The sequence below is a fragment of the Arachis hypogaea genome, chromosome 16 (assembly GCF_003086295.3).
Source record: "Arachis hypogaea cultivar Tifrunner chromosome 16, arahy.Tifrunner.gnm2.J5K5, whole genome shotgun sequence".
Lineage (NCBI taxonomy): Eukaryota > Viridiplantae > Streptophyta > Magnoliopsida > Fabales > Fabaceae > Arachis > Arachis hypogaea.
Genome location: NC_092051.1, coordinates 27078569 through 27150657, shown reverse-complemented (window position 1 = coordinate 27150657; position 72089 = coordinate 27078569). Strand labels below are relative to the sequence as shown.

The following is a 72089-nucleotide window of genomic DNA, read 5'->3' as shown; positions in this document are numbered from 1 at the left end:
TGAAGCAAAATCATTAGATGTTCCTGCTTCAGATCTAGAGGAAAAAGAGTTTCGTCTATCAAAGAAAATCTCTACTTTCTCCGATTCATCCTGTTTTATCTCTCGTAAGAGAGGTGCTTGTCTAGGATGGGTAGGAATGGCTCGATCAATTGACCATGACTCAGGAAGGTCAATTTCATCCCACCTAATGAGCCTTGGGACCGTGACATTGGCCTTTGTCATGTCTGTGACAAACAAAGTGGTTTCACGGTCTTGGGATTTAAGAAGGACTCTGGAATTACAAGTGTTCATGACCTTGTATTGAATCCTATAGATTAAAGTGGCTGGGATGGATCCTTCCTTCATGTTAAGACCATGAATTCGGATGTTAAGAAAAATGGAGTCGAGGATGTTGACATCTAACAGACTGACTGTTTTATTTGGGAAACAGTTGAAATAAATCGGACCGTGTCCAAGGCTTGTTTCAACTGTTCCGATTAAGGAATCTTAAAAATCATTGTGCCTAGTGTCTCTAAGGCACATGAGGATAGAGGCATTCAAACCTTCTCGAATGAGAGGTTTGACGGTGACCTGGACACACCCTATGTGAAGATATCTGTAGCGACGGGCATGCTGCTCTTCTGCACTCCAAGATCTCACATGCTTTTCCTGCCTCTTCCTCCACACAATACATATTAATCACCATCAACTTTCCATAGTTAATTTTCAACACTGACATTATTACCTTAAACCCTTGTAGAAGCCTCTTATAGTTTGCTACGGATTCTATATCATTGGAAAAAAATAAGATTGTGTCATCTGCGAATTGTAGATGAGTGAGACAAATCATATTCTTTCCAACCTCAAGTGGTATAACTTGTCTTGCATTCTGAAGTCCTCCCATCATGCTACTTAAGACTTGCCCCAGCAACACAAACAGGAATGGCGAAAAGGGATCCGCTTATCTTAAACCTCTATGAAGTTTAAAAGTCTTCTGTTGAACCCCATTAACTAGTACTGTCATCGAAGTTGTAGATAAGCACACTACAAGAAAATCTGAATTTTGCTACGCTTTGAAAGCGTGGAAAAAAGTGGGAAAAAGCGTAGCGATAGCTTTTCGCCACGCTTTTTGAGTAACCGGCATGTTTTTGAAAGGGTCACATATGCTAGTGTGCCAGTTGCTTTATCGCCACGCTTTTGGTGACCTATGGCCACGCCTTTTTTGTCGCCACGCTTTTACCTATTACCACGCTTTTAAGCGTGGCCGTACGTGATAGGATATGGCTACACTTTTAAAGCATGCCAGTAGCTAGATACGGCTACGCTTTTAAAGCGTGACAATAGCGAGAGATATGATTACGCTTTTAAAGGGTGCCAATAGCTAGAGATACATCTATGCTTTTAAATTGTGGCAAAGTCGCAAGAGATATGACTATGCTTTTAAAGCGTGCCAGTAGCTAGAGATATGGCTACGCTTTAAAGCGTGGCGAAAGGTGGCTGCTCTACGGAATAGCTACGCTTTTAAAGCGTGGCTATAAGTTTGTTCAAGTTTAATTTTTTTAATCTTCTTAATAAAACCTAACAAAATTCATAGATAATATAAAATTTAGACAATATAAAACCTTTATAACAATTTTAATTACTATTAACAATATAAAATCTTCATAAACTTGTACACCAAATATAGTGGTTGATCACATGACAAGGTCTAACAAAAAATCAAAGTGATAACAACTACCCATGAATTTGTAATACATGCATTACAATTCCAACAACTATTACATTATCTACTTTCTTTACATACTTAATTACAAATATGAAACTTCATGATTACTGATCATCCATCGTGAGCGAAGTTGTTTTCACTACTGCCCTGCATAATTTTAAATATTGTTGTGTTAGTACATAGATTGAAAACCACGCAGTATTCACAATATTTATCATTTTGGCATGAATAAATACTACACTATCTCTCTTCAATATCTCTCTATGACAAAGAACAATAGAGTAAAAATTATGTATAAGTCTTATTCACTTAACCTACTTTTAAAAAAGCAGAAATATCTCTCCAAAATAAAGAGTAATCAACAGTACACAACCAAAAAATTCAACAACCAACAATGTATATTTAGCCAACAACAATAGCATGAACTACAAACAGAAAATTCAACATGGAAAATGAAAACAAGGAAGTGACCACTTTTATTCTTTTTATCAGTATCTCTCTATAACAATAATATGAAAAAGATAGTTACTTACAGCATCTTTGGGTGGAATATGACTTGATTCGGAAGAGCGAGGAGTATTTCTTGGTCTTCTACTTGAGGCATCCAAAGAAAAATTTTGGGCAGCTCGCACTAAGGCTGCTACCTCTTCTTTCACTCATTCCAAGGTTGATTTGGTACACCAATACCTTTAATAAACCACATACACCATCAATCTTCTTCTCTAATGATGAGACCTTCTTGTTGTATTCAACTTTGACTTGGCGAATCTCCTCATCTTTTTTAAGAGAGCTTCTTGTAATCGAAGCCCCATAACAACGAAGTCGACCTCGTTGGTCCTTTCCTAACACTCCTACAAATGCTTCCTCATCGTTTTCCCTGCCTCTATATAGTTTTAAAGTTCAATCTATCAAAAGTAACAACCAATAAAATACAAAGCATGAGAAATAACTTTAACTCACTATAAATAGAAATAAAAATAACTTTAAAGCATATATTGTACAAATCTAAATACAAATACAAATAACTCACAATTGTGGTTTGTGTTTTAGCATCAATTTCTTTTCCTTTTTTACTTGTGCGAGTTGCTATGAAAACTTCAGCCCTTGATAATTCTTCACCGCTCTCTTTAGAGTCGCGCTAGAGTACATAGAGAAAAATTTACATGAAGCATACGAACTAGACAACTACAACATGAATATAAAGGAGAAATTACAAAAAACTAAGTTATATTACCAGCTATTTGTGCACTATTCTAACATTTGTGAATTCCATTCGATGAGGACATGTTTTCTTTGACATATTTTCAATATTCTTAGCAGACATAGCCTAAATATAAACATGAAGAAGAGATAATATTATTCTTAGCAGACATCAAAATCATATCAAGTTTAATAACATAAAGACCATTATCCATCAAAATGCGCATTTCATTATCCACCCCTACCATTTCTCCCCGAAACCCATACTCTTCAATACCCTCTCCACAAAACTAACCCTATCATATGGCTTTTGGTAGTCCAATTTGATAACCCAACCTGTATTTTTAGTCTTCTTTACCCAATTCACCACTTCACACGCAATTAGAGCTTCATCCACTATCTTTCTTCCACTTACAAATGTCGATTGTTTTCCCCCACTAATCCTACCATTAGTGGCTACAACCTCTTTAAAAGCATCTTGGAAATAACTTTATACACACATCGTATCATACTAATAGATTTATAGTCATCCAGATCGTTCAACCCCCCTTTCTTGTGTGCCAGAGCAACCCACTTCAGATTTGTCTTGAGAGGTAGGTTGCTATGTTTAAAGAAGTCCTCCACCATAGCACACAAATAATTACCAACCACCTCCCATAATTTCTTGATTGCCTTAAAATTGAATGCATCCAGTTCTGGTGCCCTTGACGGTTCACAATCCCATACTGCTTCTTTTATTTCCTCTTTTGTCGGCATTCTTTCCAGCCACTGTACCTAAGAGTTTCTAATCTTGTTCACTAGTGTCTCATCAAATCTCACCTTTAAAAACTGCTCTCAATATACAAATTAAGGATGGCAAAGCCTGTGCCATAACACTACAATAAAAACACCCATTCAGCCACACTTTTTTTAAGCTATATTTGAAAAACGTAGCCTATTCTTAGAATAGGCTACGCTTTTTCGCATGATGCCCTTTTATAAGAGAATAGAAAATACTATTGAGGCATCACTTTAAAAGTGTCTCCTTAGATATTTTAAATATCACTTATAAAGTGTAGCCGTATCTGAATAGCTTTGGGTACACTTTTTAAACCAAAGAGAGCGCTTTTAAAAAGTAACCCATTTGTTATCTTTTGGGTGCACTTCAGAAGCGTCTCCTAATGTCAAGAGTGCCAAATACACGCGTTTTGGGCATAGGCCTGGACACTTGGTGAATTTTTTTTGTTTTTCCCTTTCACCAAAAGACATACACTTCATTTGTGCGCTCATCACCCTTCGCCATCGGAAAGGTTTTGCCACTCAGCTCACCTCATTCGCGCCCTACTCACCTTCGTCACTCACTGTCGTGACTCACCGTCGTCGCTCACCCTCACTCACCACTCACCACTTCGCCAGTCACCATCACTTCGCCCTTCTGCATTGACCGTCGCTACGCGCTCACCATCATTGTCTCGGCGCGCTCACAGTCATCATCTCGGCGCTCAGCATCGTCCTCTTTGTGCTCACCGTCGTCGAAAAGGTATGTATTAATTATCATGGTTCTGAAATTTAAGAGGTTTAGGGTCTTTAATTTGGGGGCCAGTTGTCACCGTCTGTGGCGCAGGTGAACTCGTACCCAACTGTTCGAGTACTTCGTGGAATCAATGGTGCTTGCCATCAAATGTGCAATCCAACAGCCCTGTTCGAGGTTTAGCATTACTCTTTCTTTTAGTTGCATTGTCGTAGCTACTGGTTTAAGCTATGTACCTATCTTATTTTAATTTAACTTTTTTTCACAAGACAGTTATAAGAAATGCTTGATTACAAGTAAAGCAAGTTGATTCCTTAGTGCCAAACAGAGTTGGAGTTTTGGTTCCAATTTTAGATTTGTCTTCAGGGATTATTGAGTAACTTTTTAACTTTGAATTTGCTAGTATATTTCTTATAGGAAGGGCGTCTTTGGAAATTGAGAAGGGTATATTAAATTGTGACTAAAAGAAAACCTTTTTACTAGTATACTTTGTAGTAGGATTTATTGTAACTTTAAATCTCTCAATGATTTTTATTGTTGCTTTATAATGTGGAGGCTGTTGTGAGTTATGAGATTGGAGTCATTTTCAGGTTTGATTTTCATTTATTTAATTTTCTATAGTGAATGTGATTTCTTTTCAAGTAGATGCTTCTCTATGTGGATGAGAAGAAAATAGCAGCTTATTTTTCCAATGATTGTTATGGTATTTAATTAAACTGATATAATCTACAATGCAATTTTTTGTACCTTTGACTATTGTATCAACATGTAGACAACCTCTCCACTGAATCTGTTGCTCAGATATTTAGAAAAAAGAAGCCCAAGAAGTAAAACTCAAACTTGTTTACAATTTCATAATTACTAAGGGCCTATTTTGATCATCCCTTATTTTGATGAACAAGTTCTCATGAAAAAGGATTGGTATAAGAAGTGAGGACCTAGAAGATTCATTGGAGTTGTTGATAAAGGGTTGTAGCATGTCCCTTTCATTTCCAAGGTTTGTGATTCCAGCAACAATCTATGGTATTTCGGTTCTGTCCCATCAGTATTTTACTAATGATTTCTTTGATTTTCAGGGTAAAATTTGAAACTTATGCTATAAAATATTTGAAGTTTACATTACTAGACAAAATACATTCTCATTTGCATTAATATATATCGTTCATTTCAACTTGTGCCAGTCATATTTGGGATGTTTGTGTACAAGGCTGCAGTTCTAATTCAAGTTTATAGAGACAATGAAGACTTGCAATTAGTATTTCCAGAAAATGACTTACTCAATTGAATGATATTTTATTTGAAGGAAAATGAAGAGAGCTACAACCAAAGCTATTCACTGCTTAAAGTCCTTCAAAAATTTTAATGGTTGAGGCCATTGTTGGCATAGTTAGAGTTGGTCAATTGGTTCTAATAATTGCCAGAGGATGCAGCTTTGATATGTCTATGTTTTATTTTGTTCATTCTAATTTAAGATTCCAATCATAGTTCTCTATTAATGAACTGAGTTTGATTGAGTTGCAAAAGTAATATATGTAATGTAATATGAATGCAGGCAATAATTAGGAATGTGACATGGCTTCTACATTATTTTTGGAATGTACACAATTAGCATGTTTATTTGATTCTCGATTTGGTAGTGAATTTGTTTGAAGTTATTTATTATGATGATGAATTGTTGATTTGCTGCAGATTGAGCATTAAGATCCAGTTGCATCTGATGCATTCCATGAATAGTAACCGCCAATGATTCAGATCGAGTCTCCATTTGGAACTGGGAACACCGTCAATGCTGCTCTGCTCTCTGCTCGCCCAGTCTTCGTCATTGTCTTTATAAGTAAGTGATATGCATTCAAAATACCTGGAAACTTTTAATGATGTTAAAGTTTAAGATTGATTTGAATATTGATCCATTTGCTTGATCTAAATATCTATTGACATGTTATAATTTTTTAGATGTTGTTCTTTGTTATTATTATCAAAGTCTCTGTTGCAATGGTGGATTATGTAAATTTGATTAAAGTGTTGTCAGAATTTTGTTGAAAATTGACAAAAAGAGGTAAGAATTAGGATGTTAGAATTGAATTTGTGACTAATTGAATGATGCTGTGTTTGATTTATTGAATGATGATGCCAAAAATTCTGTTTGTTAGAGTGCAGAATTTGTTGAAAGGCTAAAAACCAAGTTTCGGACAGTACTTTGTGAACAAAACTGGGAGCAATCTAGCTCCTCAAAATGAGTAAAATTATTTTTATATGAAATCTTGAGATGTCTAGATTGTTTCCCTAAATTTTTGAAATTTTCCAATGTGTGATTTGGGAGATATGATTTTTAGAAAATGGTTATTTTCTGCAGAAACAATGCTGTCTGAATTCTGGAACAGCAACATCAAAACCACATATCTCAATACTCTGAAATTTTTTGAAGGTGAAACAAAAAAGAGGTGAAATATTAGGATGTCTAGTATTTTATGTCCAAATTTTAGGAGAATTCGAGTTTTGTAGAGAAAGTTGTGTCTTCTGAAAACAGGGCTGTTCACTGTTGTGATGGCACCCTTTTCTTAAAACAAAACTATATTTTGAGAGGCATAACTTTTTCTAGAGAAGTGAAAATGCTCTGGGACTTGAACTGAGTGAAATATGGGTAAGTCTAGTTCAACCACACCAAAATTTAGGAGAATTCAACCGAAGATGGATTTTATATGATTTTTCTAAATTGGTTACTGCTTGCTGTTTTTCTGAAGTGTACTAAATCAGTAGTCGGTTTTTAAAAAACATATAAAATTAAATAATAATATATTAGGGTTTCTTTTACTCCATTTTTTATATGTATAATATATTAGGTATATGTATAATATGTTATATCTCTTATATTTGTATATGGTCTCATCTCTTGAAATTTTACCTGGCAACGAACAAGTTGAAACTTTTGGTTGAAGCTTCTAAGAAGACTTTGTCAAAACAAAAATAATAGTGTTATGAGAAGGTACAATATACACTTTTCATTATTCTTTTCATATTATGATTGTGGCAAGCTATTAATTCATGTGTAAATTCACTTTGCTTGTTTTGTTATTTTTGAAGTTGTAATTTGACTTTTCAACTGTAGTTGAATGAGTGATTTTCTTGTAGTGAGAAAATTAATATGTTAATTATTTTTTTCTTGTTGCACTTTTTTCAAATCATAATTATTTTTCTATATAATTATGCAGGATAATTCTGGAGATATGAATGAAGATTGAGATATTTATCATGATAGTTTATTGGCAAAGATAGAGTGTTCGAAATTGAAAGATGTATGGTTGATGATGATGTTTTTTATTATTAGAAGATACATTTATATGATATAATATTTTAGTTTTTCCTAATTTATTAGTAGTAAACTCTAAGTACATTATATGAGTATGCTTATTCTAGTTTGAGATGTATGAATACTCAAAATTATGATCATCCCAATATTTTTGGTTCATTATATAATTATATTTTGTTTTAGGATAATTTTTATTATTTAAAGATTATTGTATGGTATTATTATATATGTATTTATTTTATTTTATAATAATTAACTAATTTAATTAAAAATACAGGATTATATATATAATTATATTCTCAAATATTATATTTTAGATAAAAAAATTATTAGAAATTTCTGTTTATATATATATATATATATATATATATATATAGAAATTTAAAAAAATGAGGGATAAAAGGCTACACTTATATAGAGTAGTTATATGTATACAAAAAAAAACGAGGGATCTAAGGCTACACTTATAAAAAATAGCCATGGTATACAATGTGGCTATGCTTTACAGATGATGCAGTAGCGTTGAAAAGCGTAGCCTATTCTGGCAAAAATGGAAGCTGAAAAGCGTAGCTTTTGATCCTGGACAGCATCACTTGAAAAGCGCATCCTATTCTCAAACGCCAAAAGCGTAGCCCTTAGTGCAAAAAAGCGTAGCCTTTGAGAATAGGCAACGGCCGAATAGGAATCACCCCCAAAAAACGTAGCCGTAGCCCAGAAAACGTAGCCGTAGTCTAAAGCATAATTTTTTTTTCACTTTTAACTACACTTTTCAAGTGTATTTGAACGGGTGTTTTTCTTGTAGTGTAAATGGAGCGGGATACAGTTACAAATCAAGAAAAAATTGTCTTATTCCCCACTTAATGTTATCTAGCTTAGTGATTCGTTTCCTTTCGATGCATATTGTTTCTATCACCTTCCGTCTCCTCTTTGTCTTTGCAATGGCATGGAAATACTTAGTGTTTCGGTCCATTTGTCCTGCATGCTTTGATCTCACCATCCGTCTCCAATAATCTTCTCTTCTAATATACCACCTTTCTAGTAATGTTCTCAATGCTTTTCCTTTTGCTAGCTATTAGGCATTCGTCCATTCCATCCATTTCCACCTCCTCATCTACTCTTCGCACCTACAATATATTATGATAATAAGAGTACTTATCTACTAGTTGTGAATCTAATGATGGACAATCGTTACGTTGCAACTATTTAGAATTCAATAGAAAGAAGTTATATGTGATAAATATACAAGCTCAGGACCAAGTATCGTACATTTGACAAAGACAGTGTATGTCAAGTTGTTTGAGAAATTTAGAGACAAATTTATTGTGTTTTTAAACCCAACTGAATTTGAGAGGAGATATTAAAGGTCTGCTAGTTAGATTAGTTAAGAAACAATTATTCTTAGTTATTCTAGCTGTAAAAAATGAATAGTTAGTTAATGAATGGTTGATATATATATATATATATATATATATATATATATATATATATACACATTAGTCACAATTTATAATAAATTATATGAGAAAATAAACAATTTTATTCAGTATTTTACATTTATTTTGGATTGTTCTGTTTTTTTATTATTTCTGCTCTAAGACTCATCACAAGAGTTCGATCTTTATTTGCATTGAAAAATAAATCATTTTTAAAATTAAACTTAATTTTAGGGTATAGCATGGCCTAATTAATAATATTATGGAGTTATTTAGAGGGTCCATAAACGTGTGGAGGGCCAAAGAAAGGAGGACATAATCTAGGTGCCCCATGCCCCGCATATATATGGTTCCAAATTATCATTCTGTGATAAGGAACTGCACAGATGGGACTTCACAATTTCATCATTGGCATTCAATTCTATTTCCAGCTATCACCTTCAATTATTTATTTCCTCTCTTTTCTTTTCTTTTTTTATTCTTCGAGCTGTCCATCAAATGCGTCACGTGCTTCCCCAGTTCAATCTATAATTTGCTTCTAACAAATATTTAAGTTATTAAATAAAGAATATACTTTAATTTTAATATACTGATAAAATAAAATATTTATATATACTTATAAAACTGTTTTATACTAAAATATATAAACAAAATGAATTCTTAGATAAATACTCATAAATCATAATATATTTAAGGTTAATGTTACCTATTTCTCTCTAAAATAATATGTAAGTTATCTTTTATTATGTGTTACATTGTAATTGGTCCTTATCTTAACCATAGTTGGGTTATTTTATAATTTATTATTTGAAATTAGAAATGATATAATTTCTTAAAATATCAAAGCTCCACTCCCGTTAATTGAAGCACATTCCACTTCTCCATTCTTTGTTCATCACTTCATCACCTAAATTCGGTCCTTCCAAGTAACGTCGTATTCGTGACAAGAAACGCCAACGTTATCATCATCTACTGCCTTCCCACACAACCTCTCTTTCTTTAGTGCATCATCCCTTAGTCACATCACCCATAACTTCGTCGTTCTTCTTCCCAATATAGCCAGTCCTGCTTATCCACATAATTAATGGTTAATTTTGGTTATTAAATTTTTTTATTAAAAAAATATATCTTTATTTAATTACGTGATGAAACATATATTTATATGTAAAATATAATATAATAAAATAAATCTATTGAAATTATTTAAGAGTATAATTAAAATCATGAACATATAAATATAATAATAAAATTTATACTCCAAACAAATAAACATATTTTTTTTATCATATATATATTATTTAAAAATAAATATATTATTAAAATTAATAACATAAATTTAAAATGATAAAATTTAACTTTCTTACCGTATTTTTTATAATATTTTTATTTTTTTAATTTTTAATTTATTAGTATTTTATTATTTAATTAATAATTAAATAAATTATTTTGTGTATTATATTAGAGAAGAGACTAATATAGCCGTTTAAAAAATAAATTGTATAAATATTTAAGAGATAAATATAAAATACATACCTAAAATAAATAAAACAGACAAAATGCATGAGATTACTCTTGAGAAATAGAGAATTATTTTTGTCTGTTTTATTTTTTTTATGCATGTATTTCATATTTATCTCTTAAATATTTATCTATATAATTTACTTTTATATTTAAACATTTTAATATTATCTATTTTTTATTTAAAAATGATTTTTACATTATTTTTTAAACTGTTATATTGGTCTCTTCTTTAAGATAATACAAAAAAATTTTTCTCATGAAGATAATTTATTTAATCATTAATTAAATAATAAAGTATGAATAAATTAAAAATTAAAAGAATAAAAATACTATAAAAAATACTTGTAAGAAAGTTAGATTTTATCATTTTAAACCTGTGTTATTAATTTTAACAATTTATTCTTTTTTAAAATAATTTATGTACGATAAAAAATATATTTTTTCTGATTTTAATTATATTTTTAAGTACTCTAAATAGAGTTATTATATTATATTTTACATATGAATATATGTTCTATCGTGTAATTAAATAAAGATTTGTTTCAATAAAAAAATTTAATAACCAAACTAAACATTACTTAGGTATGTATTTTATATTTATCTCTTAAATATTTATACAATTTATTTTTTAAACTGTTATATTGGTCTCTTCTCTAATATAATACAAAAAATAATTTTTCATAAAAATAATTTGTTTAATTATTAATTAAATAATAAAGTACTAATAAATTAAAAATTAAAAAAATAAAAATACGATAAAAAATACGATAAAAAAGTTGAATTTTATCATTTTAAATTTCTGTTATTAATTTTAATAATATATTTATTTTTTAAATAATATATGTATGATAAAAAAATATGTTTATTTGTTTGGAGTACAAATTTTATTATTATATTTATATGTTCATGATTTTAATTATACTTTTAAATACTTTGAATAGATTTATTTTATTATATTATATTTTACATATAAATATATGTTCCATCACGTAATTAAATAAAGATATATTTTTTTAATAAAAAAATTTAATAATCAAATTAACCATCAATTATGTGGGTAAACAGTGATCCATGGCAAAAAGAGGCGCTGGCTATAATGGGAAGAGAGGTTGTGTGGGAGGGCAGTAGATAGCGATGATGTTGGCGCTTCTTGTCACGAATACGACGGTACTTGGAAGGACCGAATCTAAGTGATGAAGTGATAAACAAAGAATAGAGGAGTGGAATGTGCTTCAATTAACGGGAGTGGAGCTTTGATATTTTAAAAAATTATATCATTTCTAATCTCAAATAATAAATTATAAAATAACTCAACTATGGTTAAAATAAGGACCAATTACAATATGACACGTAATGAAAAATAACTTACATGTTATTTTAGAGGAGGTTGGGTAGCATTCACCTATATTTAATAGTACTCAATCAAACATATTGCATTTGATGCAAAAATTACAACCACGATTACTTTATAAAAAATGAGATATGTTGAAGGAGTGCTAACCTAGATCCTAAGTTGGGTTAGCCCTTCAGTATAGAGGATGAAATTCTAATTTGATACCTAATTTGGAAAATGATAATTGGAGTGGTACCTGTAAGAATTCTAACAATTAAAACAAAGAAAATTTAAATAATTAATATTCAGGATTATAGAATTAGAATGTGAATACCTTTTGCATAAACCATACCCACAAATTATAATAGTTGGTCGATATTAAAAAAATGTTAAGAACATATTATCCAAAAATTTGAAAATCAAATCCTTTATTAAATTAATAAATCTAAAGACCAAAAAATTTAAAGATTCACCTGAAATTCAACCAAACTTCAACTAGAGTTGAACTTAATATAATAAAATAATATATTTATATTTAAAATATGTATTTTTATTAAAAATTATTTTATTATTTATTTTAAATTGATTAACGGTAAAAAAAAAACTAGACTAATTTACCAATCCTTCAATGAAGTTTTTTAATTTTTAACTAATTTATTGACAATCAATTTTTATTCTGAACCGAACTAGTTTAATAATGAATTTTTGATTAATTCGGTTAAATCAACCACTTCATTCCAGTCTAAAACGGCTCTAGATAGCTGTCCTTTAACAAAGTAATAAATATCTTTTAAATAATTTAATTAATCTGTTAATTTTTGTAGTTTTATTAAATTTATAATTAATTTTTTATATTTTTAATTAAATTTTTATACTAATTTTAATTTTATAATTAAATCTTTTTCATATCAAAAATATTAAAATTAATGAAATATTTTTTTTAAAATTAAATATTTAATTAAATTTTTAATTATGAATATTTTTAATTTACAAAAAAATATTTAATTAATTTTAATATTTTTTATATTAAAAATAATTTAATTACAAAATTAAAAATAATATATAGACTCAATTAAAAAAATTATAAATTTAATAAAATTATAAAGATAATAAAAACAATTAAATTATTCAAAATATATAATGTACTTTTGTTACCGGTCCAATCCCTTTGGGGACATCCATAAAAAAATAATAAAAAAAATTTATTCATCAAGTTCCCTAACCCCAATGCAAGTCATTCTAATAATGTATGTATGATTGACATAGGACTTTTTATGTGTTTGCTAACCAACCAGAACCAGGTAAGAACAAACAGAAACACCCACACTTAATTGTCCTTTGCGAACTTGAATTGAATTAGAGACTCATACATGCATATGTGTGACCACTTGAAGGGGATTGTAAAATGCTAAACAACGAAAACACTTTATTTTGGGACGATCCACAAGCTAACCTAATAAGCAATTAATTAGTTAGTAACCTTCATTCATTATTTGTTATTAGTTTTTTTTTTTTGCGACACTAATTTATCGAGAATCAAAATTTTAATAAAATTTTATCACTACAACCACTTGGTTGATTTATGTACAGAATTCAAATTTCTAACATTTGCTTAAATAAATTATGAATTAATTACTAGATCAATTTAAGTTGGTTATATATTATATATTATTATTCTAATGTATACATATATATAATCTTTTCTTGAAGATAACGAATTGATTAATTAATTAAGATGCCTGAGAATCTAAAGAAGCGTTGGACTAGCTAGCTACTACGAATGAGGTCTCTTAGCTTGACATTTTAGACTAATACCGAACAAAACTGCTTTTTCACTTTAGACATATAAAAGAATGATTGATAAATAAAATTTGTTAAAGTAAAAAAATTGATGATTGCAAATAGGTTTGGTGGCCACAGAAAAGGTATTTAATGATGAAACTTTGTGTAAATAATTTAATACTAATTAATTATATATACTTAAAAGAACACGACACATACATGAACGGGAAGGAAGATAAATTGTAAAATATATAAAAATGGGTAGTTTATTTTCACCAATAATATGTAGCTGCGTGTGGGGTTCTATACGGATGCCTCTTAAGCTGTCAACAATCTTAATCTGTGATGATCCGCCATTAAAAACAGACAAACAATAAACAAAAACAAATAAATAAATAATGTACGTGTAGTAGTTACCGTTATATATATATAAGGTGTGAAAAAACAAAGGAAATTCAACTTTTAACACAAACTATAAAAGGGGCATTTTGGAGGGATTCTAAACCGTAATTATGTATCTTGATGATTTCTGCCCTTAGCTTGTTATAATCAAAATTTAATTTCTTCTAACTTTGATTTTTCTTAGAGATTATTTTTATTGTTATAGATATAATTAGTTATATTTTTTTCTATTCATCATTTAAATTTTTAAGACAAGGAAGTTTTATGATAAAATATCTCTAATAATAACAACAATAAAAAATTGTATAGTGGCTAGTGGTTGGTGTATATTATATATAACTATAGATCACACAGCATAAACTTGTTTTCTCCTCTATATTCGGATTATTATTTAATTTCTTTAAAAATAATTGTGTGTGTGATTATATATTATAAGGCGTATATATCCGCCTTATGTATGTATATATGTATGTATACAGTATTTTTAGAATAATACAGGGATCTCTAGCTAGCTGGCAGATATATATTCAAGAGTAGGTTCAAACATAGAATGAATAATGATCATATTTTATTTTTTCTTTAATTTAGGTATAACGTCGTCCCTTTAATTTTTAATTTTACAACATATATAAACATGGTAATTATATTATTATTTAATTATAACAAAGTTGACAAAGCAATACATTCTTATTAAGCAACCAAAATATATATATAGAGATGATTAATTATAAAGATAATTCAGTTAATTATTATATGTATATATATACACACTAACATACATACGTGTATAAATGTCTCATTTACCTTTCTTGTGCATGATTCGCTATCTTCATGATTTTGACTCTTTAGCACTCATAAATATATAATTAGTAATTAAATGTTCCCTCAAGAAATGTTAAGAAAATCTAACTTTACACATGAAAAGACATACTTGATCTTTCTTGCGTAGAATAATTAATCAGCCCTCATCTCTCTGATTATATATTATGATGATTCATGCACAACATTATGAAATATGTGAAAAGAGGGTGAAAACAAGGGAGAGGATAAAAAAGGTCACGTATTTACAGAAATAGCAACCTTGAAACTTCCAAACACTGTGTTGGTGTATGTCATGTACCACTATTTCTCTTGTCACCTTTGTCTGCTGAGATTGGAAACTTGAAAATATCATGTCATTCACGACCTAGTTGACACATGATGCTGATTCCACACAACACCTAATTATTGTTATATTATTTTAGGATTTTTGGATTAGGATTTCTTTAATAAAACTAACCCTTAGTCGTTAAAGATTTGGAAATTTAATCATATAAATTAATTTAATATTTATTAATTAATGATTAGATTAGTTCTTTCATAATATCACTTTTTCCAAAATTTTAAATTGATAAAAGATACATATATTCTTCTATTATGGTATCAGAGCTTCTATGATTGAAAAATCTAAAATTCAATAATTGTTGAATAAAAAAAAATTAATCCATTATAAAAGAGGCTTTTTTTTTTGTTTGCGTGAATTTCTTGCATAATTTGTCTTTTTTTTTCCTTATCCTTATACTGAATGTTTTCTTTCAACATTAAGTTATAATAAAAACTCTAAAATTATATCATGATATATTATTTCTCTTAAAAGTTTAAATTGATAGAAGAAGATATATGTATAACAATTTTGAGAAAGCTATTAAACAAGTATCGAAAATGAAGAGATAATTTGGGTATAGAGAAGAATGGAGTAATGAAATATATGGATGGATGTGGTATGCAGAGGTGGCAAAGCTAAACGCAAATGAATGGTACTTCTTCAGCTTCAGAGACCGGAAATATGCGACGGGGTTCAGAACGAACAGAGCGACGACAAGTGGTTATTGGAAAGCAACGGGGAAGGATCGAACGGTGCAGGATCCACTGACACAAGAGGTTGTAGGGATGCGCAAGACTCTGGTGTTCTACCGGAACAGAGCTCCCAATGGCATCAAAACTGGCTGGATCATGCATGAGTTTCGCTTGGAGACCCCACACATGCCCCCTAAGGTACTTTTCTTTTTCTCTCTTTTCAAACTTCCACTTTCATCATCATTATATTTCTTTTTCTTCTTAATTACTTGCATCCCGTGACAAAACTTCATCATCATTATTAACTCTAGTGCAAATTTTTAAGTTCATACACACCATCACAAAACCATTATGTTGTTGACTCATCCATATATATATTCTTAATCAAAATGGTTTTGCTTAGTATTCATCGGTTTGTAACTAACTGTTTAAATGTTAGGCATGAATGGTTTAATTTAGGGTATGTTTGGCAAAATAACAAAATTTTATGAATTTGGATCCTCTAAATTTTGAATTTCACTTAGAAGATACAGTATAAATATAATCTCTCATTTTTGAATAGTTTCTCTCTCATATTTTTTCTTAGTCCCACCTATAAAATAAATGATGAGAAATCACACTTTATATATCCTCTAAAGTGAAAATTTAAAATTTAGAGGATCCAAATTCGAATTTCATTGTTTCATTTTTTTTTCACAAAATATTAAAAATAAAACAAAAACAAAACAAAACCAAATACGCCTTTAAGTTTTTTTTTCTTTTTAAATGAAAAGACTAGTTTAATTTTATTAGGAAAAGTTGTGAAGGGTAAATAAAAAAGTGAGTAGAGCAAGGGAAAAGGTTTCATATATTATATATAGGGTTTGTTTATTTGGCGTGTATGTGTATGTGTGTATTATATTTTTGGTGTGAGGTTAAAGGGTCTTTAAGCAAGCGTGTGTTTGGGTTTCACATTTTACAATATATATTATTTTGTTCCCCTAAAATTCTATTTGTTTGATTACACAGGAAGATTGGGTGTTGTGTAGAGTGTTCCACAAAAGCAAAGAAGAAAACAGTGCCAAACTTATCATGTATGATTCCATTTCCACACATCATCAATCATCAAACCCTATGGCATTGGTATCAACCCATCATTTGAACCCCATCAACAACCATAATAACACTTATCATGCCATGAATAATTTCCTTCATCACTTCTCATCATCAAGGGATGATAGTCAAACAAATAACGCCAATAATAATAATAGCAGTGTTACTCAAATTAGTCCCAAGGGTTATGATGGATATGGCTTCATATGGGATCACATGGATCTTGAAGATGGTGGTGTGCCCTCATCAGACTTCCAGGTCGACAATAATAATAATCGTAACAACAACAATAATAATAATATTGCATTGCTATAAGAAGCTAAGATACTAATTAGGTGTATTATTGTATTATTTGTAAATATGCATATTATTCTATTTATGTATGTATATGGAAAGTGTGAAGAATTCGTTGTTGTATGTATCGATTATGGTGTGTGTGTGGCTTCGAGTGGCCAAGTCACGTGATAGATTGGGTTAGCTGTTCCAAGGTTGGAGTTGTGATATGTAATATATTATTCATATATATGCTCATTGTGTAATTAGTAGTGTATGTAAGTGTACGTATTGGATTAATTAGGCTCTTTATAATTTTCTTATTTTGGTGTAGCATGCAGATGCCATATATCATATCCTTCTTCTCCTTAAAATTAACCCTTTCTTTATTTTTCTGATAATGTATGTATCCCAGTTAAAAATTATTGACTGTTACACTTATTATATGTATAGTCAGATTCTATCTAACAGTTTAAAGTTTTTTTGTATAAATAATTTTATAATATAATAGCAAAATTTTATAACAAAAATTTAAAATTTAATATTTAATATTATTCCAAAAAAAAAATATAATTGTTTCAGTATGAATTTAAAAATAAAAAGAAAAATGAATTATGTAAAATATTTATAGTTCAAATATTATAAATCTCACATCTCTCATGGATAAAGTATTTAGATAGTTTATAACATTCATCGTAAAAAAAAAAAAAAATGCTAAATGGCCAAATGACACAGTTCCTGGAATTTAAGTATGCTGGATTTTGTGAAACCGAAGTTACATTAGGAAATTTGTGGCGGTGTCTAGCCCTCCGCTATTTGCAGTAGTTTTTTAGACATTGAAGCGGTTTTCTAACTGAAATGATTCGCAGTGGTTTTTATTGAAGTTGTGAGGGTTTTAAATTCTTGCAAATTATATATCTCAAAAATAAATTATTTTTTTAATGGTCAACTCACTTATTTGTTCAAGTAAGTATTAGAATTTAAATTCTGCTTGTTTACGCAGCAATTTATTGATCAATAACGATAAATATGAAAAATCCTTAAATTTAATATAAAGTGCAAAAGAGATCTTTGCGTAAAAAAATGTACCTATATCAACAAAAAAAACTTGCTAAATGATACACAAATTAAGTAACTGGTTTTACTTTAAAAGCTTAGATAAGATCTTAGGTTCCATAAAAGTTGAGTCTTAAAGTTTGATTGGTGTGATTTTTTTTAATGAAAAATATTTTTTTTAATTTTTAATATATTTAATAAATTTTTAATAATAAAAATAAAAATATTAAAAATATTTTTTAAATATTTTTTATTTAAAAAATATTTTAACTTCTTTTGGTTTCTTTTATCTTTTTGTTAAATGTTGATACGGTTATTATATAAATGTTCACATGTCTCATTTTGTCCTAATCTAAGTATATACTAAGATCAGAAATTTATTTTATTTTATTTCAATAAATGGTTAAATTTGACGTTCAAAATAAAAACAAAACTAAAATGCAATTACATAAACAAACAGACTTTACAAATTAATATTAATTAATAAATGTCTTTTAGCCAACATTCAACGTCCGTTTCTCTTTTCTTATAAATGTTTTTTTCCCTCTTAATCTTTATCTATCCGCTATTTTAATTTGTTAACAGAAAAATGTTAATGCCCGAATATACCTCTAAATTGATCTTTAAAAAATTAAATCGGATATTTTAATTTTTAACAAATTTTTATTTTTTAAAAGTTTTTAAAGTTAAAAAGATTGATCCTTTTGTCATTTTAAAAAAAGAGCTACTTATCTTATAGTGATATTTTTGAAAATTAATTATTTTATAATAAAATTTATTAAAAAATTATTTATCAAATATATATGCATATTAAAATTTGATTAAAAGTGACGAAAGAATCAATTTATTTGATAAAAATAATTCTTGAGAACTATTATTATAGAATAAGAGTTATATGACAAAAGAATATATCCCGCTAATAGCCTGTTGTATAGGCTTTTTGTAAAACGAAAAAAAAAAAAAATCATCCATCTATCTCTTTCAAAAGAATTCGCGGTGTGTCAAGTTTTAGTAAGGTTTTTTACTTTGCGTCGAATTAAATCACATGCTCAGTCTCTCGCATAGAAATTCCATCAATTTTTTACTTTAAGTTTTATTCTTGCAAGCGTATTCTATTATTTTCTAAACGCGATATTTAACGACTAAAATATCTAATTTAAAATTTTTTAGAGATTAATTTAAAATTTTACTTATTAATTTCCTGACAAAATGGAGTTTTCACCTTATAACATTAAAGAAGCTAGAAAAGTACAGAGAATAAAACAGAAAAAAATAACAATTTTGCAAGAGTAAAAGCTGATATGTTATGCAATCATATTCCAAAACATCGTTTGAGCAATATAATTAACTTTTGAATGAAGTCTAAAATTTTCCTGCTTTATTTGATAAGAGCTAGCATCGTCCGTAATATCATGTAAGTATATATGTGTGTCAATTTCTGAGTATTTAAAAGGATGACAAATTAGAGAATTTATGTCGTCCATATATTATATCTTATTTTGTTTAATTTCTTTATTATTTGTATGTTAGTTTGGTTTTATTGTCATGATGAGTAGATGGATGAAATAACACACTGTCTAATAATAATTAATATAAACATCTTAGGTTGTCCACTTGTGAGGTTGTTGATTGAAGTTCATGAACGTTAGACTCACATAAATAAAGCAATCTCTTAATCATTGATGGATGCGTTATCTTGCAAATTCTCCCAATTTCTGAATTTTACTCAATCCACTAGGAGCACGGATCATATTATAAGCATTGGTTAAAACTCCAAAAAAGGAAACTATATAATTATTAATAGGAAAAGTATCGGTAGATAATGAAAATATTAAATAATGTGAACAATGAATATATTAGTTGTTCAATTTAATAGGTATGCAGATGATTATATTGATTATTTTTAATTGGATAGTTATTTCTTTTGATTCGATTTATTTATGCACAGTTAACAATGGTTGGATGTTCAATTTACTAAGTGTACAGATGATTATCCTAATGTTAAAATTTAGGAGGTAATTTGGGAGTCAAATATTTTTTTTACTTTATTAAGTCAATTCTAGAGTCTATTGTTCACATTATTTATCTGGTTTGTTTTAATAGGAAGAGTAAATACTAAAGAAAGACTACCTAGATTTGGAATAATTAGTCATGGTGACAACATTTGTGTGTTATGTAATAGAGATGTTGAACATATTCACCATTTGTTTTTGGGTTGTGAGTTTACTTGGCAGGTGTGGTGTCGATGGCTTTCTGATTTCGGGAGATTGTGGTCTTTCCTGGGCTCACTAAAAGAACACTTCGAGAGTTGGACAGGCGTTGGAAACAGTAAGGAGGAGCGAAACAAATGGATAATATGCTTCTTCGTAGTTATTTGGAATGTTTGGTTAGAGAGGAACATGCGGATTTTTAACTCCAAAGAAGGTGGTCCAGAAGAGGTGTTTTAAAGATCTTTGAGCAGTTATAGAGAGTGGAGTAGTTTGGATCCCTTTTGTTGTTGATGGCAATGACGGAGATGACACCAAAAATAGTTTAATTTCCTTTGTTTTTATTTTCCTTTGTTATCTTGATTTCAGCTTTGGTTGTCGCTCCACTGTATTATGTTGAGTTCTCTTGTTCAAAAAAAAAAAAACTATTACAACTAAGGCTTAATTTGTTGTTCCAGTAGCTTAGATTATAATTATTAACTAAAATAAACCACTAACCCCATGGCTTCACTCTTTCTTTTCAATTCGTGCATTAAGCTTATGTATTGGATTAGGGTAATTTAGGTTCACTATTGAATGAACTCAATTAGCTAAATCAGTAATATTGTCTCCTATAAAGCGGTGGATTAATATGTAGGCCAAGTGATCTACCAAACACTTGCAGTTTAGCGCCTGTACGTATTTAGGTTAATATGTAGACCAAATCTAGACTTACCAAATAATTTATTTAGCCTATCAGACCTAAACTTTGAAAATATAGGGTGTATTTGGGTGTTATTAAATAGTAAGAGAAAGATGCTTTTAACAAAAAATATTTTTAAAAAAAAAAATTAATGTGTTTAGCAAATTTTTTTAAATAAAAATAAACACTAGAAAAATTTAAAGAATATTTTTTAGAAGAAAACACAATTCTCATCTTTTTTGTTTTTAAAAAAATTCATTTTTACTTTAAAAAAATGTTTTACCGTAACAAATAAACAAAAATATTTTTATATCGTTGTACTCAAATATAATTGATAAACAAAAAATATTTTTATATAAATATCTAAATATTAAATTATTTTTACCTTTTAAAAATATTTTAAAAGTAACACTTAAAAAAAATATTTTTTTTAAAAAAAACTCACTCAAACAAACTCATATATACATAGAGAATTTTATTATACAAATTAAAAGTGTAAAAATGAAGGTTTAAACTTATATCATTTGCAATATTTAAGTATTTTTATCACTAGACTATTTATATTTTTCAATGCCTTTAATCTTTTTTCTTTTGCTTGCTTATTTATTTATTTTTAAAAGATTTAATTATTTTGTTGATCCCTATAATTTTATCAAATTTTCAATTAAGTCTTTACATTAATTTTAATTTTGTAATTAGATCGTTCCTAGGTAAAAAATAGCAAAGTTAACTTTAATAAAAAATATTTATTCCGCAAATTGAAGGTATCAAGAATTAAGAATATAATTAGATCTTTGATCACATATTTTTTTAAAGAAATATTCTGTTAATTTTAATATTTTTGATATAAAAATGACCTAATTACAAAATTAAAAGTAATGCAGGGACCCAATTAAAAAAAAATATAAAGACTTAATTACAAATTTAATAAAACTATAAGGACCAACAGAATAATTAAATCTTTTTAAAATTATCAAACCTTTTAACAAAATTTAAAATAGACTAATAATTTGGGTCAATAAATTTTATTATAAATCTGATTTATTAAGAATGAAACTTGTTCGGTTTCCACCTTACTCCTATGTATTGATTTTAAAGTGTTTATATTACTTAAATGATAATGCTCTCAATTTACAAGAGGTTCTTACATTTCCTCAATCAAATTAAATAGATTTTCTCAATTAATCATTGTTAGAGTCTAATTGATCACAACAGCTATATTTGTACATTACATACAACTTGGATTTAAATATAATTAGCGGTTAATATATATTATTATTTGGAAGATGCTTTTGATATGATGTATATGTATATAAAATCATTGTTATTATTAAATGTATCTAATTATTTAATAAATAAGAAATTAGTTAAGATTATTATTGAAAAAAAACTTGAAAGCATAACAAAGTGAAAATATGAAAGAAGATTATATTATTGATGTATATGAACAATAAAAATCATGCTCTTAACTAGACAGAAGTATGACAGTAAAATTGAGAGAATAAAAACTACTAATAACAAACTCTAACAAACAGATACCCACAAGATTTTTAAGAATTGAATCTATAATTAACTATAACTAACTAACCTCTTTATTCTCAACTCCTCTAATGTCTCCCGCCCCTCTCAAACTTAGGAAAGTTGAATTACTCATTTTAAGTTTGCTGTGAAACTTGTCAAACAATCTTAGTGACACTGATTTTGTAAAAAGATCTGCAACCTAATCTTGTGCTGGTATATGCACTACAAATAGCTTTCTTTGATTCACCAATTTTCTAATAAAATGTATATCCAGCTCTATGTGCTTACGCTTACTATGAAAAATGGGATTTGTTGCCAATAACTATTGTATTGCCATCACCTCTGCTTGTGCTGAAGCAATCCATCTGTACTCAATCTCAGTGCTACTCCTGCTTACTTTGCTATGCTTTTGTGACTTCAAAGCCACTAAATTAGCTCCCAAATAAAATACAATAGCCAGCGATGCTTCTCCTATCATCTAAATCAACCCTTCAATCTGCATCTGCAAAATCAATAAGTCTAAAGTCACTATTTTTAGAGAACACTAATCCTTGTCCCAATGTACCTTTTATATATCTTAGTATGCATTTTACAACCTTTCATTATTCTACGGTTGGATCATGCATGAATTACGCGCACGCATAGGCTACGCGTACGCGTGACCGGAGCAACAGACACACGACGCGCACGCGTGGCTGACGCCTACGCGTGGTCAGTGAAAAGTCCAGCGACGCGTACACATGGTTGACGCGTGCGCGTGACAGAGCGTCACGTGCTGCATTAAGAGGCCTTGTTAACAGCACAGGACAAGTCTAGTCCGGTAGTTGTAAGGTATTGAAGAGCTCGATCTACCAATCAATATAATTTTGGATCTTCACAAGGTTCTAAGTCATGTTCAATCAATATAATTTTGGATCTTCACAAGGTTCTAAGTCATGTTTGTGCAGCTTCAAGGATGTGAACATTGGTGTTAGCATTAGCTTTGGCTTTGTGGATGCCATCCCCGATTTCTTTAGAATATTTTCTACATATTTTTTTTTGTGTGTGTGAGTAATACAGATCCATCATCCAAGTACTTGATCTCAATATCAAGGAAGAAATTCAATTTTCCTAAGTTTTTCAACGGAAAAATATTGTTCAATTTTGTGGTTTTCTTAATTTCAAATTGATTATTCCTTGTAATAACTATATCATCTACATGCACAAAAAGATAGGTTACAGAATTTGATTTATGTTTAATAAAGAGAGATGCATCTGACATGATGTTTTAAAAACCAAGCTTAAAAAGGATTGTCTTTAGAGTTAAGAACCAGGCTCTAGAAGCATGTTTTAACTCATAAAAGCTCTATTAAGCTTGCAAGTCTTATTAGTGTTCTTACTCTCATAGCCATGTTGTTGTTGCATGTAAATTTGTTCCTCAAACTTTCCATTTAGAAAAGTATTGTTGAAGTCAAATTGTCAAAGAGTCCATCCATTTGTTAGAGAAATAGTCAACATAATCCTTAGAGTATATGGTCAAATTACTAGACTACAAATTTCTTCATAATCAACTCCTTCCTTTTAGTGATATCCTTTATCTACAAGTTTGGATTTATACTTCATGATCTCTCCTTTCTGTTTCTTTTGATTGCATACACCTATTTGCAACAAGGACCTTATTTTCTTCGTCCATGGCAAACCTCTAATGTAGTGTATTAAGAGCTTGTGTTACAGTTCTTGGTGTATCCTGGTATAAATCAATTAGCATGAAAATAGTGTAAGTTTTTGGTTTTTATATGCCAGTCTTTGATCTTGTAATCATTAGATGATTATTTATAGATGGTGGCAGGAGAAAATTTCAATTTCACTAATAGAAATTGGTTGAGGATATTCTTGAGTCTCATGATTGATCTATGGTAATTGAGATAAAGATTCATCTTGTAATTGAGCATGGATAGGTGATGCTTCAGATTGCTCAACATTAAGAATAATTGGTGTTGGGGATATTTCATTTGCTGCAGAGGAGTTTTTTGTAACTATAGGAAAACTTGAGACACAAGCATCAGTAATTATCAAGAATGGAATCTATAACTAACTAACCTCTTTACTCTCAACTCCTATAATAATTATCATAAGTATTTTATTTTTAATATACTATATCAATCAGATGCACATGTACATTATTGTAATTTTTTCACATCATTAGCTGAATTTATTCACTTGTGTTATGATACAATTTTTTCAAAAATTTAAATTGATAAGAAGAATAACATGAATGATTATATTTTTAACATGTCTCTTTATGCAAGAATTTTTTTTGTTTGCATGATTTTTTCATAAGCTTTCTTTCTCTTATTATTAGTCTTATGTTGAAGTTCTTTTTTCTTATCAATAAAAATTGAACTCTAAATCTTTAGATTGTAGAAATTCTAATATCATATTATGATATCATTTCTTCTAAAACTTTAAATTTATAAAAAAAACCTGTTCTGTCAAGAATACTCCGAGTTATAGCTCGTCGTTATTGGAGATTGAATGCTTCTGCACTTCTTCGACAGTAAAGCTGGGTAATCCTCGGAACTCAAGCGCGGTCGTGGAACTTGCAAAAGCGACTCCAACGTCCAAGTCAATAATATATTTATATCTCGGATTAGTGTTTTATCTTCTAAGCCTTAAGCTCAACGCGTGTCGTTTCGGTAAGCAAGGGCAAGCTTGGTTTTGTTTTACTTTTTGGAATTCAAAAAGGGTGTGGAGCTCGTAATAAATTCTTGTACAGTTATTTTGAGAAGATCACCACCACCCATCACCATGATAAGTAAAAATTTTTCTAATCCAACCGTTAGTTTAATGGGAGATCGTGGAGTGGTGTTATTTGTTTTTTTATTACTGTTTTCGCTTTGGAAAGAGACAAATTGTCTACTGGACTTTGTTTGAAGCTGAAAAGGACATGACTTCAAAAGGTTAGTAGTTCTTTGTCTTTTTCTTTCGTTTCTTTTGGTGATGGCAAGAGATAAGGTGATGGAGGTTAAAAAAGAAGACATATACAATTGGGTGCATGTTGCTATAAAGCATCGTGCTTCGGCTTATAGTATTGCTGAGTCTTTGCATGAACTTAATTCTACAAGGTTGGTTAAAGATGGTTCAACTGTTGACGTGGAGCTGCTTCCCTATATAGCATTGAGAGGAGAAGAGACTGGGCGTACTTCTATTTGTATACCCCTTGTCTGACGGTGTTACATTTGAAGTTTCTATTTTCAGAATTTGAGTGCAATGTTTTGACGTAGCTCAACTGCGCCCCTTCTCAACTGCATCCAATTTCATGGGCTTTTTTACGAGCCTATGAGTGTTTGATGAAGTTTCTTGAGTTTCCTCCCTCACTAAACATCTTTTTCTCACTATTTCAATATAAAAGTGTGTGAAAAAGTCTCTGGGTCAACCTCAGTAGCTACCCTAGTAGTTCATTTTTTGTTTTATATAAATCTTCATTCAACAATTTTAAAGCTATGTTTGTAAAGTTTCGGTCATCAGAAACCGAATACCCTTTTTACCTAGATGATGAGTTAGTTGAAAAATTTCCTCTTTATTAGTTTTCAGAGCCGATGCAAATATTAGAAGCTAGGTGTTGTCCATTTATGAACTTTTGAAATTGGAAACAGATAAGGAGGCTTTTGGGGCCTATATAGGTAACTGAATGGTTTTGAGAATTTTGCTGCATAGTTTATTTTGTTTTGACATTGTATATTTGTTTGTTCTGTAGGCAAAAGAGTTCCAAACTTGACTACTTCTCGGTTACAATTGTTTTTGGTCCAGAAAAAAAAAGAGTGACAAAGATGGTGGTGTCTCTGGGGTGATTAAGGAAACAGGCGCTGATGCCGCTCAATCAAGCGCTCGGCCTATTCCATCGCCTAAAAGGAAAATGCTTGAGTCTGAGAAGTCTTTAGAGATTCTTTTCGAGGAGGAATTGGATGCTGGCACTGGTGGCAAGCATGTTTTTGAAAAGCAGAAAAAGTTACATGGCTTCATTGAGGAGGTGAACGCACAATCCTTGTGGAGTGAGCAGTTTCTAATAACAGAGCTTTCTGATAAGGTTGCCCAGTATGCTAGTGATGTGAGGATGGTGAAACTAGTTAGTAAAGAAGGTATAATGAAGTATATGCAAGTAAATTTTATTTGACTTTGTTTGCTTTTTTATTGGTCGTCTATTTTTTGTGTAGTCTAATGTGATCATTTATTTGTAGATAGTTGCATCAACAACTCCCACTTGCCACTCAACCATTATGCTTCCTAACATTAAGTGTGACAAATATTAATTATATAGTATACATTCAATTACATAATTTTATAAATATCTAATTTAATTTAATTTCGTATTCTCTATTTTCAAATTAATTATATTTTAATTATTTACCATTATTAATATAAATATAAATTTCATTAAAAATTTATTAATCTGCTTGATCTATTTCAATGCTAGTATTGTGATTAAGGTTATGTGTTTTAATGTTAGCGTTAAAATCTACTGATATTATAGTTAGATGATAGGCTTTGTGAATTAATTGTTACTTTTATTGTGTCAAATTAAGATACTATTGTTGTATTACTGATAAATTTTATGTTTTTTTATATTAGTTATTTTTAGAATTTGAGACTTGATTCTTTATACAATATTAGTGAAGATATATATTTCAAGTTTTAATTTTAAATTTTTAACTATTTTATATTTTTTATTTACGTAAGACCGATTTTACCGGTTCAACCAATGATTTATTGGTTGAACCAATAAACCAGTGAACCAGTAGCTTGATCGGTTCGATCACCGATTTGGTTCTGACAACTATGCATCCAGGATTCATGAGTTGGAGAACGATGTATTAGAGATGTTTTCTGCGGATTTTGATCGGGTTATGAGCCAAGTGGCTTCTTTTGCTCCCGAGTTTGACATCGGCAAGCTTATGTTACAAAGATCGTTGTTAATGGTGAACTCGTCGAGGACAAGGTTGGCGAAGTGGAGGATGAAAATGCTGCTCCGGTTGATAAAGACCTCTAGCTCCTTGAATTTGTATTGTTTTATTTTGAAACTTCTGTTTGAACTTTGTTAATGTTTGGACTATGACCGACCTTTTGAATATCGGTTTTTTGTTTGTTGAATTGAGATCGACTTGTGACGTCGGGGTTGAAAAATGTTAGATGTTTAGATGATATCTATTTTGATTATTTCAATGCGATTTCCAGCTTTTGATGTGTTGGTTTTTATGAAGTTGATAATGCGAAAATGGCATAGTTTTAATTGATAAGACCTTCAGCTGTGGAAGACGCAAGGTGATCAGCCTCGTTTAAACCTATCCGAGTAAAATCCATTGTGTGAAAAAACCTCGTGATCAGAAAAAAGGTACCTCTCAATCTCGTCGTTTACAAAAAAATTAACTACAATATAACTTCAAAGAGGATATGTTCTAGGTGTTGGGTAACTCAGTTCCAGCCAGTGTCTCTAAGAAATAGGCTCTTTTCCCATGAACCTTTGACATTCTAAAAAGGCCTTCTCAGGTTCCAGCCAATGTTCTATGTCTTGGAGGTTTTCGAACTTCTTCAAAATTTTAAAGTACTAGGTCTCCTTGTTGTAGTACTCTTGGCCGAACTTTCTTGTTAAACTTTTGTTGTATGAAAAGTTGCATAGATTGTTGTTGAAGCTTGGCTAAGTCATGTTCTTCATCTAGTGTGTCGAGCTCGGTTAATCGTGCTTTTGTATTGGTCGTGTCATTCAAGATCTCAGATCGTAGTGATCCTTGGGAGATCTCTACTAGCATCATTGAGTCTGCACCGTATACTAGCCGGAACGCGTTTCTATAGTTGATGATTGTGGTGTTATGTTATAACTCCACAAGATTTTGAGAAAAATTCCAGCCCTACATCCTTTGGCATCTATTAATTTTTTCTTAAAGCCTGCAAAATAATTTTGTTAGCTGCCTCTGCAAGCCCGTTTCTTTGCGGGTGCTATACAGAGGAAAAATGGTGTTTGATGCAAAGGTTCGTTAAAAAGGATACAATCTTTCTATTAGTAAACTACCGACCATTGTCGGAAATAATTTCCCTAGGCAAACCATGTCTACATATGAGAAATTTCCATATAAAAGAGCATACCTTATCAGAAGTTACTTTTGTGAGAGGTTGTACTTCTATCCATTTTGTAAAATAATATATTGCTACCAACAAAAACTTTACCTGGCCTGCCGACACTGGAAATGGTCCGAGAATATCAATCCCCCATTTGTGAAAAGGCCATCCGAGCTCGGAAGAATGCAACAGCTCGGCTAGGCTATGAATAATAGGCGCACATTTTTGGCAATTGTCGCATCGCTGTACCTTGTCCATGCAATCCCTTCTTAACGTTGGCCAATAGTATCTAGCTCATAAGAGCTTTGAAGCTAGGCTTCAGCCTCCTATATGTGTGCCGCAGATACCTTCATGGATTTCGGTCATTGCCAAATCTGCTTTTGAGGGTCCGAGGCACTTGAGCAATAGTTTGGAGAATTCTCGTTTATACAAGTCATTTCCCATAATGGTATAATAACTCGCTTTCTTCCTGAACAACTTTGGTTGTTCATTAGAGGGTATATCTCCAGCTCTCAAATATTTTATGTATGGGCTTCTCCAATCTATTTTCTGTGATGCACTTAAAACAACTTTGTTATATATGCTTGGCTCATTAAGAGTTAGTTGTGATAAAATGTTTGTGGAATCATGTGTTCTGGAAGTAGCCAACATAGATAAGATATTTGCTCTGCTATTTTGGTCTCTAGGTATATGTGATATTTCAAAATATTAGAAATATTGTATAAGATCTTTTACTATATTCATATATCGTTCTAAGAGGGGATCTCGTGCCTGGAAATGACTGCTTACCTGTTGGACGACGAGAAGGAAATAGTAGTATACCTTCAAATTTTTAATGTTTACCTCTTTTTCAAGTCGTAGTCTGGCCAACAGAGCTTCATATTCAGACTGATTGTTGCTTGTCTGGAATAAAAACAGACAGATTCCTCGGTGTACACACCGTTGTTGTCCTTGAGTAGGATTCTAGCTCTGCATTCTTCCTCGTTGGAGGCTCCGTCTACGTATAGCTCCCACTCTGGGAGCATTCTTTATGTAGTGGTAAATTCGGATATAAAGTTGGCCAGTATTTGAGCTTTCAATGATCCTCGTGATTGATAGGAGATGTCAAACTCTGAAAGTTTGACCGACCACTTAGTGAGTCTACTTGCTAGATCTGGTCGTGCTAGTATTTGACCCAATAGTTGGCTTGTCCGAACTATAATTTGATGATTCTGGAAGTAATGCCGCAATGGTCGAGCTATGATTATCAAGGCAAATGCTAGTTGGGTCTTGTAGCACCTTGTTGACAAAATAAATTGGATCTTGTTCTTTACCTGTTTTCGTGACAAGTACAAAACTAACTGCTGAGCTGAAATTGAAAGATATAAGTAAAGAGGTTTACCGTGTTGGGGTTTGTGGAGAACAAGTGACGAGTTGAGAAAATTTTTGAATTTAGTGAATGCTTGCTCGCACTTTCGATCCATGTGAATTCTTTAGCCTTTTTAAGGCTATTAAAGAAGTGATATGACCTTGCAGCGGCCGCGGGCAAAAATCTTGACAGGGATGCTAGGCGGCCAGTGAGTTGTTGTACTTTTTTAATTGTTCGAGTTGATTGCATCTATATGACGGCTTGACATTTGTCAGGATTCGCCTCTATTCCTCGATGTGTTAGCATAAAACTGAGGAATTTTCTGCCGTTCACTCCGAATGCACAATTTTCTGGATTTAGCCTCATATTATATTTCCGAAGTTGCTAAAAAACTTCATGGAGATCGGCTTGGTGATCTTCTTCCGAGCTTGCTTTTCTACCATGTCATCAATGTAAACTTTGATAATCTGACCAACTTGGTCTTTGAAGACCTTGTCCATCAGCCTTTGATATGTAGCATTTGCATTTTTAAGTTCAAAGGACATTACCTCATAACAAAAATTACCATGGTCAGTTATGAATGCAGTCTTGTCTTAATTTTCTGGATGCATTAGTATCTTATTATAGCCGAAGTTAGCGTCCATAAAGCTTAACACCTCAAAGTCTGAGGTGCTATCTACCAATTTATCAATGCTCAGCAATAGATATCAGCCCTTGGGACATGTTTTATTCAAGTCGATAAAGTCCACGCACATGCGCCATTTTCCTGAACTCTTTTTACCATTACCACATTTGCCAACCATGATGAAAATCTAATTTTTCAAATGAATCTTGCATCAAGCAATTTTTGAGTTTCTTCTATAACTGCGTCTCTTCATTTTGTTCCTAAGTTTTGCTTTTTTTGACGCACTGATCGGACATTAGGGTTGATTACAAGTTTATGGCATATGTTATTTGGGTTGATTCCAGGAATATTCGCTAGTGTATGTTCATGCGAAAAGGTCAGCGTTTGATCTGTTCAACTTGGTGATGTTTTGCTCGTTTTCTGCAGAAAAAGCATATCCAATGTTAATGTATTGGTGTTTGAGTTCGGTGAGTTGAACCTTACTTAGTTCGTCTGTTGGGGTAGGTCGGCTGGAGATGTTATCTCAGGGATCCAGTTCGGCCAGGGCCGGGGTGTCCTCTATGTTGTAGACAGAGTTAACCCGTTGAATGATTTTTGTTCACAGTGGTCTTGGTCTCAATTTCAAGCCTACATTATAGCATTGTCGTGTGTCCTTATGGTCAACATGCACTGTTGGGACAATGTTATCCTGTCCATGAAACTTTATGCACAAGTAAACTGTAGAAACAATAGCTCCAAAAAAGTTAAGGGATGGTCATCCCAAAATATTATTATAAGGACTGGCACAATCAACTACTAGAAATTGAATATCTAGGATTTTTGAGCATGGTTGCTCCCCTAGTGTTGTTCTTAACCATACGTAACATGTCACGGGTATCGTTTCTCCAGAGAAGCCTACTGATTCTCCAATTGAAGGTTGTAGAGCTTTTTTGCTGAGTTGCATTTTTTGAAAAGTTAGGTAGAACAAAACATTAGCACTACTCCCTGGATCAAGTAAAACTTTTCTGATTGTTAGGTCTCCTATGTTTACTGAGATCACAACAGGGTCGTCTAAGTTCGGGCATTGGGTCTTGAAGTCAGATGCATCGAAAGAAATGTGTTCTGTGGGGAGTGAGACTTGTTGCATCTTTTAAGATCCTTCCATGGTCAGCATGGTTCAATAACTTCATTTTTTGACCTTGCTGATGATTCCTCCTCCTAGAAAACCTCCCAAGATATAGTTAATAACTCCCCTTGATGTGGGAAGTTCGGGTGGGGCATGTCAAGCTCCTTTATCTTTAGGTGTTGAGTTGTAATTTCATTGGTCTGTTGTCAGACTCAACATTTCTTTTTTACTTCTACTATTGAGATATTTATCTAGCAGCCCCTGTCTTGCCAATATTTCTAATAAGTCCTTGGCTACGACAGATTCGTCAGTGGTGTGATCGAACTTCTGATGGAATGCACAATGTTTACTTTTATCCACATATTTCTGGTCTTGATAAGTAATTGCTTTTCTAGGTGGTTTTATGAGGTTAGTGTGGAGAATTTTCTTTATTATGTCTTCCTCTTTGTGTTAAACTTTGTGTAGGAATCAAACTTCAGCGTCAATCTAAAAGGTTTCTTTTGTTCTCTCGTCTGGCTTGGTCTTCCCTATCTATCCTCTTCTTTTTGGGGTGTTTGTTTTTCGGCTTTCCTAGCTTCTCTCAATTCTTCAATTTCTATCTATCCTAATGCTTTGTCCCTGAACTCGCGAATGTTTTAGGTTTGGTTATTGCAATAGTCTTTTGGAATCTTCCTGGACGTAAGCCACTCTTCAATGTATGTAAGTGTACGTCTGGACTGAGATTGGAAATTTTTATTGCAACTGTGGCAAATCTTGTCATGTAGTCCTTTAGGCTTTCTTACTGACCTTGTTTGATAGTGCTGAAAAAATCAGAGTCATGAACGTAGATCTTCGAGGCAGCAAAATGGTTGACAAACAGATCGGCAAACTCGTCAAAACTAGAAATTGAATCTGCAATGCAAGGAGACCAGAAAATCATAATAAAGCAGCTCTGTCCAAAAAAGTCGAAAAAGAATGACATAAAATCGGGTCAGAAGCGCCATTTAGAAATATCATAGATTCAAATTTAGTAACGTGTATTTTAGGCTCACCAGAACCCTCATGTGATTTCAACGTGGTTGGGAGTGTAAAATTCTTCGACATCTGGAAGTTCATTATCTCTACAGAAAAAGGATTTGTTCTTTTCTTTGTGGAATTCGGGGAGGTAACCTCCATCACCATGTTTGTCTCAGAGTGATGCTCGTCCTCAGGGTTCTCCTTGCTCGCATTCTTTCTGTCACCTTCCTCCCTATCTATTTGGCCCGCAAGGAGTTCGGACATCTTTCTCACTCTTTGGAGGGTAGCATTCATAGGTACTAATTCAGCATGAGTGGGAGGAAGTTGTGGCAATGAATCGTTGGCCATGCTTTGGATCCTGCAAAAAGGAGACGAAACAAACAAAGGAAAAAAGGATTGTGGGGTGACGTTAGATTTTCGGGTCCTACGGTGCGCACCAAATGTTCTGTCAAGAATACTCCGAGTTATAGCTCGTTGCTGCTGGAGGTTGAATGCTTCCGCACTTCTTGAACAATAAAACTGGGTAATCCTTGGAGCTCGAGCACGGTCGTGAAACCTGCAAAAAAGACTCTGATGTCCAAGTCAATAATATATTTATTAAAGTGTAAAACAGAAACGAAAGTACTAGAGTTGTCAGTTGTGTTCTCGATCTATCCCTTTTGTTCAGCTCATGCGTCTATTTATTATTACTAAGGGTAATCGAACTCTCACTGCTATCTTCGATCTTTGGGATGAGTCCGAGATATTTTGGAGGGGGAGCGTTTTTGTAGTGGATCGTTATTTATTTTAAAAATGTTAAAAAAAAAATTTGAGGTATAACAACCTTATCTATCCGAAGTATATAGATTATGGAACAAAATTCAAAAATAATTATATCTTTAATAAATTGGTTAAAAAAACTTTGATGGACAAGCAAAGCTAAGCTAAGCAGGATAATAATTATTCAAGTTCATGGTATGGCATATATAGCATAAGATCCAAACATATGCATGTTTTACTATCCTTATTACAAATATCCTATAAAAAGGAACAAAAACATATCATTGATATATATAGATAATGAACCTCTAAACCTTATAATTACAAATTGCTTCAATACTGCTCATATGTTTCCTCTTATGTCGTAGTCATCATCAAATAAATTGAAAGATTATTGTCGTGAGTCGTTAGTTGTTAGGCTTAGGCATGCTAAATATATTGATTAATTAATTAAACCTTTCATGTACACACAACAACTAATACCAGAGACACGTGAATTATAGGTAGGTCAAATGTCTTCATCAAATAAAATTGATCAAAGAATGACACAGATATTTTTGAACCATGTGTTAATATATTTCAAAAGCTTGATCAATTACTGAAACTTTGAGTCCTAATAATTAGCTACTCTGCACCCCCTACCCACCACTTCCTTTTCTTCCTCTTTCATTCAAAGGGAATCTTATATCAATTCCAGCATCATTTTCTTAAGAGTCACATGAAATAGACGCCTAATTAGGCCTTTAATACTCTACGATACGGTAAGCATATTTTGTGGTTATTGCCATATCTTCTTTTAATGTATGCATGCACGCATGCATGTAATACTGGATTTCGATGTCATATATATAAGCATATTTAATAAGTTCTTATTTGATAATTATTTGAAGATCAAAATATATGCGATAAAAGGGAGAAGAAATCTTGCACTGTTTGGAAGGTTGTCGCCACTATTAGTCTTGTAAGGTAGAATTAAGGTTACTTAATCTCAACTCTAATAGGACTTGTAAATTGATAATAAAATATGATAAAAGATTAATAGAAAGAAAAAATGGCTAACATTATAATTTTTTGGCGACTTAAAGTTTAATATTATAGTTCTTCAAAAACTTAATTACTTGATATTTTTTTAGAAGGTAAAGTATGATTTATGTTCCTAATTTTTAAAAATTTTTAAAATTATTCTCAATATTTAATTTGATTCAATTTTATTTTTAATGTTTAAAAAAGTTTCAATTTTATCCTTATTGTCAATTTTTTAACAGTTAACCCTAATCTAATATTTTCTTTTTCAATTTTACCCTTTTAAATCTAATCCTAATCCCTAATCCAATTTCTCTAACAGTACGGCTAAGTATTCTTTAAATTTATTATTTAAACAGCCTTTTATTAAACTAATTTAAAAAAAATTAAAACAAATACATTCAAATAGATTTAATGATTTTTAATTTAAAATACAAATTTATCAGTTTGAGTAAAACTAAATTCAACAATTCAATTTTAAATCTTCTAAATCCTAACACATCCAAACCCCCCTCCTTAAATATCTCAAAACACATATTTCACTCTATTAAACCTTTTAACCACTCGTAAAATCTAGATCTGCAACGTCTCATACTCTTCCTCCGTCCCATGCTCCTTCCATCTTCACGGCGCTCCGATCCTCTGCCGGTGTTTGGATGTATAACGCGCTCTTTGTCTTTTCTGTCTCCTCTAGTAAAAGATTATGTCTTTCTAATATATGTTTTTATTTGTATTTGAGTGAGAAAGCTTCATTCTTGTAAGAATGACTTTGAGGCTATCATAGCTAAATAAACATAATAACTACTATATATCTTCACATCCATTTTTTTTATGATTTTTGATAATTTTAGATGTGTTTATAAAATATTTAGTTTTTTATTTGTTATTTTAGATGTGTTTATTTAATTTTACCAAAGAAATTTATATTATATATATTTTTGAATTTATTTTAAAAATATTTTATTTATGGGATAAGTACTGTTTTGGTCCCTAAGGTTTAGAGTCAAAATCAAATTTGTCCCCAATATTATTTTGGATTTAAAATCATCCCCAACTTTTTGGTACTAAAATCGTTATTTTTAATAAAATTTTTAATTTTATTACTAAATTAGCCCTAATAAAAAAATTTATAAAATTAAAAAAAAAAGAAGGAAAGAACACTGGGGGAAGGAAGAGGGGGAAGGGGGAAGAGAAGATGAGGGAAAAGAAGAAGAGGAAAAAGGGGAGACAGCACCGGCAAAGCTTGGAGCCGCCGTCACCGTCGGGAATCAGAACCAGAGAGAGAGAGAGAGCTCGCGAGGGAGAGAGGAGACGCGAGCTCTGCCACTTCACATCCTCGTCGCTGCTCCTCGCTGCTGCACCTCACCGATTATGCTTTGGCTTCTGATTCTGCTTCTGCATCTGCTTCTGTGTCTGCTTCTGTTTCTCCATCTGCTTCTGATTCTGATTTTGATTTGTTATTTTTTTTATTTTATTGTTGTTGTGCTTCTGATTCTGATCATGCTTCTGTGTAGATTTTGTTGTTGAATTTGATGTTGTCGTTTCTAAATTTGAATAATGTGTTATTGTTGGAGTTGAATATTGTGTTCTTGAATCTGATTATTGGTATTTGGTGGGAGTAAGAGAGGTGGTAGTGGTGGTAAAGGTGGTGGTTGTGGAAGCTATTTTTGTCCGCAAAAAGTCAAAAGGATGATTTTAATACCAAATGAAACGTCAATGATGATTTTAAATCCAAAATAACGTTGGGGACGAATTTGATTTTGACCCTAAACCTTAAGTACCAAAACAGTACTTATCCCTTTATTTATTATTTATTATTTTGGATGTGTCTTGAATATAATGAAAAATTATACCATAAATCAAATCACTTTTTTCAAAAGACACCACTAAAAAACTATAAATAACGCTTTTCCGGCCTCTTGTGATAAAAAAAATCTATCTTTTTAAATTTATGTGTCTGTTTGTATTTGAAGGAGAAAGCTTCATTCTTATAAAAATGATTTTGAAACTATCATAACTAAATAAATATAGTAACATTTATCTTTACGCTTGATAATATCTATCTTTTTATAATTTTTTTATAATTTTAGATGTATTTAAAAAATATTTGGTTTGTTATTTGTTATTTTAGATGTAATGTGTTTACTTAATTTTACTAAAAAAAGTTATATTATATGTATTTTCGGATGTGTTTTAAAAATACTTTATTGATTATTTATTATTTTAGATGTGCACCTAACAATATTTAACGAAAAAATAAATAAATAAAAAGAAAATTTTATAAAGCCAAGTGCATATAAGAAGATAGAGCTTTATGTTTAATTGGTTTGGGATATTTTTTTAAAAAAAAAAAGTGTTTTTAACATTCTATTATTCTAAGATAAAATAACTAATAAAAACTTGATAGTTAAAAAGTTTAAAAATATGAGAAACTTAAGAGATATAAAAGTTAAACTAAATCCCAATAAATATAGTTGTCTAAAAAATAAAAAGATTAGTAATTAAAAAATTATTATAATTAAATGATTAAATTTAAATACCGTTTAAAAAATTATATTTTAAGGGATGAATAGCATTTCTCTTTTTTTATTTTAAAAAATTTGATGTTGCTCCTTTTATTTTTTTTCTCATCCACATACATCTTAAGTTTTATTTTCATCCAATATTTTTTTTCCAAATATAGTAGGTTATATTTCATTAATTATTGAAAAATAAAATGCAAAGATGTCCAAAAGCACGACAACATAATAAAAGGTGGGGATTTTCCCAAAACACTACACTGAAGGTATTCATCTAACGGTGCGTGGTCGAAAAACGAAGAAAAATCTTAAAGAAGGAAGAATGATAAATCAAATTGAATGAAACTAAGAGTTTCCCTCATGGAGAAGACGACCTAAACTGGGAGTTATTTGGATTTCACGGAACAACTTGATAGAGCTTGCTAGAATGGCAGACGACATTGAAGTAGAACCTTCAAAAATCAACTGGTTGCGAGCTTTCCAGCAGTTCCAGCAAATGATGGCAAGCAATTGAGGATTACGATCAGCATTCTTCAACAGGTTAAGCATCTCTGTTGATGCAGTCCACCATGTCCAACAGTCGTTAGGACTCTAAGGGGGAAACAATCGGTCAAACAATGAGTGACTGTTTCTATTGCTTCATGACAGCAGGGGCATATTGGTGATATAGATGGGATGCGGTGATGAATCTGAGCAAGCACCAGAAGCCAGCCATGGAGAGCTTTCCAGATAAATAGCTTAATTTTGTGAGGTAGGTTCAACTTCCATAGATCAATCCATGACTTTTTCTGCTGCATATAATTAGGGCAAAGCTCCAAAGGTAGATAGTAAAATAAATAGCCAATTCTGTAACCTGAAACTGTATCATATTGCTTGGATTTGTTCAAATCCCATTGTAATTTGTCCCTACTCTACTGAATTTTAACTGACAAAATCCTGTTTGCAACGTCTTGGGGAAATAATTCTTGAATGAGATTTTGATTCCAATTCCTATCTTCAGTAATTAGATCTTTAACTCTTGAAACCAACTCAGAAATAGCCTGTCTATTTGGCATGTCAGAAATCATTAAAGGATACGGAGGAGGCAGCCAAGGATCCTCAAATGTTCGGATATTCTCTCTAGTACCCACAGCCCAATTAAGACCTTTTTCAATAATCTTTCATCCTTCCAGTATACTCCTCCATCCCCAAGAAGGTAAGACTCCAATTTCTGCTGTTATAGCATTACCATTGCTAAAGTATTTACCTCTTAGGATTTTGGATAATAGGGAAGTAGGCTGTGTTACGAGCCGCCAAAACTGTTTCTCTAAAAGCGCCAGATTTTGGATTCTGAGATCTTTAAATCCAAGTCCTCATTCTCTTCGTGGGCGAGTCATAGTGTCCCAGCTAATCCAAGCCATCCGCCTTTCAGAACCTTTTTGTCTCCACCAGAACTGAGAAAGTTGAGAGTGAATTTCCGAAATTAAACCATCAGGCAACTTGAAGCAAGACAATGTATAAATAGGAATAGCTTCTCCCACTACCTTAAGCAATACATGTCTACCACCTGATGATAGAAGATTGCGATTCCACCATTGGATTCTTTTACGAACCTTCTCTTTGATCATACTAAAAGAAGCTTTTTTTTTTCGATTTAGAGACTGTAGAAGGCAAACCAAGGTATTTATTCTGAGCCCAATATGATTAATATTCATAGAGTTAGCCAGTAGTGTATGTAAAAACTGAGCTTAATTAATCGTTTAATTACGTAATTAATATTGCCCAAAATAGAGTCCGAAAATTTAGAATGAGAATTTGAGGATTTAAATGTGATTTTTGGACTCAGTATGTTTTTCTGAGTAAGAAAATGTGTTTTTTGCGAAAAATCGTGAAAAATCGCGAACTGGTTGAACCAGTTTAAGTCTGCCTAGTACTACGCGAGAAAAAGTGAAAACAGTAAAAAATCTTAAAAAAATATTAGAAGTCGAAAACTGGGCGTTAATTTTAAAGATTTGGCCCGAAGTTGGGCCAAACGGGATAAAAACGCTAATGGATTAGACCGGGCCCAAGTTGGGCCCAAGCCCAACATATGTAAACACTTAAGTGAACCCTTTTCACTCTTATAAACACCCACACTCAGCAGAAAACAAAAGAGTGAAGAGGAAGAAGAAAACACTATTATCACCATCTTCACGAGCTCATATCTTGAGCTATAGAGCTCCGATCGCGGTACCGTTTGCGGCTACGCGTTCCTTGTGAAGAGTTCTACAAAGCCCATCCAAGAAATGGGTGAGGTAACAATGAAATCTTCTCAGTTCTTCTCTTCAAAATTTTGAAAATCTAGGACTTTTGATTAAGTTTGTGATTTTGGGTGTTTAGGTACACTTTAACCTTTGGTTAGCATTGGATTTGACATCCAAAATTGTTGGGTAAGGTAAGGTCTCTTGAAACCTTGTGAGATTATGATTAATTTGAGTCCTAGGTTGATTAGTGATGATTTATGTGTATTATAGCTTGATTATTGTGAGTTTGGAAGCCTTTGGAGCTTGTTGGAGTGATTGGAAGCTTGCTTGTGGTGGAAAGCTTGAGTTGAGCTCAATTTGGGGTTTTGGTTCATATAGGGAATCGGCCAAGATATGATTTCGGTTTTCTCTATGTAGTATATAATATTCATGGACACTTAGGCTAGTGACCCATAGGAAAGGTTTGGATTTATGTGGTTGTTGATGATGGTTGATTGGTAATGTATGTTGAATTGATATTGTAATGTTGAGAAATAATGATGTTGAGGAATGATTCTTGATGACTTTGAATGATTGTATATTGTTGCTGGATATTGATATAAAACATGAATGAGGTTGATGATGAGAATTGATAGTGGTAAGATGATTTTTGGTGAATGTGTTGGTGGAGGATTGACTTTGGTGTCATATATTTGAGGTTTGATGGTTGAGAATGGTGTAATATGTTATAAAGGTAGACTTTGATGGAAAATGGAGTTTGGAAAGGTTTTATTTGGTTTTGGTTGGTTTGAGTTATGAAAATGAGGAAATTGGTAAATTGTGAAATTTTGGTAAAAGTTAACTTTTGGTGAACTTTGTTTGATCATAACTTATATCTCAGTTTTCAAAATTGGTTGAAATTTATTTGAAATTAAAGCTTATTGAAAACTCTTCAAATCGATATAAAGTTTGTAAAATTTAGATTTTTGTAGAGGAAGTTATGATCATTCAAAGATTGGTATCAAAATCTGAAATTTTTGCAAAGTTGCAGAATTTTGTGATTTCTGGTATGTGCGCAGGCAAAACCTTGCGAAATTTTAAACCTGTGCGTACGCACAGGCAGGGAAGGGCTTTCTGTTTACAGCGCTAGCACAACTGGTGCGTGCACATACCCAATGAGGATTTACAACCTGTGCGCATGCACAAGTTGGGAAGGGGAGTCTGTTGAGGGCGCTAGCACACCTTGTGCGAGCGAACACACCTTGCAAAATTTGGTACCTATGCGTACGCATACCTCTGTGCGTACGCACACATTTTAAAAATCTCTTTGGGCGTGCGCACGCACACCCCTATGCATACGCACACGCCCTGTTTCTTAAACTTAAACTTTGTTTTCAACTATTTCACCTTCCCAACAAGATTGTAAGCTTCTATGACACCATTTTAATACTTTTGGGCTTAATTTTGAGTATGAGAACATGGGAAATAACTTAAGAGTTTTAGTTGATATTATTATGAAAAATTAGCAAACGGAGGCTTAGGTTTCGGGTGTATTGAGGATGGGTTTGATGGCGTGTAAAGAATGATTGGTATATGAGATGAGAACTGATGAACTGTTGAGTTCGGAATGGAAATGTGAATTGACAGTAGTGAGATGAGTCGAGGACTCGGAATGAAAATGTTAATGTGACAGTGGTTGAGATGAGTCGAGGACTCGAATGTGCAATGATGAATCATTGATGTATTGAAAATGTTTTCTGAAAAACCACTGAACTACTATTTTATACTGAGATTATGAGACGCTATGCGTCCCACAGGAACGGTGGTTAATCCCGTCTGTCAAGGTAGCGGCGGCGGCGTAAGGACGGTGGTTAATCCCGCTTACGTTGAGATGTGAGGTCTGAGGCAAGAGTATCCCACTCACATCCCTTCGGATCAATAGAGTGTGCAGGCACAAAATCTTGGACGGTGATCCGAGCACCATATCTCGGGGGTTCCCAAATGATGATTCTGAAGGGCGACATCTCCATGGGGATGTGTCGGGTTGGCAGCTGAACCGACAATGTGATATCACAGCCAGTAAGACAGGCATTCATCATGTGCATTTTCTATCTTTTTGTTTGCTTTGCCGACTTGTAATTGTATGCCTAATCGAATAACATGCCTATTTACTTACTTAAATTACTTGCCTTGTATGCTTCTACTTGTGTTTTACTTGCATTGTAATTAATTGTGATTTCTACTGGGATTGAGGAGGTTCGGAAGGCGGTGGCGATGGGATCGCTTGGAAGATAGGTTGGTGAAGGCTGTGGGACAGCGGTGTTTGGTTAGAATAGAAATCCCCTAAGATAGAGTACCCTGTTTATTTATGTTACGATTTATATGATTATGCTTTATTGTTCTAGTATGCCTTAAGATTGAATCTTGTGATGGATATGAAGTCTAGGATTACCTTTGGCGTGCCGGGGTCTTATATCCTACATCACTGGACACTGTTACCATACTGAGAACCTCCGGCTCTCATACCATATTTTTGTCGTATTTTTCAGATGCTGGTCGCAACCCACCTCGATAAGTTGCTGGGATGGTGACAGAACTGGAGGATCCTGTTACTTTTGGAGTCTTTTGATTTATTTTGTTACATATCTCTCACTCTTGTATTTTACTTTTGCCTAGAGGCTTGTATTGAGAGAGAAACACCTGTATAAGCTATTTTTAAACTGTTTGGTTTCTGTATGTCTGTATGTGGCTAGCCGGCTTAAACTCCACGAGCCGTGGCTAGATTCTCATGATATTATACTATTATCTTTTGCTATATTATACCTATATCTTGTGCTTTAAGTTAGAAGTTTCGTTAGTACGTTTTGCGCTTTTCAAATCCTATTTTGAACTATATTTTTCATCGGGCTTCTAGATTATATTATTTCTTCTATATATTATATGCATGAGCTTAGAACTGTCGTAACCTTTGATTAACATTTGCTTTACGACGCGAAGTAAGGCTTAGGGTAATTAGGGTGTTACAGTGTACGAGTAGTGGAGGGAGTGTTGTGGCTAAAGAATACAGCAGATTTATTAAGATTTACCCTCTGGCCAGTGATGCTTTCATAAGAATTTAATAAATACAGGATGTTTAAACATGCTTCAGGATTAGCCTTACAGAATAAGATGGAATCATCAGCAAAGAGGAGGTGGTTGACCTTGGGACATCGCCTATGTATCCGAAAACCCTGATTAGTCTATTTTGTTCTGCCTTGTGTAGCAAGAAGGAGAGACCTTCTGCACAGAAAAGAAAAAGATAGGGAGATGGATGATCTCCTTGTCGAATACTTCTATTTGGTTTCAAGAAACCATAGGGTTGTCCTTCCACAATAACAGAATAAAAAATAATTGTCACTAATTTTCAAATCCACATGATCCACCGGGAGTCAAAACCAAAGTTCTCCAATATAAACTAATGAAAATGCCATTCCATCCTGTCATATGGCTTACTCATATCTAATTTTAGTGCCATTTCATTTTAGAGTCCCCTTTTTTTGTTCTTCAAGTAATGCATACCCTCGTGAGCAATTAGGCGATCACTACTAAATATTAAATATTAATATTTATTAATTATTAAATATTAATATTTAATATTTAGTAGCTACCTCACAAAGCCCTAACTAAACCCTCCCGGCAATCACAACCACCACCACCATCACCGCCGCCGCCGCCATGGACTTCACTCCGCCCGCCGATCGAAGACGGTTTCACGGCGGAGAAGCTATTCAACCAGGGCTTCTCCTACACCTACGACGACTTCATCTTCCTCCCTCACTACATCGACTTCCCGGCGGAGGCTGTCGATCTCTCCCCCCGCATCTCCCGTAACGTCCCTCTCTCCATCCCGTTCGTTGCTTCTCCGATGGACACCGTTCCCGAGTCCGCCATGGCCGCCGCCATGGCCTCTCTCGGCGCCATCGCCATTATCCACTCCAGCATCTCCCCCGCCACCCAGGCCGCCGTCATCCACTCTGTCAAGTCCCGCCGCGTTCCCATCCTCTCCCACTCGGTCTTCCTCCCTCCCTCAGCTTACATTGACTCCCCGGATGACTTCGCCGATTCTCCGTTCATCCTCGTCATGGAGTCCGGCAACTCTAAGTCGAAGCTACTCGGCTACGTGTCAAAAGAATACTACATGAATCAAAGCTACAAGAGCTTGAAAGTCCGTGATTACATGGCTCCCTCGACACCATTACGGTGCCCTGGAGCCATGACTTGAAGGCAAGGATGAATACTTTGCTCTCATTAAATAAAATCTTTTGGTGTTGTCTTTGTTTATATTATCTAAGCTTTTATGCCTCCCTTACCTTTTGATGGAAATTGACAAGGTCTTGGAGGAGAAGAAGGTGAATTTCGTTGGTTTGGTGAAGGACAACGAGGTGGTTGATGTGGTTACCAAGGATGATGTTGAGAAGGTTAAAGGGTACCCAAAGCTGGTAGGGCCTGGGTCGTTGGGGCGGCGATAGGGACGAGGGAGCAAGACAAGGAGAGGTTGGAGCACTTGGTGAAGGCTGGGGTGAATGTGGTGATTCTTGACAGCTCACAGGGTAATTCTAGTTACCAATTGGAGATGATCAAGTACGTGAAGAAGGTGTATCCGGAACTGGATGTGGTTGGTAGGAACGTGGTCACTATGTACCAGGCTGAGAATCTGATCCAAGCTGGTGTTGATGGATTGAGGGTTGGTATGGGGTCTGGTTCAATTTGCACCACCCAGGAGGTTTGTTCAGTTAGGTGTGGTCAGGTATGAACGTTATTTTGTTTTATTTTATTTTTCAATTTGGTGTTATCTTTGATCTTTGCTGCCTATGTTGGTGTTTGTTGATGGCCTGGAGTTTTGAGCTGTTTGATAGATATGAATTTAGATTGTGATCATTTTTTATAGTTGTTATGTTTTGAGAAGGTTTGGTTCAATGATTAGGTTGAGCTTAATTTCAGAAGAGGTCTTGCTCCTCGGTTGTAAGGATTGTACAGTGTTAACTTATTAAATGATTAGAATTGTATTTTGTTTGAACAATATTGACTTATTGAATAGTATTCAGTGATTGGAATTGCAGTTTGCTTTAGATGGTGATGATTTTCTTATGGAATGACGAAGTTTTAAGTAGTTTTGACTTTGTATAGATTGTTAATATTGCATTTAAGTGTTTGGAAATTTTCAGCCTTGCTTTCTACCCTGTTCTCAATTATATGTTCTGGCTTGCAGGTGCTAAGTTATTAATATTGACTTCATGCTTTTCAGGCAACTGCAGTTTACAAGATTGCATCTATTGCTTATAAAAGCGGTGTTCCTGTGATTGCCGATGGTGGCATCTCAAACTCTGCGCATATTGTCAAGGCTGGTAGCAACGAGGCTCCCGGAGCTTATGAATATCAAGTATGAATAAAAAATTGGGTCAGGCTCTGCAACAATAGCTGTGATATAATGTGGATCAGTGTGATGATAAAAGAAAATTTACAGCTTAGAAAAAAGATGAAATTGTAAGAGCATCAAAACTTTATGCTCAGAGAAAAAATATTTTTATATATTTATTTATTTTTTTATTTGGTGTTGACACTGAAATGGTAGATGAGTAATTGGGAAGAAACTTTGGGAGTAATTCATGATTAATATTTGTTTCAAGTCCTTGGTGTACTTGAAGTGAAAAGACTTCAATGTTTTCAATATTTGACTTGGCCATTCTAGTAAGAAATAAGGAAAGTTCTGTGGTGCTTACCGCAATAGTCATCATCTCGTGCGGACTGTATGTGTCGCTGTTGGAATGTGACACGTGGTTGTGAATATGTGGTCACCGTAAAGAAGCGTCTCCGTGGTTCCGTTATTCGTTTGTGCTAAATTTGTTAATTAAGATAAATGAAATGTTTAAATTTGGTAATAGTTTAGGCAGGATTGAGTGTTTGTGTTATTGGGCCATAGGTTTTGGGCTCTAGTAGTTAGATTTTTGGCATTTTGAATTGTAATGCCAATTTAGTCTAATAACTGCCACAAAAATAATGAAAATGACTCTGTGGTCCAAAGGTCGAAAGTAGCTCTTATGTATGTGGACTTAGTTGAAATCATAAACGACCCATGTTGCTAAATATATTAAACCCCAACGTCTTAACTAATTACCTTAATTATATACTCTCATTAAAATCATAAACCTTAGTCTAATACATACTGCATGGTTTATTATGCACGTATATCACGGCTATTTTATATGATACAACTAAATGTATCAATAATTTTTCAAAAATTTATTACCCTAAAAAAACCACAGTGAATCATAATTTAATGCCCTTAACGCATTCGCCCTTTAAATCTTTTTTTCTTCATAAAAATTATAGAAAGGAATAAATTAGGAATTCTTATTAATATTTTTCTTTAGAAAAAATATATTTGATATCTTTTACATAATAAACAAACAAAAAATATTTTTATATTGTTACACCGAAACATAATTAATAAATAAAAATATCTTTTTATATGAGATATTCGAACATAAAATTACTTTTAATTTTTTATAAAATATTTAAATAAATAACTCCAAAATTATATTTTGTTAGAAACTCACCAAAACAAACCCTAAACCACCCTAAAGTCTACTCTCAAACAATATTGATGCACGTCGTAAAAATTTATATCTAATTTCCCCAAACCATAACATAAAAACTTCTCCAAGTTCATAAGTTCATACAATAAAAAGTATTATATTGTTTATAAATTAATTAGATAATATATAGATTAATATTAAATTTAAAGATTTATGTATAAAAATAATTATAAATTTTGTATAATTCAATATAATTAATTGAGAATAAAAAACAAAAAAATAAACAACAGCAACAACAAAAGTTTTGTAAGGTTAGTTTCTTTTTAAATATAAACTCGTATATGTTTTTTAATACTTTTATGTAATAAAAAAAACTTTCTTATATACTTTATCATAAAACATAATCAATTCTAAGAAGTTATCTTTTTTTTTCATTTATTTGTGTGAATATTTTTCATAAACAAATTATTCGACCTTCAAATAATAAAGTATATTTGTTTGTTCATATTGTTGAGTAGATGATCCTGTGTAGTGTATTTTTTTGAAGTATTTTTTTAGTGTACATGATTTTTTTTTAAAAGAGAGAATATTTAATTGAAATTAACGATTGTAGTTACTGAAATATTAATAATTTAAAAATATTTGAAAAATTTATTATAGTTTATAATATATATGTGAAGTTAATAATTACATTATATAAAAGCTAACATTCAGTAACATACGTTAAGATTTTAATATTTTTAAATTTCTTAAAATAATTTTTTAAGTAATTGTCTTTTTAATATACATAATCATAAAATTAGATTAAAAATAATTACCTTTTATCTTATTTCCAATTTGTTTTGAGAACCTTTATAATCAGAAAAGGTCATTCCCTTATAGTTATTGTTATAGAAAGTTAAAAAAAAATTTTAAAATTTGGTTTTCTAGAGAGTACATCGTAAGACAAGAAATAATCCATGTTAAAAAGTCAAAATTTTATTTTATTTGAGTCAACTTAATTTCTAAATGAGCTAGTTTGTTATTGTTGAGTTAACATATTTTATTGAGTTAAACCCCAAAATGGTCTTTGAGATTGGCGTCGTGCACTGAAATCATCTCTGAGATTTCAATTGCACCAATTACGTCCCTGAGATTGAAAAAAGTGCACCATATTAGTCCCTGACCCATTTTCCATTAACGACGTGATGACATGGCATGATGACGTGGATTGTAAGTGACACGTGTCACTTTATGATTTGGTCACGTGTAATGATATGATGATGTGGTGACCAGTGACACGTGGCATGCTGACGTGGATGGTTGTGCCACGTGTCACAATGTTATTCGTCCACGTGTCCGTTTGTGCCACGTGTCACAACAGTATTCGTCCACGTGTCATCCATTATGTCATCGTTATAGATGCACCAAATTAGTCTCTCACTTTGCATTAAGTGACTCATTTTAGTCCCTGAAATTGAATGTCGTGCACCAAACTAGTCCCTTCACCAGTTTTTTCTCATTTTTTTCTATAAATTCAAAATTCTCAATATTTTTGAATGCATTAATTTCAATTCTATTTTTTCACATGTTCTTCAAATAAAAGTGCTTTTGTAAAATATTTTTTCTCTTGCGAATACCCTAACCATCAATTTTAGAGTTGACATGAAGGCATTTCAAGTATCTTCACTACCATTTTCACCCTCTTTCAGTGCTTTTATAAAATATTTTTTTTCTTGCGTATACCCCTAACCGCCGTCTTGGAGTTGATATGAAAGCATTTCAAGCTTCTCTCATTACCATCTCCGACCTCTTTCGTCTAGATTGCAGAGGTCGGAGATGGTAGTGAGGGTACTTGAAATGCCTTCAATTTAACTCATTTAGACATAATGAAAACGTGTATTTCATAAGAAAAAAATGTTTATTTTAATTATTAATTTTTTTTAAAAATACATGTTTTTTTATGAAAAAAATGTGTCTAATCAATCATATAATTATTTTTTTATAATGACATACTTATATATTACAATTTACCAATGTTAAATTATTAAAAAAATTATATAATTAAAACTAAAATCTTAAAAATTTTTATGAAAGCACTTGTATTTAAACGATATATGAAAAAATAGAATTAAAATTAGTGTATCCAAGATATTAAAAATTTTGAATTTAAAAAAATGAGAAAAAATTGGTGAAGGGACTAGTTTGGTGCACGACATTCAATTTCAGGGACTAAAATGAGTCACTTGATGCAAAGCGAGGGACTAATTTGGTGCATATACAACGATGATATAATGGATGATACGTGGACGAATACTGTTGCGACACGTGGCACAAACGGACACGTGGCCAAATAACATGGTGACATGTGGCACAACCATCCACGTTAGCATGCCACGTGTCACTGGTCACCACATCATCATACCATTACACGTGGCCAAATCATGAAGTGACACGTGTCACTTACAGTCCACGTCATCATGCCATGTCATCACGTCGTTAATGGAAACTGGGTCAGGGACTAATATGATGCACTTTTTTCAATCTCAGGGACGTAATTGGTACAATTGAAATCTCAGGGACGATTTCAGTGCACAACGCCAATCTTAGGGACTATTTTGGGGTTTAACTCTATTTTTTTTTGGACCAGAAAGTCATTTTCATTATTTTTGTAGCAAAGTTACTAGACTAGATTAGCATTACAATTCAAAATGCCAAAAATCTAACTACTAAAACCCAAAACCCATGGTCCAGTAACACAAACACTTAACCCTGTCCAAACTATTATCTAATATAAACACTTCATTTATCCTAATTAACAAACTTAACACAAACGAATAACGGAACCAGGGAGACACTCTCTTACGATGACCGCATATTTACAACTACGTGTCGCATTCCAACAGCGACACATACAGTCCGCATGAGATGATGACTATTGCAGTAAGCATCACGGAACTTTCCAAGAAATAAAGTCTTTAGCTATTCTTCTTGCTTGCCTTGGGTTAATATGCATAATCGATTTATACTTTACCAGAATACAGGGACGGATCCAGAAATTTTAATATGGAGGGGCCAAATTTTAGATAATTTTTTCATTCTATAAAAATGATTAACATAAAATTATTAGAGTTAATTTTTTAAAATATTTATCAATATATATATATATATATATAATTATAAATTTTTTTCATAATTTTATTTTTAATATTATTATAAAATTATAAAATACTAATAAATTATAGCGTGTTTAGTTAAAAATTATCACATATCTTATTAATTAAAATTAATTCTTTCAAAAATTTTAAAAAATTTAAAAATAAATTATAAATTATTAATTATTTGAAAGACACAGTACTTTTATAGAATACAAGATATAAGATATTTTTATACAATTTTTTCTTTTAACAATGTAAATTTAGAAGAAAAATGAATATTTTTTATAAAAAAGAATATCTAAAATATATAATGTGATTACTAAATATAACTACATAAGTCATTATTAATATAATAATATAAATATTAAATATGTTAATATAAAAAAATAAATTATTTTTTTTAATAAATATAGAGATTATTATATAAAAACTAATTTGAAAAGTACAAAAATTTGAAGGTATAATATTAAATTAGTTAAATAAAAAATATTATTGAATTAAACAATTAAAACATAAATTCATTATATAATAAAAAATAATGCATATAAAATTATTAAATTACATAATATTTTTTTATTTTTTAAACATATATTTATATGTAAGTATAATTTTTTAAAATTTTGGAGGCGAGGCCACAAATCGCCCCCCTCTAGATCCGCCCCTGCCAGAATGGTCAACGAGTCAAGAAGTATAGAGGAATGGGTTTGGGGGGCCCGAAGCCACTACTGCCCCTCCCCCTCTCTCTCTAGGTCCGTCCCTGCCAGAATGGCCAACGAGTCAAGAAGTATAGAGGAATGGGTTCACTAGAAGCTATGACTAAAGGAAGTGATCAAAGATATTTGGGTGACACTGCAAAACTAAAAATTGCTCAGGGGGTTGTTGGAGCTGTTAAAGATAACTAGATAAGGGTTCTGTTTTGAAGTTCCTACCATACACCATGCAAGCTGTCAAGCAAGGGTTTTAAGATATCAGTGCTCACTCTCTGCAGTCTGCTCATGACCTCCTCAGATCCAAGGTGTTAAGGCTAGAGGTACGGTAATCGTTTCTTGTTGTCTTCATCATTTCTGCACTAAATACACTAGTTCCTATTTTCTCAACCATTTACCCTTCAACTGTAGTTCTCTACTGGGGTTTTTTATTTTTAATTATTTTTATTGTTTTCAAACCAAAGGGAAAAGGAGTAAAAAATATTTTTGTGTTAAATTTTTGCATTTTCCTAGAACACATTTAATGCATGTGTTTGCCTGCAATTGCAACCTCAGGCAAACAATAAAATATGGTTTATGTTAATATTGTCGTTCAGATTGGTATTATAAATTTTATAAGCTTTTCTGAACTAATGTTTTTCTGAAATACTTTCTAAGACCAAAGGGGGGATTTACTCAAATTTGTCTCTTAATATTTGGTATGCTCCGTTCAGGTCCGGAGTGGAGCAGCGCAGGTTGAAGGTGGAATCTATGGTCTGGTTTCTTATGAAAAGAAATATTTTTGAAGTATGAAACCATCCAAAATGGTTGTAAGCCGTGGTATAAATTATTGTTGTAAGTTTAAAAAAGGGCATAAAATGTTACTCGGGCAGTCACAAGTTGCTGCCAATGATGTTATTAGAAGTCGAAACATTGTGGATGATGGTGGCCACACACCATGATTTTATGAGATAAATCCTAGTTATTTTTAAATTTTTCTTCAGGTTTTGATTACGTCATAGTTGTCTTGTATTTTAAATAGGTGTTTTAGTTGGTTATCTTTTTTGTGCCAATCAATACTTCCGGAGTACTATTTGAGGTTTCATGGTAAATTTTCTTGTTATCTTCAATTCATTAGATTTACATATTATTTTTAAATAAAACTTCTCATATTGAAATTTCATCAGTGACCAAACAAGAGTCATTTTAATAGACTAAGTAAAATAGAATGATATGTTTCAGACTCTTAGTTGTCTAGCCAAACGGGTCGAAAGGCAACGAAATGGATATCTTTAATTGTAATATTTTGTATTTTTTTAATTTTTTATTAGTTAGAAAGACGGAAGTTTTTTATAATCAAGTTGGTGGTATATACCTTGCTATCTTGGAAAGTCAATTTTATGTTAAAATATGAATATATGATATGATTATTGAACTTTACGGGGTGCGTTTCTTATGGTTGCATGTTATTATATTATAGTAGATAAAAATATGAAAACAAAACAAAAACTATCGTGAATTTACAATGAAATATGCAGTGACTTTTTTAAGAAAACAATTTATGAAAAATGTTACAAAACAATACAAACAATCTTGTCTACTGCACAGACCAATATCACTGACCCATTAGAAAATAAGGGGGGAAATGAGTAATGACCATGGTAAAATATAACTATTGTCTATTGAGATTGTTTACTTCATTGAGTAGCAGAGACATTTAAAGTTTATGCATTATTAGTGATGTTGAGTGATGAGTTCAACTGAGTATGCAGAGAAAATCTAAAGAAAAAAAATGAGTTAGAATACTTTTGAGTAGGTTAGATTTCTTTAAGATTTTATTGTTTTTAATTTTAATTTGAATTTAGTTTTTTATTTTTTTATTTTATTAATATGTATGAAATTTGGAATGGTTTAATTTTATATTTGCTTGAAATTTTTTTATTTTTCTACGAGTAGGATAGGGTTTAGAACTTTAGGGTTAGGGTTAAGAAATTCTTAACCCGCAGTAGGATAGGGTAGAATTTTAAAAAAGTTTTCAACTCGCGAGTAGGGTTAGGATAGAGTCCAAACCCTATCCTATCCTACCCATAGCCAGTCCTACATGCAGGTTCTTCTTCTTCTTTTTTGTTATCGTCATCACCAACAACACCAACATCTGATTTTTTCTGTGCCATAATTAAATAATTTCGATTCATTTTTTAGTTTATTTTGGTTCATTTGTGAATTAATTAAGGTTCACTTGATGTTACTGATAAGTATTGACCACATTTTTTACTACTTAAGTAATTTCGGTTTATTTCTTAGTTTAATTGAGGTTCATCTGAATTCAGAAATAAATTGTATGTACTTTTGTTGATGATTGAATCTTTTTGACTGCTTGTTCAAAATTGAACTAATTTTGGTTAATTTGTGTGTTAATTGAAGTTCACCTGATACTACTGATAAGTATTTATTAAATTTTTTATTTCTTAAGTAATTTCGTTTCATTTCTTAGTTTATTTGAAGTTTATTTGGATCCAGATATGAATTCAATGTGTTTGTGTTAATTGAGGTTCACTTGATGCCGCTGATAAGTATTAATCAATTTTTTTAGTAAAGAAGAATGAAATTATTCATTATCACTTTATTCAATTGCATTAGATTTCACTCTATTTCATTCAATTAGTTCAGATTTGAACAAATAGTAAAAAAAACTCAATTATCAACAAAAACACATCAAATTTATTTTTGGATCCAAATGAACCTCAATTAAACTAAGAAATGAACCAAAATTACTTAAGAAATAAAAAATTTTGTCAATACTTATCAGCAACATCAAATGAATCCCAATTAGCACACAAATAAATCGAAATTAGTTCAGATTTAAACAAACAGTTAAAAAGACTCAATCATTAACAAAAACACATCGAATTCATTTTTGAATCCAAATGAACCTTAATTAAAGTAAGAAATGAATCGAAATTACTTAAGAAATAAAATTTTGGTCAATACTTATTAGCAGCATCAAGTGAACCTCAATTAACATACAAATTAACCGAAATAAATTAAAAAATGAACCGAAATTATTTAATAATGGCATCGGAGAAAATCAGAACTAATAAATATATTTCTAAAATGTTGGTGTTATTAGTGATGACGATAACCAAAAATAAAAGGAAAAAGAAGATGCAACATTGGAGAACCTGCGTGCATGAATTTGGAAGAAAAAGGAAGAGGAGGAGAAGAAAGTAACAGAGAAGAGGAGAAGGAAACAGAGAAGTAGAAAGAGAATGAGAAGGAGAAGAAGAAGGAGAAGGAGGCGCGTGATTTAAAAAGTTGTTATAACAATTTGGTTAGACTTGGTTAAGTATTTTGTTTGAATATAAAGCTTTTTATCAAGAGTACTCATATAATAACAATCTTAGATAACTAATTAAGGGTACACATAACTAGTAATTTTTTTTGAAAAAACATAAAATCAAATTATCATGACAAACATTTAAAATCTAATAAAAAAAATCAAAATCTAAAAAAAATATCTAGCACCAACTACTCACAAATATTTAAAATTATTGTAAAATTATTTTAAAAATTTTTAATAAAAAGAAACATTTAAAACATAACAAAAAAATATAAAAAATCTAATAAAAACAAAATATTTTAAATTTTTTTAAAATTTTAAAATCTAACAAAATAAAACATCCAACGAAATATTAATAAAAAAATATCCAAAAACTAAAAAAAAATATAACAAACTATTTAAAAGAATAATTCAAAAGAAAAGTCTAGGGGCAGCAATTTTATTACATTTTGGCCAGCATGTAACCAGCAGAGAAATGTGAACTATTAGATGATATCTCACACCAATCTCACACTATCAAATCATCATTGATGGTTAGTTGATGGCTACCAATCACAAATGTTGCTGGCCCGTAACATTGCTCTAATTCAAAACCAAAAAGAGAAAACATCCAAAAACATAATAAAAAAAAAATTATCCAAAACTTAAGAGAAATAAACGTCTAAAACTAGTAGAAGAATCATCCAAAACGAAGAAGAAGAGCAACGTGGTTATTCTGTGCGCATAACGGAGGAGGCGTAATTCGTGGCCATCTTCTTCGTCGAAACGCAAGCGGCGTTGCGGCTTCGCATAAGAGGCGTTGCGGCAGCCAATGACGAAAGGAGAGGCGTCGTTGTTTAGCGGCATGAGCAGCGACAGTCTCACTCGATGTTTTGTTGCGTGCATGCGATGACGGAGGAGGGAGGAAGCTGCGTGCGTGTGTGCGGCATTGCGTTCATGGAGGGAGGGGAAGGGGCGCAGAGTTTGAGTGGTGGTGCGGAGGGAGGGGAGGCTGCATCCGTGCGTGCCGGTGGGAGAGCACTGCGTTGGCGACGGAAGGGCGCCGCGTGCCTGGGTGTTGGCGGATGCCGCGGCACACACGTGGCTATGCCTGTGTGTTGTTTTTTTCATTGTATACTATCAATGCGGTGAGAATGAAATTAGGATAGACTCTTTTGAATGTTTTTTTTTTTAATTTGTTTTTTTAATTGGTTGTAGGTCCTTTATACTTTTTCGTATAGTAGATGATAAAACAATTCTTTTAAAGTTGAATTAAGTCAATAAATAAATTGAATTTAAATCTTTCTTATTTTTACTTTTTGTAAGGATAGAAAGCGTCACAAATCATCTACTCTAAAAACTTATTAACCAGTTAAATAAAATTACATAAATGATTATATTATGTATATTAGAATAGAATATATATTTTTGTAATTTTTTTTGGTCTTAATACAATACAACACATTCATACTACACATTCGAACACACTAAATGAGTTCTTTTCTCCTTTTGGCTGAAGTCAAATTCAAACTCAGATGCGGCTATTTGGGAGGCACATGATCTAATAATTATCTATCTCACCATTTTCCTCTAAGTGTGATAGTTCGTAAAACACCAAGTGAGTACAGTAGCCACTAACCTCCACCAACCATGTGCTTTGAATGTTGTGGTGGCGGTGGTTCAATTGTATTAGGTCCTGGGAAAGGCTTGCTTGGAGGAGCTGGAGGCAAGAAGCTATTTGAATAAGTAGCAGTGTAAAAGTTGTTGCTTATCATCTCATGAATCCTCTTATTAAATACCGAAATCTCCTCGTCTAATGGAATCAAAGAAAATTATATATCATATATAATGCAACTTTAAATTATATATGGCATCATTGCAACATTCTTTAAAGTTTTTGAATTAAAGATAAAGAAATGTTCATTCAAAAATAACAAGGCATGAAATTGCAATTTACTTGTGATGAATTTAAGTATTAACTAAAAAATATTTTAAAATAATAATTTGGTTTATTTGAAAATATTTCCTATTTATAATTAATTATGAATACAATATCGAGGTAGATGCGAAATAATATTTTACAGTATATAGTATTTGGTATTAGGGGTTAGCTGGCTTCAAATATCAAAATGTTTTGTAAAGTCTGTTTACTTGTTTTAAAAAAAATTATAAAAGTTTATTTGAATAATTATGCTCTAATTTTCACAAAAATTATTTCTGTTACTAAACAAAAGAATAGAAGGATAAATTATTTTCACAAAATAATTTATAGTTCTCCGTATATGTTCGTATGATTATGTTAGGTTGCATTTTCCTTACATGTATAAACCAAGTAAAAACTACTTAACAAAATGTATAATTAGCACATATGCATGTTATTATGTGACAGGGAACATAACAAAAGCAACAATCATTGTCTATGAACTAGACATACACATTACAATATCACATATATTGTTAACATTGATCTGTCATGCCTACAAGTTACAAAATTCCACTGTCCATGTATCAAGCAGAGACGGATGAATATAGTTCCATACTAAACATTCAGTATCTCTATTTAATTATTATATATATAGACAAACGAAAAGGAAAAAATGGAAAATACATTCTTTAATTTTTGGTCAAGAAATCAAAGAGAAGACTCACCCTCAAGTAGTACGCAATTCAAGGCTTCGGAAGACACAAGAACAGAAAGGAGAACAAATGATATATAAACTTTTGAATTAGACATATGATCTCTTGTTTGCAATGTAATGAAAAAGGGATCGGAGTTGAAGCGTGAAATAGTGAAATAATAATATTCTTCCTACGAATAAATTAACTACCAATCATATATAATAATAAAAGTACATATCATAATTTGAAGATGCATGACCACTTACCAGTACAGAAGGTCATGAGTAAAATGTATTATATTACTACTACGTGGCTTTTGCCATGCAAGATGAGACTTTATATATAGTTTATAATGGCTAGATATATTAGTGATAATACATTTTCTTTTATTGAAGTGATAATACATTTTTTAAATTTTATTAGGTCGACAAATATTGTAAATGGGTTATTAAATTAGTGGCCCAAATAACAAACAGATCTAAAAAAATCATGGAGAAGAAAATGTAAAGTAGCGACAATGTAATTCCATAGCAGAAAGTCTAAGAAGCCAACACTTTTATTAAAATCTGACCAACATTTAACCAACAAAAGAAAAGTGAATAATCCTACACCATTAAAAATACCAATGAAGGCTAATTAATGACTACAAATCACAAGCCAATGAGTAATAACTCAAATGGCATAATCTTCCCATACTCATCTAAGAGGTTGCGGGTTCGAGTCTTCATATCTTTGGTAAAAAAAAAATGACTACAAATCACAAAACTTGTTGGCCCACCACTCCTCAATCCGAAATTACTAATATCACTCTTATTCAACATTCTTTTATATTATTTTTCCAAAATACCCTCTCTTTTTCCTTAATTCCCCTTTTCACCCTGCTATACTTAAATTTCCTTCGGGTGCCTCTCATCTTCTACATTTGCACAACTACAAGGTGTTCATGGTTCGAGAGTAGAATATTAAAAAACAGAAAAGGTAGTTAATGTTGTACTTATTGGCAAGCAACAAGTCATACAAGATCTTGGGAAGAATAGAAAGAGTTTGTATATGGCTAAGAAGAATGATAAATCTTTTTTTTAGAGACAAAAAACAGAATCAATGCTCAAGACACTATATTCCTTGATCATAAAAAGCCGGTTATAGCATACATGGCAGCCCAAAACTTGAGCAAGTACTCAATCATCAAGTAATTTTCATATGGCTATGTAATTATTATATTAAAACAACTCCCAGATTATCAAATATCATCGGAGTTAAATGGTTAACTTTTCCCATTAACCACTTCCATCAAGCTGTCCAAGTGAAAGCAAGTGTGCCATGTATTTCTGTAAGAAGCCAAAATACAATGTAGTTAAAAGTAAAATGTAAATGTCAAAAACACCAAAACATTTTCCTACTAGATGGAGTCGGTTATATGCATCAAATAATGTCATTGTACCCAAATATGCTAAACCTCTCCCGGCCACCTCATTCAAAATGTAGATGTCTAACATCTAAGAATTTAATTTTAAAGTGATCCTCCCTTGAATTTAAAAGGCTATATGTCACATGTAATGGAAAGAGGATGGTGAAAACTCAAAATTCTTTGCCTATGAACCCTTTTTGACCTAAGATACTAAGGGGAAGGAGGTGATGGTCTGGGGACCTTAGTTTGGATAAGGTATTTTAAAATTTTAATGAATTTAAAATACTATATAAGTAAATTGCCAAAATCCAAATACATGGAACTTTAAAATACCTTATTTGTATATGCAGCAAGAGAAGATGAAAAGGGATACATATGTGGCAAGTTTGATTGCAAATTCTTTTCTTTATATATTATCAATCAAGTTTTCATGAAAGGATAATAGAAAGAGTTTTGATTCCTTCTCTCACCAGGTATCTTGGATTCTCTACTCTATTAAGATCCTTGGAATTTATAAACTTCTTTGTATTAATGTCCAAACAAAACATTTTAAGTTAAAGGATTTTAAAAAATAACATTCCAAATGTTTTATCCAAGCACACTCTTAAGCTTGGATGTAGAGATTTAACCACTAGGCTGTGGGCTAAACTACCTATACCTTCCATATACACTTCAAACAGACCCAAACCAATACAACGTAATAAAAAACGAAAAAAAAAAAGTGTGCAATGTTGAAGCCAAGCAGTTATGCTTAAATATGTTTTCTTTTCCTTGTAAATATAATAAATTCTAGTTTTAGTCCATCCATCAACTTTTTTTGGGCTTTATTCCAAACTTTTCTAGAAAGCTTGTTTTAGTCCTTGTATTCCTCATTCTTGAGGACCAATGTGGATACATGCATTGTTCAAAATGATTGTACTAAAACCAAGCATTTTTGAAAGATCTGAAAAAAAACAAAACAAAACAAACAAAAACAAAAACAAAATTTGAGAAACCAAAACCATAATTTGCTCCTTTTAAAAGGATTAAAAACATGTTTAAAATCTTGCAGTCCTGACAAAAAGTACACCTCCCATGGTTGGATTGAGTCCAATGAAATGCTTAGCCGTCAACAAAAAGTTAAGAAGGAAAAATATTTTACGTGATACTTCAATTGCAAATATTATTAAAGACTTCAATCATAAGCATTCCTCCAATACGTTTCTAAGATTATGCTTTACCATATAACTTTTCTCTTTGTTTATATTTTCTATTTGCAGAACTTACCTATCTTACACTAGTGTAGGACCTAAATTCTAAAATTTAAGCATTTTTATTTCATCTTTTAACTCTCCAATACCAGCAACTATGATATTCCTCAAACATTCAATAGACAAGACTGAAATCCATCCTTTACGTACTCTTCCATATACTTGCATTATCCTTTGAAAAGTCAATTTTCCAAGCAAATATTGATGCACCTTCTTATCAATGATTTCTCTATATTACTTTTAATGAAACTATGTAGTGGACCTCACAAAGTCACTTAGCCAGGAAGAGAGACTGTTCAATGGTTCCTTAATAATAGTGCTATAATGACCAATGGCCAGGAATAACTCTGAATTTGACTAAAAGTGTATTCACTAGGATGTGTTAGTAATTTTCATTTTGGTGGAGAAGAAAGGAAATGGAAGGGATTTGAAAAGCAGCTGAGTTTATTGTATTATCCTTGTAGAAGTTAAAGGAATTTATTAAAATTTAATAACTGTTAAAAAAATTCAGACACAGAACGTGAGGAACTAAGAAATTCAAATGATTAAATCGATTCGTGCCTGAAATTTGATGAACCAACTTGACCAATTACTCTAAAATGAAAAAATCATAAGATTCGAGTTTCACATAAAACTAGGATTTATAAAACAATGTCTTTAAGTATCAATATCAGTGGTAAAAAGTAAAAATTGTTCTGATTCCAGAATTAATATAAACAATTCTAAAATTAAGAAAAATCAAAATAGAGAGTAGCATATAGGCTTGAAACTTACTGAATGGTATGCATATGGAGCCTTCCCTTGACGATCGAAGTGTTTGGCCATGATGCAGAACTCAATTGGACCCCATTCTTCAGCTTCAAAGCAGTTTCCAAGAGCAGCCTTGTACAACTAATAACAATTTGCAAACACTACTATTATCCTTGAGAAAAAAAGGTATAAAAGATGCGCATTTTCTAAATTATATAATGGCAAATACCTTGGAAGTATCTGTTAAAAGCTCAGTACCAGCCGGGTACGATGCGTAGAATTGATCGGCTCTGGAATATCCTGCCCGGGTTCTGAAACACCAAAATCATATATTGACTCCAGAGAATAGCATTCAAACCAATCTTGTAAAAAATTCAAAATCTAGTATAAAAAAAAAAAAAAAGGTTGTGACAACATTAGACGCACGTATTGCTAACATAAGCATAGCTTATGAGTGTGGCAAAGCAGTAGAATCCAGTATATGACACCAATCTTCGAAACTTCTGAATCTTTAGTATCTCTTTGAATTCATCATAGAGCCTCATCATGGACAATGATTAGAATTCACCCTGAGAAACAAAGGGAGCCAACAATAGGTTCATCAAACACATGATGTGCACATATTGTCATTGATTTCTTGTTACATAACGTATGCCAAAATATTATCAAACAAGTTACCAAACACAAATGAGGCAAACAAACAATGGAAGACCCACCACTTAGCCATTAGAAACTATGATGGATTTCGCTGCAAAACATACCATCTAGTAACGAAAGGAAACAAAGAAGAACCAAGTTTTGTGAAACCTGCTTCTACTTCTTCCTTTATATTTTTTTATTTCTACATTTTTAAAATTTCTCAAATCTTTATTTTTCATTTCCTTAAAATACAGACATATAGCTCCACGTTTCACTATATCCTTCTTCCTAATGCTTTTGTTTGCTTTCCTGTAGCTATAGGAATTGGCCTCATTTGTTAGAATTAGCATTAAATATTGGCTTTGAAAAGTAACCAAATGTGATGAAAGCTGGAATTCCTCAAAGTCTTACCAAGTACTGGTGACAATGGAAATTTCATATGTTAATTAACCTGTTAGATCAAAGGGAATAAATGTAAATTGAAAGAATCAAAGAGTGTTTGAAATTTGGACAATCTATTGTTGAAAATCTTCTCCCCCTACATATGCATCATTATTACATTCTCTTTTTTTTCCCTTTATTTATTTGTTTATTTTTCAGAAATCATGAATGGCAAAGAACCGCCTAACTTCAAAGATTATGTCAGAAACTTTAACAAGGATAACTCAGGAAAAATGTAACAACAATATCCAAAGCCGACAACATTACTATCTAACGGCTTAAAGAAGTGCTAAGGATTAGCTTAGGGAACTAAAACATGTCTATGACATTAACAGAGAAGGGAGCTCCAGATGAACCAATTATTACAGTTCCAACTACAGCAAATTCAATGTGAGCACACAGTATTAGAAATTATAATCTGTCCGCAGAATCAACTTTGAACATGCCTTACTATTTCATTTGGCCAAAAGTTAAGTCATCAGGTTCATCGAGATATAAGCTCCAACGTATATGTCCATTCTTACTAATGAAAAAGGCATGAAAACCTCAAGCTCGTCCATCGGAAGTTATGGTTTGTAGAATAAAAATTCCAGACTTTATGGTTTGAATTCCAAACTAAGGCATGTTTCCTTCCAATCTTTAATTAAATTCAAATGACAAACAGGGTGAGAGAGAGACTGAGAGAGACATAGTTATCAGCAAGGTTTTGAAAACCGGACCGGTCATCAAACCACTCTAGTTATTGGTTCATTAGTTCATTGGTCCAACTGGTTCAACTGTAGTCCAACCGAAAAAACCACTTTATAATAAAATATAAATAAATATCCTAAAGCATAAGTATAGTCTAATCAAGGTTCAGAAAATCGAACCGGTCATCAAATCGCTCTAACTACTGGTTCACTGGTTTATTACTTTAACCGGTTCAACCGTAGTTCAACCGAAAAAACCGTTTTATAATAAAATAATAAATAAAATATAAATAAACACACTAAAACATAATTATAGTCTAATATAAACTTTAAAATATCATCCAAATTAAAAATACTACATAAACCACAATGTTATGATCTCATTCAAATACAAACTCAAAAGTCAAATAACAAAACCAACCAAACACAAAATGCCAACATCCAATAACAATAACAATAACAATATAATCCATACCTAAAAATTAGCAGCAATCTAATAACAATATAATCCAATCTAATAACAATATCACAGCAATCCATAACAGCGGCAAAATTCAATCTAACAACAATATAATCCAATCTAACAACAATTATTCAATCAATAACAGCATGCAAATTCACAAATTAATTAACAATTATTCAATCCATAACAAGTTCACAGATTAATCAACAATAATTAATTAATTATTCAACAATTATTGTTTAAAAAACACCTAGAAGCTAGAAGGCAGAAGCATAACACAGAGGGGGAACCGGTTCATAGAACTGACCTGTGGAACCACGTGATGCCGACGAAGGTGGAACAGAGGTGTGCGACGGAGGCAGGAGGCAAGCCCGGCGAGGATGCTTCCCGAGCTGAAACGGCGACGATGGTGGAGAGCTGCACAATCGGCAACGAAGCTCCAACTTGCGACGGCGGCGGGAGCGGTCCAGTGACTAGACGGTTGTGACGGAGACAGCTCGCCGGCAGTGACAGGAATGACAAGCTCGAGGGTGGAGGGAGAGGGACTGCTGCGCCGTTGTGCTGGGTTGGGATTGGGAGACATTGGGTAATGCTTTAGGGTTAGGGGTTCACACGTTTAGGGCTTTAGGCAACCAAAGTGAACAAAACGGTGCGTTTTGCTTAAAATTAAAAAATCGGCCGGTTCACGGTTCGGTTTGACCGACCGGTTTTCAGCCAGTTTGGCAGTCCAACAACGGTTTTCTGATTAGGCAGTTTTGGCATTAGTCCGAACCAGCATTCCCATCGGTTCGCGGTTCGACTGGCCAATTCGAACCGATTTTCAGAACCTCTGTGTCTAACATAAACCTTAAAATGTCTTCTAAATTTAAAGTAGTACATCAAATATTATCAACTAAAGTCTTACAATCTTATCAAAGTACACTCTTAAAAGTTAAATAACAAGAGAAAATATCCAAATATAAAATGACATCATGAAAATTTGTCATAATATCAACAATTTAATATCCATTATATTACTATTGAAATCTTCAATACAATCACAAACTAAAACACAATGGAGCCCAAAGCATAAACACAGCACAGCATAATATTCCAACAGAACATTACTATGCGAAAAAAGCACAAAACAGCAGCACAGAGCAACCAGAGCTAATCAATAATCAATTAATCATTCAATAAAAACACAAAACACAATATGATTTCTGAACCAAGTATAAAAAACAAAAAACAAGCACTAGCAGTGAGCACTGCAATTTTTTTTTACTTCAAAAGGGGATCATAAACAACTGGTTCTATGAAAGTAAAATAAATAAAACAAACAAACTACAATAATATGTTCAAACAAACTACAATGCCAAAAATAGACCAATAATGAAATAATGTAGGGTTTCTCTTTTCAATTCTATGCTCAAGCTTGTGGGGGACCAGAATCAACAGAGTAATACCGTTGGAATAGTCTTCCTTCTTAATTCTTATATACCTCCAACTATTTCCTACAAAATGAAAATTGAGCACAAAACATGTCCTTAAATAAAAAACAGTACAACACCCAGAAATCAATAAGAATATTAAGCACCAACTTATGGCAAAATGTACCGTCAAGGATACATATATTCATGTTTTTGCGTGTTTGTTGCCACTTTATTTGGCTAATCAAGTTCAGTTTTAAAGTATGAAATCCCATTGGTTCTAGAAGGTGATTTCTTAACCAATAAATCAGATTGCATAGTGTCAAACACTTAAATTTTAAGTCAAAAAGTGAGGCTTGGTGGTATTAAGCATAAAGTGAAATTAACAAGATTCAAACTTTGCACACAATTACTTTCAAGTTGACATAATAGTGATTACTCACATATCATTTCAGTGTTTCTCTTTATTCAATGGTATTAACACAGACAGAAATGATAATTACCTGATTTCTGAGAGCTAAAACAATAAAACATAGTTACTAAAATGTCAGTAAGACGATGATTATGCGAGTTCCTTTCAATACACAATTTGTTACATTTTGTGATTAAAATACAAGTATTCCTTTAGGCAATGAGCACAAAATTTATCATCAAGAAACTTTAACAAGAAGCAAGAACAAGCCAATAACAATTTATCAGTATCAGTTTATCATCAATCAGTAAGCCAGTAACAGAGTGAAGCAACCCAAAACAAGCAAGAACAAGCCAGTAAGAGAGTTAAAATTTTTCATCAAGCAGTGAGCAGAGCCAATCAACCAACAAAAAGCACCTAGCGCTGACTGAGCATCCGAGGCATTACCTTCGGCGAGGGCAGTGACCATAGATTTGAGGGAGAGCGACGGACGACGGGAAGCTGGCAACGAACACTGGTGAGCTGGATACGGACGATGGGGAGCTGGCGACGAACAGGACGGACGGACGACGTTGGAGCAAGACCTGGAGATACTGGCGTTTGGCGAACAACCACGACGAACCAGGCGGCGACGGTGAGATCAACCGCGGCACAATGGAGGCTAGGGGTTTTCAAGGAAGAATGTGAAGAGTTCTGCGTGAGTGAAAGCCTGAAAGGGGGAGAGACTGGTTTCTCAATTCAGAAACCCTTTTTTTCTTAAACGATGTCGTTCAGAGTAAACCGACCTGGTACCGGTTCAGCAGTTTACAAACGGTTTTATAATCACCGGTTTTGGACAGTAAATCGAACCATGTTACTATCCGGTTCACAGTTAGACTGATCTGACTGGTCGGTCCAATTCGATTTTTATTTTTTAGAACCATAGTTATTAGAACCTGATAATTGAGCTGGTCATATAAAATCGGATTCCCATGCCACCGGTTTAACCAATGAGTTACTGATTCATCCGGTTGATCTGATCATAATTAAATAAAAATATAAAATTATAAAAATAAAATTAAAATAAAAACTTAAAATGTTTCACAAATATATTTTAACATGGTTGATGGTGAAAACTGGATTTTACATTACACCTAATGATAGAATCAGGATATATTATTGTATCATCTGATTTTCTCCTTTTATCTTTTTTTTACTGAATCAAGATATATTATTGTATCATCTGATTTTCTCCTTTTATATTTTTTTTATTGCATTTTTTATATGAGACAAAAATTAAAATAATCTACTAATTTATCGATAACTAACTTGTTTAAGTTGTTATTATTGTGTTTTCTTAATTCAACCCTCCTTCTCAAATCTCTGAAAAACGTTTAAATTTATTTATTTTTGAAATGACTTTTTTATTATTATGTTCAACCATCATCTTTTTTACTATTTTTTCTTTTTTTTTAACACAGTACAATATTTCACTTCTCGCTGTCTACCACCCATTGCTATTGACCAGTGATCATTGCACTACTATTGTCGACTACCATAAACCCTAAATTATAAACTATAAATTTTAAATCCTAAATTTTAAATTTTAAATCATAATCTCTATCCTTAATCTTAAATACTAACCCTAAATCCTATCAAGTGAAGATTATAAAAATAATCTTATGATAAAGAAAAAATTGACTAATACTAACTAATTAAAGATTAATTTTTTATATTTATTCTCAATCCAAACGAAGCTAAATTATTCTATATTTTTAGAGTCTAACTACAGAACTAATTTTTTGATAATAAATTTTAGCAATTTTTTTTTTTATTCTTATATTCATGATCTCCACTCTCACATCTTTTGTGATCATTCTCCGTATGTTTTTCCTACATGTGTAAACCAAGTAAAACTACTTGTTAACAAAATGTATAATTAGCACATATGCAAGTTTTTATGTGAGAGGGAACATAACAAAAGCAACAACAATCATTAACTATGAAGTAGACATACAATATCACGTATATTGCTAACATTGATCTATCATGCCTACAAGTTACAAAATTTCACTGTCCATGTATCAAGCAGAGAGTCTAGGAATGACAAAACTCCCCGAGACGCGGAGATTTTGCGAGGACTGCTTCGAATGGAGATCCGACTGTAAAAAAATTTTTTTACGGGGATAGGGACAGGGGACACAATTCTTTCGAGGCAGGCGTGGGGACGCGAACGGAGATTCCCATTCCGTCCTCATTAATCCCCGAAATTCATAAATTTATTGAATTATCTTAATCCTCATTTGCATAATCATTCTTCAATTCAGAGATCCCTAACGCTGTCTATACTTCATCCAACCTCTCTACAGCCACCCCCTCGCCACTCTCTCTTCTTGCCGCATTGTCACACCTCACCGTGCCATCATCCTTACTGTGTCGTGCTCTTTATTTGCGGTGTTCCTTTTCGTAACTCTGCCGTCGTGTCCATTCTCCTCTCTATTCCTGCGTCTCCCACCTCGTCCATTGCTTTGTCCTCTGACTCGCCGTTGCGTCCCCCCACTACGTCATTTCAAAAGAAGTCACCATCTTATTGTTTAGACTTTTTGTATAAAATCTTGCTGTTTTTTGTATAGGATGGATACTTGCAATTCTATTTATATGGAAATTAATAATTAATTAGAATTATCAAATAGATGGAGAATGGGTCCCTGCGGGGAATGAGGCTCTGTGGAAAATGGGGATGGGAAGCAATATTCCCCTATGACAAGAAACGGGAGTGAGGACGGGGAACAAATCTGGGAGCGGGGATGGAGAGCAGGGAGGCATCCCCTGCCCCCGCCCCACCCCATTGACATCCCTAGTAGAGAGAGGATGAATATAGCTCCATACTAAACATCTACTATCTCTATTTAATTATTATATATGTAGACAGTTGAGTTTAGAGAATTAAACTATGATTAAGATAATGATTAAACATTATTTGATTAATATCAAATTACTTGTGTAATATATTTTGTTTAGTTTACAAAAAATAAAATAAATTGAAATTGACCTAAGAAGTAAATGCTCAAGCCCAAATACACACACAATGGTCCAAAGATATATAATTGCTACAGTCACAAATTCTTCTTAGCTGAAACAAAAATAAGCTTTTAGCAAAATTAAAAGAAAGAAAGAAGTTGGCCTAAGATCATCTCAAGTCCAATTCGGTAGCCACACCCAAATACATTCATTCACTAAGTCTTTAACCAAAAAATTCAAACTTCATTTCATTTGAACACACTTCATTCACCGAACCAAAACTCTCTCTTCTATTTCTTTCACATCACATCACTCTGTAACAAAAAATGTGAAGGAAACACTTGATGATCCCTCTTGGATAAAGACAATAGAAGAAGAATTGGTCCAATCTGAGAAGAATGAGGTTTGGACTCTAATGCCTTATCCGAATAGTAAGAAGGTAACGTATATTAAATGGATCTTTAGGAACAAATTGGGTGAGGATGATGGTGTTTATAGAAATAAATCTAGATTAGTAGCTCAAGGATATGACCAAAAAGAGCGCATTGACTTTGATGAGTCATTTTTCGATTGCTAGAATGGAAGCAATAAGATTATTGCTTGCATATGCAGCCCACAAAGGGTTTAAGTTTTTCAAATGAATATTAAGTGTGCATTTTTGAATGACTTTATTGATAGAGAATTATACGTAGCTCAACCCTCAGTTTTGAAAATAAAGATTTTTCAAACCATGTTTTTAAACTCTCTAAGGCTCTTTATGGTTTGAGATAAGTTTCAAGAGTTTGGTATGAAAGGCTGAGCTCTTTCTTGTTGAAAAATGGCTTACAAGAAAATACTACAGATACAACTCTTTCTATTAAAGAATCTAATGATCATTTCATACTTATTCAAGTTTATGTGAATAGTATTGTGTTTGGATCGGCAAATGAAGTCTTGTGTGATGAATTTAAAAAATTAATGACTAATGAGTTTGATATGAGTACGATGGGAGAAGTTATATTCTTTTTAGGACTCCAAATAAAACAAATTCCTAGTAAAATTTTTGTGCACCAAAATAAATATGCCAAGAAACTAATAAAAAATTTTGGTTTAGAAAACTCCGGATTTGAGTAAAAAACTTTGATCGACAAGCAAAGCTAAGCCAAGCAGGATAATTATTATTCAAGTTCATGGTATGGGATAAATAGCATAAGATCCAAACATATGCATGTTTTACTATCCTTATTACAATATCCTAAAAAAAGGAACGAAAACATATCATTGATATATATAGATAATGAACCTCTAAACCTTATAATTACAAATTGCTTCAATACTGCTCATATGTTTCCTCTTATGTCGTAGTCAATCATCAAATAAATTGAAAGATTATTGTCGTAAGTCGTTAGTTGTTAGGCTTAGTAGGCATGCTAAATATGTATGTTGATCAATTAATTAAACTTTTCATGCACACACAACAACTAATAACAGAGACACGTGGATTATAGGTAGCTCAAATGTCTTCATCAAGTAAATTTATGATCAAATAACATAGATATTTTTGAACCATGTGTTAATATATTTCAAAAGCTTGATCAATCAATGAAACTTTGAGTCCTAATCAGCTACTCTGCACCCCCCACCCACCACTTCCTTTTCTTCCTCTTTCATTCAAAGGGAATCTTATATCAATTCCAGCATCATTTTCTTAAGAGTCACATGAAATAGACGCCTAATTAGGCCTTTAATACTCTACGATACGGTAAGCATATTTTGTGGTTATTGCCATATCTTCTTTTAATGTATGCATGCATGCACATGCATGTAATACTGGATTCGATGACATATATGTATAAGCATATTTAATAAGTTCTTATTTGACAATTATTTGAAGATAAAAAATATATGCGATAAAAGGGAGAAGAAATCTTAGCTTGCACTGTTTGGAAGGTTGTCGCCACTATTATTAGTCTTGTAAGGTAGAATTAAGGTTACTTAATCTCAACTCTAATTAATAGGACTTGTAAATTGATAATAAAATATGATAAAAGATTAATAGAAAGAAAAAATGGCTAACATTATAATTTTTTGGCGATTTAAAGTTTAACGTTATACTTCTTCAAAAGCTTAATTACTTAATATTTTTTTTAAACAAAAAGTATAATTTTTGTCTTTAATATTTTTAAAAAATTTTTAAAATTATCTTTAATATTTAATTTGATTTAATTTTATCCTTAACATTTAAACAATATTTAATTATCCTTATTCTCAATTTTTTTTAACCGTTAACTCTAATTTAATATTTTCTTTTCCAATTACCCTTTTAAATTTAATTTTAATCCCTAATCCAATTTTCCCAATACAGAACCCTTCAACCTCCGTAACTCCACTTTTCATCCCTACCTTCACCAGATTACATCTCCATCTCCACCAAACCCAACACCCCAACCCTGCTGTTGCACCTTCACCTCACTTCACTAGTGCCATCGCAGTCGCTTCAACACTGCCATTGTAACACCCCACCACCTCCATTCATCACCGCACCCATTATCATCATCAACACTCTTCCTTACTCAAACACTACAAAAAAAAGTACGATTTTACAGTATTTATATAGTAAGGATTTTAAAAGATTTCTGCAAATTGACTCAAAAACTGTTTCTTGTTGTTAGATTTTAATTAGCAATTATTTTCATTCTAAATTGTAAGAGTTCCTTAAATCACTACAAGAAAAATGTTGAGTACTGTTGGATTTATTATAAAAAAAAATGAATAAAATTCGACGATAAGTTAATTACCGTGGGATTTATTGTCAAAAATAATCAGACAGTATAAACTTCGCTGGTAAATATTTACCGTCAGAATTTTTTCGTCTGATGGTAATTACAGTTGGATTCTGTGACGGATTACCAGCTCGAAAACCGATTGGTTATCGGCGAATTTTTCTGACAGTATTGTTGGCACCAAAAAATGTTATTTCGTGCACTATTATCGTCGAATTATTCCTACGGTAATTCCGATGATAATGTCAATTTTTTTAAGAAAATTTGAAATAAATAGTCAATTTTAATTTTAAAATTTTTCACACAATTAGTGGTCCACAAATTTTTTCAATCTTCTCCGTTATTCTTTTCTCAGATCTGCGAACCAAAATTCCCAAACCCGCGAAACCAAAAATTCCCAAATCAATAATCATATGACACTTTCTTCAACCCTTCCCCCAAATCTGCCATTAATTCTACTCCCCTAAGGCTCGCCGGTGCTCATAGTGGCTCTATTCTCCGACGACTCTTCAGGCTTACCGCTGTTCGTTTCTGCTTAATGTTCGTGTCGAACGGTTCTTCTTTTGTGTCGTTGCTACGCGGTTCACTACCTCCGGCGCCACCATTAGTATCTTCGGCGCACTTTCACCGTCTCCACACTTCCTTCCCTCTTTCTTCCTCTTTATTTATCCCTAACCACTAAACTACCACTACAAGAAAAATGCTTAATACCGTCAGATTTACCGTCGAAGATTAGCAGCGAGTTTTGTAACACCCTAATTAGCCTAAGCTTTACCTCGCGTCGTAAAGCAAAGGTTAATCAGAGATTACGACAGTTCTAAGCTCATACATAATACGTATATAGAAAGAATAGTATGATCTAGAAGCCTGATAAAGGATATAGCTCAAAAACAGGATTTCAAAAGCGCAAAATGTACTAATGAAGCCACTAACTTAAGGCATAAGATACAGATAAGATAAATTAAAATATAGTAGTATAATATCATAAGAATCTAGCCATGACTTGCAGAGTTTAAGCCGGCTAGCCATATACAGACCAAAGAGAACTAGACAGTAAAAACAACTTATACAATTTATTGTTCTCTCAAATACAAGCCTCTAGGCAAAACAAAATACAAGTGTGAGAGACATATACAAAATACGCCAAAAAAACTCAAAAGATATCCGGATCCTCTACTTCTGTCACCAACCAGACAACTCATCGAGGTGGGTTACGACCTGCATCTGAAAAATACAACAGAAATATGGTATGAGAACCGGAGGTTCTCAGTATGGTAACAGTGCCCAGTGATGTAGGATATAAGACCCCGGGACGCCAAAAGCAATCCTAACTCCATATCCATCACAAGATTCAAACTTAAGGCATACTAAAACAGTAAAGCATGATTATATAAACCTTAACATAAATAAACCGGGTAATCTATCTTAGGGGATTTCTATTCTAGCCAACACCGCTGTCCCACAGCCTTCACCAACCGATCCTCCGTGCGATCCCAGTAGAAATCACAAGTATTTACAATGCAAAGAAATCACAAGTAAAAGCATATAAAGCAATAATTCGAATAGCAATTAGGCATGTTATACAAATAGGCAAGCCATTACAAGTAGTCAAAGCATACAAACAGATAGAAAATACATATGATGAATGCCTGCCCTATTGGCTGTGATATCACATTGTCAGTTCAACTGCCAACCTGACACATCTCCATGGAGATGTCGCCCTTCAGAATCATCAATGGGAACCCCCGAGATATAGTGCTCGGATCACTGTCCAGGGTTTTGCGCCTGCACGCTCTATTGATCCGAAGGGATGCGAGCGGGATACTCTTGCCTCAGACCTCACATCTCAACGTAAGCAGGATTAACAACTATCCTTATGCCGCCGCCGCTACCTCGACAGGCGGGATTAACCACCGTCCCTGCCGGGCACATAGCATCTCATAATCTCAGTATAAATCAGTACTTCAGTGGTTTTTCAGAAAACATTTTCAGTATACATGGATCCATCATCTCATTTAGAGTCCTCGACTCATCTCAACTACTGTAAATTCACATTTCAGTTTCGAACTCAATAGTTCCTCAATTCTTATCTCATACATCAACCATTCATCACATAACGTCAAACCATCCTCAGCACGCCAGAAACCTAGGCCTCCGTTTTCTAAGTTTTCCAAATAATATCATCTAAAACCCCTAAATTCTTTCCCAATGCTTTAAATGTCTAAAATTAGGCCCAAGAGTCCTAAAATGGTGTTAGAGAATCTTACAACCTTGTTAGGAAGGTAGAATAGTTGAAATCAAAGAAAAATTTGAGAAACAGGGCGTGTGCATCTGCACAGAGGTGTGCGCGCGCACGCTCTGGAGAGTTTTAAAACGTGTGCGTACACACAGGGGTGTGCGTACGCACAGGTGTCAAAATTTACAAAGTCTGTTCACTTGCACAACCTGTGCCAGCTCCCCCTAACAGACTGGACTTCCCAACGTGTGCGTGCGCACAGGAGTGTGTGTACGCACAGGTTGCAATTTCTCATTGGTGTGTGCACGCACTAGCTGTGCTAGCGCTGCAACCAGTAAGCACTTCCCTGCCTGTGCGTCCGCACAGATTAAGATTTTCGCAGGGTTGTGCGTGCGCACATACCAGAAATCTTAAAATTCTGCAACTTTGCCAAATTTCAGATTTTTAACACCAACTTTGAATGATCATAACTTCCTCTACAAAACCCAAATTTTACAAACTTTATATCGAATTGAAGGGTTTTCAATAAGCTTTAATTTTAAACAAATTTCAATCAATTTTGAAAACCGAGGCAAAAGTTATGATCGAACAAAGTTCACAAAAAACCAACTTTTACCCAAATTCACAATTCCCACAATTCCTTACCATGCACATTCCAAACCATACCAAACCATTCAAAATTCTATTTTTCATCAAAATTAACCTTTTGTGTCATAGTACGTCAATCTTACCACATTTTCTTTCATATTTCACTATTCTCAACCTCAA

The 72089-nt window shown here is 32.3% G+C and overlaps 2 protein-coding genes, 2 long non-coding RNA genes and 1 pseudogene across 10 annotated transcripts; 4 read left to right on the top strand and 1 right to left on the bottom strand.

The window, feature by feature from the left end:
- The first annotated feature begins 4084 nt into the window (after positions 1-4084).
- On the top strand, positions 4085-7862 carry LOC140179939 (uncharacterized). Of its 2 annotated transcripts, XR_011874131.1 has the most exons (5): positions 4085-4424; positions 4509-4592; positions 5318-5412; positions 6105-6249; positions 7625-7862. It is a non-coding gene; the product is annotated as an uncharacterized lncRNA (long non-coding RNA). The 2 variants fall into 2 exon arrangements; XR_011874130.1 differs by having other exon boundaries at positions 4509-5412.
- Positions 7863-15761: 7899 nt separating this feature from the next.
- On the top strand, positions 15762-17862 carry LOC112754075 (protein CUP-SHAPED COTYLEDON 3). Its single transcript, XM_025801669.3, has 2 exons — positions 15762-16227; positions 17038-17862. The coding sequence occupies exons 1-2, from the start codon at positions 15949-15951 to the stop codon at positions 17434-17436; spliced, it is 678 nt and encodes a 225-aa protein (XP_025657454.1). The 5' UTR covers positions 15762-15948; the 3' UTR covers positions 17437-17862.
- An 8043-nt stretch (positions 17863-25905) lies between these two features.
- LOC140179722 (uncharacterized) lies at positions 25906-28064 on the top strand. The gene is made up of 2 exons (XR_011873544.1): positions 25906-26978; positions 27686-28064. It is a non-coding gene; the product is annotated as an uncharacterized lncRNA (long non-coding RNA).
- A 15176-nt stretch (positions 28065-43240) lies between these two features.
- Positions 43241-51036, top strand: LOC112758719 (inosine-5'-monophosphate dehydrogenase-like; annotated as a pseudogene).
- A 3589-nt stretch (positions 51037-54625) lies between these two features.
- On the bottom strand, positions 54626-64107 carry LOC112758717 (uncharacterized). Of its 6 annotated transcripts, none has more exons than XM_025807450.3 (6): positions 63771-64073; positions 62948-62995; positions 59697-59839; positions 59500-59581; positions 59295-59411; positions 54626-55056 (listed from the first exon to the last, which is right to left on the bottom strand). In XM_025807450.3, exons 3-6 carry the CDS (start codon positions 59816-59818, stop codon positions 55015-55017), a joined length of 363 nt encoding a protein of 120 aa, XP_025663235.1. In that variant the 5' UTR covers positions 59819-59839; positions 62948-62995; positions 63771-64073; the 3' UTR covers positions 54626-55014. The 6 variants fall into 6 exon arrangements, with proteins under 6 accessions (XP_025663235.1, XP_072076240.1, XP_072076241.1 ...); XM_072220139.1 differs by having other exon boundaries at positions 61810-62995; positions 63771-64058; XM_025807446.3 differs by lacking the exon at positions 54626-55056 and adding an exon at positions 56914-57190.
- Positions 64108-72089: the final 7982 nt, after the last annotated feature.

Coding starts and splice junctions, on each gene's coding strand:
- LOC112754075 (XM_025801669.3), top strand. CDS start 15,949: ATGTGGTATGCAGAGGTGGCAAAGCTAAACGCAAATGAATGGTACTTC. Junction 16,228..17,037: donor CCCCACACATGCCCCCTAAG/GTACTTTTCTTT, acceptor TTGATTACACAG/GAAGATTGGGTGTTGTGTAG.
- LOC112758717 (XM_025807447.3), bottom strand. CDS start 59,818: ATGATGAGGCTCTATGATGAATTCAAAGAGATACTAAAGATTCAGAAG. Junction 59,582..59,696: donor TATGCTTATGTTAGCAATAC/GTGCGTCTAATG, acceptor TTGGTGTTTCAG/AACCCGGGCAGGATATTCCA. Junction 57,191..59,294: donor CTCCATATGCATACCATTCA/GTAAGTTTCAAG, acceptor GGCTTCTTACAG/AAATACATGGCACACTTGCT.